Source organism: Nicotiana tomentosiformis, chromosome 1 (genome assembly GCF_000390325.3).
Source record: "Nicotiana tomentosiformis chromosome 1, ASM39032v3, whole genome shotgun sequence".
Classification (NCBI taxonomy): Eukaryota; Viridiplantae; Streptophyta; class Magnoliopsida; order Solanales; family Solanaceae; genus Nicotiana; species Nicotiana tomentosiformis.
In genome coordinates this window covers 7260914-7333002 of record NC_090812.1, presented here as the reverse complement: position 1 = coordinate 7333002, position 72089 = coordinate 7260914, and the positions used below count along the sequence as shown (strand labels likewise).

Genomic DNA, 72089 nt, shown 5'->3' with positions numbered 1-72089 from the left:
CTTTAACTAAAGATACTAACATTGAAAGAAAACAAAGAACAATAGAAGAACCTTAGCGAAGCTTTCAATATTTTTGAATAGAAATATCAGTAACTACGAGAGGAGTGAAAACCTTTCAGCATTCATTCATAATTAAGCTCAAATTGTAGGTTGAGAATAATACCTAAGTACAGTGCTTTAATGTCAGCAAAGCGAGCTCGACAAATTGCAGAAATGAAGCTCGGTTACAGCCTTTAAACAACAACAAAACTCAGAGTAGTCCCAGCAATTGAACTTAAAGTTTCTGGAAAACTTAAGTGCTAAGAAACCAGAAGAAAGCCAAGAAATATTTTTGTCACTTATCTGGCAAAAAAAAAGTTAATTTTTTTTTTTTTTGTGTGTGTGTAAAGATGTCCCAGAATCTGTAATAGAGTGTGTGTTCCTTGTTAGTGAGTAAGGATCTGTATTCTAAGTGTAAGAGAGTCCCCTTTATAGGAGAAAAGCAACCCTTTCAATAGGAAAATAAGTCAGATTTTTTTATAGATTTTGGTTCACCAAAAGTTTATCCAAAAGACTGACTTTGTGTGCTAAACACTGTTCAAAATCTGTCCAAACGGTGAAAGGACAGCCTGAAAATCCGCTATGTTAGAAGCAAGGAGAAAAAATATCATTTCAGCCATCTTACTAGTAAAAAGTAGGCTACTATTATCCTATTTTATGATAAAATAAATTAAACTTCAGATTTTAACCATCTACACCAAACTACTTGCTCAACACAAATCAAATTCAAACAACTATGGACTGACAAAGCATAAACGAGACTAAAAATATAATCGAACTAAGTATTCAAACCAACTTGATTGGAATGAATTCGTTTTGTGCAAACTAATTACTAAACAAATAACTAAATTTACAAACTAAATGCTCAAAACAGAACGAGCATCGTTAACAATCGGACAACGACTAACAACAACTAAATAATCGACTAACTAAGTGAACGATTTAACTAATACACTAAAGATCATGTTTAATCAATAATAATCTAACAAACAAAAATAGAGATAACTAATTAAATAAACCTAACTTGAAACTCTAATTAACAAGAAACAACCAAAACAGGAAAAAAAAAATCAAAAATCAGAAACTAAACTACTAATATAAAAATTAGAAATTAATTAAAGAGATGACGATTATACCTAACGAGCGTGCTTGAAGTTGTTCGAGCCACGTGAAGACGCCGGAGATGCCAAGAGGTGACTGTCCGGCCCCGAAACACAAGTTCCCTTTTAGCAAACGCCCAAAAATAAGTAAGTTCTAGCATCATACTAGAAGGGAACATGAGTCTTTGGGTTGAGTGGGCTAAAGAAAAATGAGGCAGTGGTGACCTTGGGGTGGTCGCGGCAGCGAGGGGTGACTGACCGGCGGTGGTGCGGTTTTTGGGGGTGAAATAGGTAGGAAAGGATAGGTCTCGCGGAGCTCTATTCATTCATGTATGTGTTGTAGGGTGGTAGTGGATGGAGTTTCTTTGATTTTGGGAAAATAGGCGGCGGATGGGGTTTCCTAGATCTAAAAATCGTGGAATTTGAGCTGGTTTTGAGGGATTTAGGTTAGAGATTTGGATAGAGGGGGTTGAGGTGATTGTATGGTGCGATTTTAGGGTGGATTGGAAGCGGGTCGCCGTCGGTGGGCAATTTTTGACGGCGGAGCAGAATGGCGGCGCAGAGAGAGGGTGAGAGAGAGTGAAGAGAGAAAGAGGAGAGAAGAAGGTAAGGCGAAAATGGGGGGCCAAAAATCTGAAATTTTAGGTCTTAAATATTAGAAGAGAGATTGAATGGTGGTCATTGGATCAAGAGGGTCATAGATGGATAAGATTGGATTTTTGATTCATTAAACAAAAAAGGCGTAGTTTTATTATGAAACTACATCGTTTTGATCCGGGTTTTGGCAAGCCAACAATTGGACTGGATCGGCCGAATTGGGCTAAAACAAATTGGGCTTGATTTGTGCATAACTCAACTGAAAATGGCATTAATCCAAATCTTTAAACCCCTTAATAAGTTAATTAATAATCTAATGCTAAATTCTATAAACACACAAAATAAACCTAAAAATAATGTAATTTAGGAGAAATGAAAAGAGCAAAAATTAGATATTTAAGCTGCCCTCTTTGCTCGAGAATACAAAGAGTTTTCGTGCAAAGAAAGTGAATGCCATAGCTAATTTTGCTCGTGTATCACTCCAATGAAAGCATTTTTGAAAAACATGACCGAACCTTGCTTCCGAGGTTGCCTACATATCCCTGGCTATAAAGGAATCAGGTCAGTGTAGTTTTAGAAAAATTTGGTAGCTGGGACTACCGGACACTGGACTTAAGACTGTTGTTGCTGTTACTGTTACTTGTTGCTTACATCAAAAGGAAAAGAGAAGAGAACTACACATGTCTACAAACTAAGAGTTACAAAATTCTTATCTATGTGTCTTGTGGAGTCAAATCTTGATTCTTAACCTGATCACTTGTGTTGACCTTAGATTGGATCTTGATACTCTTTGAAGAAAATATTATGGCTCATTCTCGATTGATTGCTTTCCTGATCCGAATTTGAGAGGATGGATCTTGAGGCCTCGAGTTGCTGACACATTATCAAAGCTGACTCCAACTATCTTGCGATCGAAAGACTTCTTTCTTATGATGGGAATTGGAATCACAAGCTTTAATTCATCGCAATCTATGCTCTACAGCTGAGGCCTGTAAAGCTATCAAAGACGAACAAAACGAACAAAATTTTTCTGCCCTAGTTTGGCACTAGGAAAACTTTGTGAGTTATTAGAGAAAGCTATAAACTATCTAATTTGTTGAAATGAAGATAAAGACAGTAGTATAAACTAGCTATGTGAGGATAGGCAACCACGGGGGGTAGTAATTTCTATTGCCCAAAGGGAATGTAATTAAAGAATAGTATCCTATATTACTGACAGGAAACGTAACCAGGGTTTGGCACCATGTATTATCGAGAAGGAATGTACCCAGGGGTTGGTACCATGTATTACTGAAAGAAAATATAACCAGGGTTTGGCACCCTATAATACTGGGAAAGAATGTAACCAGAGGTTAGTACCCTGTATTATCGAAAGGAATGTAACCAAGGGTTCATACCATGTATTACCGAAAGGAGTGTAACCAGGGGTTGGTATCCTGTATTACCGAAAGGAATGTAACCAGGGGTTGGTACCCTGTATTACAGAAGGGAGTGTAACTAGGGATTGGCACCATGTATTACTGAAAGGAGTGTAACCAAGGGTTGGTACCTTGTATTACTGAAAGGAGTGTAACCAGGGGTTGGTACCCTGTATTACTGAAAGGAGTGTAACCAGGGGTTGGTACCTTGTATTACTGAAAGGAATGTAACCAGGGGTTGGCACCGTGTATTACTAAAGAGGAATATAACCAGGGGTTGGTACCCTATATTACCAAAAAGAGTGTAACCAGGGGTTGGTACCCTGTATTACTGAAGAGGAATGTAACGAGGGGTTGGTACCCTGTATTACCGAAAGGAGTGTAACCAGGGGTTGGTGCCCTGTATTACCGAAAGGAATGTAACCAGGGGTTGGTACCCTGTATTATAGAAAGGAGTGTAATCAGGGATTGGCACCCTGTATTACTGAAAGGAGTGTAACTAGGGGTTGGTACCCTCTATTACTGAAAGGAGTATAACCAGGGGTTGGTACCCTGTATTACTGAAAGGAATGTAACCAGGGGTTGGCACCCTGTATTACTAAAGAGGAATGTAACCAGGGGCTGGTACCCTGTATTACCGAAATGAGTGTAACCATGGGTTTGTATCATGTATTACTGAAGGAGTGTAACCAGGGGTTGGTACCCTGTATTACTAAAGGAGTGTAAATGTAACCAGGGGTTGGTACCCTGTATTACCTAAAGGAGTGTAACCAGGGGTTGGCACCATGTATTACTAAGAAGGAATGTAACCAGGGGTTGGTACCCTGTATTACGAATAAAGTGCCCAATCCCTCTAGGCAAAAGGGTTCTACCTGAGTTAAGCTAACATAAAACAAGCCTGAGCAAAAAGTACTTCTACCCGAAAACATGAGCTGGAACCCCCAAGGCGAAAAGTTTCTACCTGAGTTAAGTTACATAAAATATCCTGAGCGAAGAGTACTTCTACCCGGAACTATGAGTTGGATCCCCCTAGGCGAAAAGGTTCTACCTTGGTTAAGCTACAAAAATGGGAGGTATGAACAGTAGTGATGCCTGCTGCAAATAAAAAGAAAAATGCAGATTTTAAGGAGCTTACGTTTGGTGACATTCGTCCTTTGAGAATCGCCATTCTGTATTGCTTTGATCCTGCTTCAAACAAAGAAAGATTTGTGAGTTATTAAAGTGGTGGTCGGTTTGTGGCCTTGATGCCCTGAGTAGTTTGAATTCACGACCACTCCGTTATCGAAGAACTGATTTTGTTAGCATGGTACCGAGGTGCTCAGATACTCTGTATCGCTTTCTAGAGACATTGTCTTTCTGACGTTGCCCTTGGCTGTTTCATACCCAGATATCCATGGTACCGCTAATCCTTCTCCCTAAGGCAAGGCAATTTTCCTTTAAAATCAAACTTAGTTGTCTTGCACCCAGAACCAATTTGTGTTTGTAGTGCTTATCAACTTTTCCCATGAAGCAAGTCTTGCTTAGGTTACCTTTTCAGTTTCTTTGAGACACTTTGTCTGCCTTATCAAAAGAAATCACAGATGGATTCCTGCCTTCGTCAATACCGTATATGCTCCAAATTGTGCTCGGTATTACGGGGAAACTATAGCCAGTTTTGCAGCCATTTCTTTGCTTTGCTTTTGATGCAAGATTAGACCGAAAAGGAATCAAAGAAATATTATGGGAAAAATAGAAGAGCAATTGAAAGTAAAAAAAAAGGAATTGTGTCTAAACAAAAGGTGTCCCTTTTGGGGAAAGGAATATGGAGACTTATCTGGAGGCATGTGCCGACTTCAATAAATCATGACATGCATTTTGGACTGGACGCCTGATCCGTATGAGCTGTCTAATTCTCAAAATTTGTCTCAAATGTTCATCTTGAAACTGTCTTGGTTGTGCTCATGCCGGAACATCAAAGACCCTCATTCGGCTAGTAGTGCCCTTTGCGGGTTTTCGCTAACTAACCTCTCTCATTTCTCTACTCATCATCGCCTTATGGTGCCCATCTGGGTTTTCACCAATAAGACTCTCTTATTTCTCTTCTCACCGTCGCCTTATAGTGCCTATACGGGCTTTCACCGATAAGACTCTCTCATTTTTTTTTTCTTTTCTTTTTTCTTTTTTTGACTAAGATACTGCATACGGAAGATTGCCCAATGCTCTTGGCATGGGGACTTCAAACATTCTCAAAGATCGATCAGCAGTTCCTAATAGGGAAAAGGCAAAAAGAACCTTGAACTGAATTACAACTTTTGTAGACGTTTTTATAGGAAAAATCGTAAAATAAAACAATTTTCTGCCCCAGTTTTGGAGTATTGGGAATATGGATTTTCGTTTTGATGGGACGGAACCCAGGGTAAGGCTGCCTACACATCCTTTCGGAATCAGGTCGAACGTAGTTCAATGAACTCAGAAGGTTTGTTGTATATTTTTTTTCCTTTTACAAGTACACGAGTTCCAAAAGAGGGAAAACGAAGAAGACAAATATGGCTCAAAAGGGTTAACAAAAGGGTGACACCTATTTGGGATAGAGACCAATAATAGCCTTCGTCATCTCGATTTGAGAAAATAATGTGTGAAAGTTCTGCAGTGGGTATATATCAAACATAATATATTTTGACTGCATCTGCGTTAATCGTCATGTCTGGTACCCGTCCTTCTTCATCTATCAAGTGCAAGGCCCCTTTTGGTAACACTTTCTTGATGATGTAAGGTCCTTGCCAGTTCGGGGCAAACTTTCCTTTAGCTTCTACTTGGTGTGGAAGAATGCGTTTCAAAACGAGTTGGCCTACCTCAAAGTGCCGTGGACGCACTTTCTTATTGTAAGCGCGTGACATTCTTTGCTGGTATAATTGGCCGAAACATACTGCTACTAGTCGTTTTTCATCAATCAGCATCAGTTGTTCCAAACGGGTCTTTACCTATTATGTATCTTTAATCTCTGATTCCATAATGATCCGAAGAGAGGGAATTTCGACTTCGACCAGTATTACAGCTTCTGTTCCGTATACTAGCAGATAAGGAGTTGCACCAACAGATGTGCGAGTAGTCGTACGGTATTCCAAAAGAGCAAAAGGCAACTTTTCATGCCATTGTCTGGAACCTTGAATCATCTTTCTAAGAATCTTCTTGATGTTCTTATTTGCCGATTCAACAATTTTAAATTGCTCGCATACCTCCTTCATTAAATGACTATTTAAATTGACTGCATTGTCAGTGATAATGGTCTTTGGAATACCAAAGCGACAGATGATGTTGGAATGAACAAAGTTTACCACTGCTTTCTTGGTGACTGCTTTGAAAGTGACGGCCTCCACCCACTTGGTGAAGTAATCAATTGCAACCAAAATGAATCAATGCCCATTTAAAGCCTTTGGATCGATTGGCCAAATAACATCCATTCCCCAAGCAACGAAAGGCCAATGAGAGGACATGGGATGCAACTCTGAAGGAGGCGAGTGAATCAGGTCACCATGAATCTGGCATTGGTGACACTTGCAAACAAAACTGAAGCAATCTCGCTCCATTGTAAGCCAATAATACCCTGCCCGCAGAATCTTCATATCTATTCATATGAGGTCCGCATACCCCTGAATGCACTTCACTCATGGTCCGCTCAACTTCTGTGGTATCTACGCATCTCAACAAGTTCAAATATGGGGCCCTTTTGTACAAAATTTCCCCATTCAGGAAGAAACCACTGGTGAGCCGCCTTATAGTTCTTTTTTTATCTCCCTTGGCATGCTTTGGGTATTCTCTTGTTTTCAGGAATCGTTTTATGTCATGATACCATGGTTCACCATCTGGTTCTGTTTCAATTGTATTGCAGTAACCGTGTTGATTCCGAACTTGGATTTCTAGTGGATCGATATGAGTGTTGCCTGGATAAGGGAGCATCGAGGCTAAAGTAGCCAAAGCATCGGCTAGCTCGTTGTGAAACCTGGGAATGTACCTGAACTCAATGGATTTGAATCTTTTTCTCAAGTCTTGCACACATTATCTGTATGGAATAAGCTTGATGTCTCGAGTCTCCCATTCGCCTTGGGCTTGCCGGATAAGCAAGTCAGAATCTCCCATAACTAATAGTTTATGCACATCCAGACCGAGGGCCATTTTAAGACCCATGATACAAGCTTCGTATTCTGCCAAATTATTGGTATAGAAGAATCGAAGTTGGGCCGTTGTAGGGTAATATTGTCTAATAGGTGAGATGAGGATTGCCCCGATCCCAACTCCTTTGATATTTACAGCTCCATCAAAATACATTTTCCATACAGGGTTGTCGTCTGGAACTACTTCCTCTATTGAGTTGACCTCTTCGTCTGGGAAGTATGTGGTAAGTGGCATATACTCATCATCAACTGGATTCTCTGCCAAATGATCGGCCAAAGCCTGTGCTTTCATCGCGGTGCGAGTGACATAGACGATGTCGAACTCTGTGAGCAAGATTTGCCATTTTGCGAGCCTGCCAGTGGGCATTGGCTTTTGGAAGATGTACTTCAAAGGATCCATTCTGGATATGAGGTAAGAAGTGTAGGCCAAAAGATAATGTCTCAACTTCTGAGCGACTCAAGTCAAGGCACAACATGTCCTTTCTAAAAGGGTGTACTTAACCTCATAATTGGTGAACTTCTTGCTCAAATAATAGGTTGCATGTTCCTTTTTGCCTATTGCATCATGTTGCCCTAAAACGCATCCAAGGGAATTATCCATCACCAATAGATATAAAAACAAAGGCCTACCAGGTTCAGGTGGGACCAGTACAAGGGATTTTGACAGATAATATTTGATCATGTCAAAAGCATTTTCGCAATCGTCCGTCCACTTGATAGCAACATCCTTTTTCAGCAACTTAAAGATGGGCTCGCACGTGGTTGTGAGTTGAGAAATGAACCTACTGATGTAGTTCAACCTACCAAGCAAACTCATGACTTCCTTTTTGTTCTTCGGGGGTGGCAGATCTCGAATGGACTTTATCTTAGATAGATCTAATTCGATACCTCTCCGGCTGACTATAAAACCGAGGAGTTTCCCAGATGGAACCCCAAATGCACACTTGGCTGGATTAAGCTTAAGATCATACCTTCAAAGCCGTTCAAAGAACTTTTTCAAATCGCGCACGTGATCAGCCTATGTCTTTGATTTTATGATGACATCATCGACATATACTTCAATCTCTTTGTGCATCATGTCGTGGAAAATGGCAGTCATGGTCCTCATGTAAGTTGCCCCTTCATTCTTCAAACCGAACGACATGACCCTGTAGCAATAAGTACCCCATGGAGTGGTGAAAGCGGTCTTTTCTGCGTCATCCTCATCCATTAGAATCTGGTGGTACCCAGCATAGCAATCCATGAACGACTGTATCTCATGCTTTGCGCAATTATCTACAAGAATGTGGATGTTTGGCAAAGGATAATTATCCTTCGGACTTGCTTTGTTCAGGTCTCTGTAGTCAACACAGACTCTAGTTTTTCCATTCTTCTTTGGCACAAGCACAACATTTGCCACCCAGGTGGTGTATCGGACAGCTCTGACCACATTGGCTCTTAGTTGCTTCATTATTTCCTCTTTGATTTTGTCACTCATGTCCGTTTTAAATTTTTGTTGTTTTTGTTGGACTGGTGGAAAATCAGGATACGTGGGAAGCTTATGAACCACTAGATCAGCACTTAAACCTGGCATATCATCATAAGACCAAGCAAACACATCTCTATATTCAAATAAAAGTTGAATCAATGCATCTCTGATTTTTTGTTCAGCGTGAATGCTTATCTTTGTTTCTCTAACTTCTTCCTGACTTCCGATATTAATTGGCTCAGTTTTATTGAGGTTGGGCTTAGGCTTGTTTTCAAATTGTTCCAACTCTCTTTTTATTTCCTCAATAGCCTCATCTTCATCATACTCAACCTCTTGATGCATTATTTAGAAATTAGACATCTTTTTAAGATCTGGGCATGAATTCCGCATGCATGTCATGTTATTAAAGCCGACATTAACAAAACTGAAATGGAAACAAAATTACAAGAATTAAGTAAAGGAAACGATATAAAACTTAATACGAAACTAAACTGCATTTCATTGAATTTGAAAGGATAGAAGGGTTAACAATAAAACAATCATACTGAGATGTTTAGATTACAACCCTGAAAGTAATCCAAAGTACAAAAAAGAAGCTGCAAAAGCAAACTACCAAGACTCTTTCCTTGTGGGGAGAGGAGTTGCTTCCCAATTGTTGAGCGTGGTGTCTGGGCCAATTAGTTGCATATCGGCACAACTAGTGCCTTCACCAGCCTGGATCATATTCACTTCAGAAAATATCTGGCTGAGGCTATGGCAAATTTCATCAATGTTTGCCTGCTCCGAGAAATTTTGACCCTCTTGGAGTCGTGGCTTGACAAAAGTGTAGAAAATGTGAGGGATAGGTTGTTGCAAGACCCATCCATACTTTTTGCGGTGTTTGGCTTTGTCTTCGTTTGCTTGTGTTGGCCTGAAGCCTAAACCAAAAGTACCCTGGTTACTGAACGGAGAAATAGGCTCCGAAATTCCTTGTAATGATGTCCTCAAGCCTTTTCCTGGCTCATAACCTTGTCTCAGCATCCGATGCAAGGTCGATGGCACAGCTCGAGCCATATGGATCCATGGCCTTCCAAGAAGAAAGTTATCAGAAGTTTCCATGTCCACTACTTGGAAGACAATTTCAAAATCAACAGGCCCAACCGTCATGGTGAGGTTGATCTCCCCAATGGTATCTCTCGCTGAGCCATCAAAAGCCCGGATACGAACATTGCTGGGTCGGATTCTGTCTGTATTGATCTTCATGCTTTGCAAGGTAGAGAGAGGGCATACATCTACGCTCGAGCCTCCATCAACCATGACTCACTTTATATAATGCCCCTCACATTTGACAATAAGGTGCAAAGCCCTATTGTGCCCGGCTCCCTCCTCGGGAAGTTCATCGTCAGTAAAGGAGATTTTGTTCACCTCAAAAAATCTGTTGGCCATCTTCTCTAACTGATTCACGGTGGTCTTCTCTAAGACATGTGCCTCGTTCAAGATTTTGATTAGTACACGGGCATGCTCTTCTGAGTGTATGAGCAGGGATTAGGGGTGTTCAAAATCGAACTGAAACCGAAATCGAAAATCGAATCGAAATCGAAGCTTAATGGCTTATTGGTATCGGGTTAACGGTTTAATGGAAGGGGAACAAATTGAAATTTTTTTATTAACGACTTATCGGTTTGGGGCGGATTATTCAATTTTCTTAACGGATAATTCATTAACCCGTTAAGAAAATTGTATATATATATATATATATATATATAAAATTTATTTTTATCCATATAACTTCTCTGGACAATTGTACGAAGTGCAAAGTGAATTGTATTGATTTATTTTTATCCATAACTATGAATTGATATTCTTGGATGTTGTTTCTTCTAAGTAGTGGGTTAATTAGTTATCTAGGCAGAGGTGTTGTCCAAACAAGTTTTTAATTATTACTCCAAACTTGTATATATGGCACTTTTAACTTTGACCCAATAAGCTTGTTCACTGGATGACTCGAACGAGTTTCATATATTGAAGAAAGGTCTCAAATGTGTTGGCAGTGTTGCTGGTGCTGGAACTCGTGCAGATATGAAATATTATCTTTCCGTGTATTATATTTTTACTTCGGTTTATTACACGATTTACTAATTTAAAAAGTACAATATAAACTGATAGCCGCCCGATAATAGCTAAACCCATACCAATTTTGATATCTTATCGGGTGGCTAGCAGATTAATACATTTATAAGCCGATAACCGATAAGCCGAACCGTTAAGAGTAAATAACCGTTCGATACGCCCGATAAGCAGCCCTAGCAGAGATAACAAAGAGATTTGGGCAGGAGTCTTTCTCAGCAGGTCAATGATTGAATAATCCTGAACTTTCATCTTTTTCAAAAATTCTTCCGCCTCTTCTTCAGTGACTGGTTTCTTTATTGGCAATTGGCCTTCTCTGATTTTCTTGGCCTTCCTCAACTCTTCTGGAGAGTAACACCTCCCCGATCGAGTCAGACCTCCAGTTTCCCCAATTCTTCTATGATTTCCTTGCCCTTGAAGGTTACTACAGTTTTGTTGTAGTTCTAAGGAATGGTTTTCGTGTTTGTCACGAGGGGTTGTATGGCATGCTTGATTATGATCGGCTCTGTTATACCCTCGTACCACCCTGATTCTGCCTTCTGATGGGGTGACCTTCAAGGACATATAACTTTGGGTTTGGAACATAGGAGTGAATTTCCAACCTCGAGAGTTTTGGAAAACATAAAGTTGCCTTCCCTGAGCTTTGGGCGCCTTTCATAATCAATGGCACATCTCGGCTTGGACTTACTTCCAGTTTTGTTCCTTCTTGAATCGTTCCCAATGTAATTTCTTCTCGGCCAACCGGCTTGTATTCTTGATCTCGGCCAATCATTCCCACAAAATGAACATCATTGTGTGTTGGCAGCGGGTTATTTGTAACATTAGGAGGGTCTTCTCCATTTGTTACCATAAATAACTTTTCCGCGATGAGTCTTTTTATGGCTCTTTTCAGAGTCCAACAAGTCATCAGTGTTATGCCCTAGGGCACCTGAATGATATTCATATCTAGCATTTGCTTGAAATATATGTGAATCGGGATGCATATGGTGGGGAGCAATGGGTCCAATCACGCCCATCTACTTTAGCTTCTGGAATAGACTAGAGTACGATTCAGCTAATGGAGTGAATTTTTCAACCGGCCTCTCGACCATAATCTTGCCTGGGACGAGCATTGTAGGGTGCCTAAAAATTTTGCTGATGAGGTCGGGAGATCCTTGGAGTTGGTGCCCGTACCTGTTGATTGGGAGGCCAGGCATAGGATTGAGCATTAAACACTGTATACTGTGGTGGCCCCACAGAGTATTGAGTAATTGACGGGGGATAATAATGTTGATGGTAGCTGGACTGCCCTTGCTGAACTTGCGCATAAGGGTGTGATGCCCTTCTTTGAACTTCCCTGGATCCCGAAGTCATCATGGACCCTTCATCTCTCTTCTTTCCATTTGCCAAACTTCCCGAACCATTTTGGATAGCTTGGGTGGTGGCTTTGAGAGCATCTTGACTTACAATTCTGCCAGTCTTGAGGCCATTTTCGACCATCTCTCCTATTTTGATCGCTTCCGCAAAAGGTCTACCCATCGCAGACATCATGTTCTAAAAGTAATCAGGCTCTTGAGCCTCCAGAAAAATAGTGATCAACTCGTGGTTATCCATGTATGACTTAACTCTAGCCGTTTGCTCCCTCCACTTGATTGCATACTCCATAAAGCTTTCAGTCAGTTTTTTCTTCATATTGGACAGGGAATTACGATCCGGCGCAATATTAATGTTGTATTGAAATTTTTTGATGAAGGTCTAGACCATGTCGTCCCAGACATGCCAGTAAGAGATATCTTGGTCAATGAACCATTTGGAGGCTACCCCCACAAGACTTTCCCCAAAATAAACCATCAGGAATTCTTCTTTTCCCCTGCACCCCTCAGCTGGTTGCAGTACTTTTTCAAGTGGGCGATAGGGTCGTCGTGTCCATCATACTTCTCAAATTTTGGGGTCTTGAATCCTGGTGGCAAATGGATATGAGGGAACATGCATAAATCACTGAACGAAACACTTTTGTGACCACCTAGTCCCTGTATGCTCTTTATTTTCTGTTCAAGACTTTTCATTTTCCTGGCCATCTCATCCGGCTCAACCGTCTTGGCAAGCTTTTCATTTTCCACTGGTGACTCGTATTGAGGAGTCTGATTGTATGGAGCCGAGACCCCAAAAGCCATATTTGGAGGTTAGTATTGGCCATCATAATCATGAGATGGTGGCTCATTGATTGGCCTCGTCACAGGAGGTGGTGGCGGGATTGTGTATACCGGTGCGCCAGACACGACTTGAGGAGTGTTCCTGACCGGTTCGTTTGGAGGTCGCACATTAGAGGTACCAGGAGCAGCATGGAGGCTGTAGTTTGGCACATACCCTAGTGGTAGAATATGGACGCTCATTGCATGGAGCGGTGGTTGAGTAGCCAGGGGTACGGTGGAAGTTCCCTCTGAGGGACACCGGGGTGGAGGCTGACCAGACACCCAAGCTTGATACATATCGGACAATTGTTGTCTCAATTTTTTTATTTCCTCTGACTATTGTTCAACTGACTGACCCTGGGGGTCGTCACTGACCAGCTCGATCTCATCATCGTTAGCCATTACTACTGTTCCCTTAGATCTGGTGAAGTAATGGTGTATTTCCAGTTTCACCACAAACCAACCACCTTAAGCTTACTATATAAGAGACAGCAAACGTGTTAGGGTTAAGCATTTTATAGATATGAATCACACGTAATATGCCATGCTTCTATCATTTGTCGCTATTTCTAACATGCTTTTGGAGGCTTCATGTTTGATTCTGGCTTATTAGGTTGCTTCTTATTGGCGCTCTTATCTTTTTCTTTCCTTTTTTCTTTTCAGTCACGCCTCATTTTGATCCCTCATCTTAGAATAATTGAAAAATATTTTGATCGAACTTTTTGTGGGTTGCCTACGTATCATGTCACCGCACGAATCAGATCATTACGTAGTTCAGGGATGTAAGAAATAAAATAGATAAACTAACTCCTTTTTTTTCATATACAATTAATCCGACAAAATCTCCTAGCAACGAAAATATTTTCAATTTGTTTTGGGAATTGGTGAAAGAAAAACTTCTAAAGAAAGAAAATATTTTTGGATTTTGATTTTTTTTTTTTAAAGTAAGAAAATATTTTTGGATTTGACGTCTCAAAGAAAAACTTCTAAAGAAGAAATTAAAGAAAAATATCTTTTTGGATTTTTTGAAAATTGGGAGTCGGAACCAATGAGGTTTGCCTACATATCTCACATCCGGTGAGAATCGGACCCGCATAGTTCGGTTAAAACTGACTATGTTTTTTGTTTTGATTTTCATGAAAATTAATCTTTAAGAACCATATGTACTAGACCACAACATGTTTTCTCTGTTCGTTCAACTGATTTATGCTAAAGTCGGTCCACATGCAAGCCTCACAAATAATGTAACAAGTAGCACATAACATGACATAATGGTCTCAACAAGGTACATGTTCTAAAATAGAACTCGGCCCCTGTGTCGAGCGCTACTAAGTCAAATACACATGATGCAAATAAAGCGTAGCCTACTAGGGATATTCATTGATTGTGGCTTGTTCTTCTAAGTTTCCAAATCCTAAAGGAGATGGTATCTAGACCTGGCTTATCCGAGCGGACAACCCGAGCCGAGGAGCGTCAAGCGTCACCAGTAGTAGAATAGCACTGGCTAGCTAACGACTCTCCCGCCTAAGCATGTGTGGCTAAATCCTTCACCAAAAGCTGGTAGGCTAACTGGCTTTATCTCAAGACGGAAATTTTGTGATGCTGGTAGGCAAACACAACATAACTAACTATAAGAAGACTCAGAGGGGTGCGAGAGAGGATACAATTTATATGTACAGTTCAACAATATCAAAACGGTAAAAAGTGGACAACTAACACATTAAGCCCAAATAAATCACAATATATACAAAAATTATTAAAGCCAAATAAAGTCAATGTACAAGCTCGAATTCTTGAGTGTTCCCCAGCAGAGTCGCCAGAGCTGTCACACCCCCTTTCTACCCGCAAAATAATATTATGTGGATTAAAGGGTTTTTTCAATTAAAGTGACAAAATTGAGTAGGGATTATTTTATTTACAGAGTCGTCACTTTCAATTGATTTTGTTGGTGTTCCGAGTCAGATTTTATTTGAATCCCTAGTCAAAGGAAGATTTGACTCTATTATTATTGGTCTGCGAAAACAAAGTTCGGGTAAGGAATTTTGTTGACCGGGGAGAAGGTGTAAGGCATTCCCCGAGTCCCGTGGTTCTAGCACGGTCGCTTTTATTGACTAAAAATTGGCTTGAATTATTTTTGGATAAAGTGTGTATTATTTACCTTAAATTACTATTGTCTAGTACCGCTTAATAATTAATAATTTTGGCCTAGGAGCGTGCAAGCACACAAGGTCCTTATTTGATTATATGTACTAAAACAAGGAACATGTCGGTACATATGGTTTAAATACAATTAATATTGAAGAGTCAAGGAGCGGGAATGCACACATGACTACTTTATTAAAAAAAATATCGACCAAGGATCGTGTATGAATACATGGTCTACATTTCGAACATGTCTAAAATTGCCTATCGCTTAAATTAATTAAGAGTGATTATATTATCGAATTATTTTAATTTATAGAAGGAAAACTATTTTTATTCGAAATTAATTATGTGGATAGCCATGATATAAATTTTGGGCCATCCAATATCAATTTAAAGAATGGGATGCCTTATTATTATTAATAAAAATGGGCCAACTTATTGACTTGATACATTGGGCTTTGGGAAAAACTGATTCATTAGCCCAAACATTTGAAGATCCTTATGTTGAACTACTGATTAATTAAATAAAGCAAATGCTTTGAGCCTAACTTCAAACACTATTATTTAATATGAAAAAAGAAGAAGATTACATTAGTTTAACGCCAAAATACGACAAAGAAGAATACTTGAAAATAAATAAATAAAGGTAATCAAAAGCTAAGAAAGAAAATCAAGGGCATTAACGTTCAAAACATGTAATTTTAACTATTTAACCAAACCTCATTAATTCATTCTTTCTTAACAAATTAACTCATTTACTGCTCCCATGGTCAATAGCCTGAATTTATGGATTCACAAGGAGAAACTTATTTTTTTAACCATGATTTCAACTAAGCAAATATTTCATAATGAGCTTTAAAATGTCGTCTAGCTTAAAACAACAATCAAAATAGAATATTTGAACTATCTTTGACGCTTACCCAGTGTGACTCAGATTCAGCGGAGTAGCGAAAACTAATCAAACATTTTTACTCTATCCAGAACAAGAACAAAAGATTAAAACCAGCAAACAAATTAGAGCCACTAAGAACATGTTAGACAGACTCATTTTTGTCAAACTTAGATATCAAGAATGTTATTCTAACATTCGTATTTCACTAATACATGAGTATATTTGTTTAAGGAGCTTTTATGAGACTTGCGAGAACTCAAAACAGGCACTCCGTATTAACTAAAAAAAAAGAAAAAAAAGAAGGAAAATGGCATTCTGTTTACTTTAAACTATTATATGCCACAATGTTTTCAAGTCCTTTTACATGGCTTTCTCAACCTTTAGCTAAAGATACTAATATTGAAAGAAAATAAAGAACAATAGAAGAACCTTAGCGAAGCTTTCAATATTTTAAAATAAAAATATCAGTAACTACGAGAGGAGTGAAAACCTTTCAGCATTCATTCATATTAATTAAGCTCAAATTGTAGGTTGAGAATAATACCTAAGTACAGTGCTTTAATGTCAGCAAAGCGAGCTCGACAAATTGTAGAAATGAAGCTCAGTTACAGCCTTTAAATAGTAGCAAAACTCAGAGTAGTCCGAGTAATTGAACTTAAAGTTCCCAAAAAACTTAAGTGCTAAGAAACCAGAAGAAAGCCAAGAAATATCTTTGTCACTTTTCTGGAAAAAAAAAGTTAATGTTTTTTTTTGTGTGTAAAGATGTCCCCAGAATCTGTAATAGAGTGTGTGTTCCTTTTCAGTGAGTAAGGATATGTATTCTAAGTATAAGAGAGTCTCTTTTATAGGAGAAAAATAGCCCTTTCTGTTGAGATGGTTAGGGTGGCAGCTGGTGACAATTGCACAAATGAAAGCTTAGAAGGTGACAAAGTTAGTTAGGTGACAGTTGTGTATAGTAGCAGAATTAGTTGATTAGTTAGTGGTTAGGAATTAATTATATATTTCCACGTGTACAGTGTGTTGGCTGATAATCCATTGTACTCCTTTCTCATTTTTTGTAATTGAAGTTTGGATTTTATCCAGAACCTTCTTCTTCTTCTTCCTTCGATTCAATCTTAGCTTCAATTCTCCACTCTTTAATGGTAGATTTTATCATGGTATCAGAGCTACAGTGAATCAATCGAGGACAGAGTAATTTCATTTTTAGTTTTTTGTGAAGACGATAATGTTAGGTCGTCGAATATTTCTTTAAAGTTGATCTGAAGCTCAACAATGGCGAATTTAGACATCGACAACCCTAGACATCCATTATGCCTGCAACAGTCGGATAATCCTAGCAATGTGATTATCTCAATTCAGCTAAAAGGAACGGAAAACTATCCCGTCTGGAGCAAAGCTATGGTGATTGCATTGCGAGCGAAGAGGAAATTAGGGTTTATTGATGGAAGTTGCACAAAATCTCAATTCACTGAAGATTTGGGCGAGGACTGGGAGCGAGTCAATGCAACAGTGTTGACATGGATCATGAACATTGTATCTTCAGATTTGATAAATGGTATCGTGTATGGTGAGAATGCTCATGAGGTTTGGTTGGACCTTGAAGATCGATTCAACAAGGTAAATAGTTCTAGAGTCTACAATCTCCAGCGAGAAGTAGCTACAATCTCTCAAGGTACCTCTATAATCTCTGTTTATCACTCTAGGTTGAAGTCACTATGGGATGAATATGGTTCTCTTATACCCTCACTCCCAGTTACTGCTGGAACAGGAGATTTTATTGAACATTTAGAGCAACAAAAGCCTTTTCAATTCTTAATGGGATTAAATGAATCATATGGAGCAATTAGAAGTGAATTTATGTTGCAATATCCATCACCTTCGGTCAGTCGTGCCTTTGTAATTCTAATAAATGAAGAGAATCAAAGGAAAGTTTGTGTGTCTAATTCTCAGATTAGTTTAGCAAACAAAATGAATGAATCCACAGTATTCATGAGTACAAGGGGGCATCAGTCGAAGTTTAAAAGGTTAAATGACTTGTACTGTGAGTATTGCCACTTCAAAGGTCACTCAAAGGATACTTGTTACAAGTTACATGGGTATCCACATGGATACAAAGGAAAAAGACAGCAACAATATAAGTAAACAAATACAGCTACGAATAACAGCAGTCATGGTTAAGAGAATGTTATGAACAAAGGAAAAGCTGAAATGCCTCAAGGAATGTCAAACTTCTTCACTGAGGAGAAATATGGACAGATAATGAGGTTGCTAAACAAATAAAAGGCAGAGTAGCACACAGCTAATATGCCAGGTAATGATGCGTCAGATCTGTTGAAAGATTGTAGGGATCCTTGGATTATAGATACTGGAGCAACAGATCATATGGCTTCAGATCATAATATATTGGATGATGTAGTAAAGTTACCTGATCATAGGAGAGGTAATATTAGCCTGCCAAATGGTAAGTCTGTTCCTGTTACTTATCAAGGCAGTTATAATCTTACAGGAGATGATACCATACATGATGTGTTGTGTGTGCCTGAATTTAGATATAACTTACTGTCAGTCTCTAAACTGACAAGAGAGTTACAATGTTCAATGAACTTTTTCCCAACATTTGTGTCTTCCAGGATCTGTACACTGGGAGAGTGAAGGGGATTGGTAAGGAGAAAAGTGGCTTATATCTCCTAATCCCAAGAAAGACAGACAAATACAAGGAAACACAAAGGATTAGAGGTTGTCTTGCAACATGAGTGAAGATTGATGTTGGAACCTTGCATAGAAGGCTTAGACATATTCCAGTAGCAGTCATGAAGAAGCTGGATTTTATAAAGAATAAAGACTTTTTGGGTTGTAGTCTCAATAATTGTACTGTATGCCCTTTGGCTAGACAGACTCGAAGACCTTTTCCTCTTAGCAGTAGTAAAGCAAGTGATGTTTTTCAATTAGTTCATGTAGACATTTGGGGTCCATATAGAGTTCCAACATACAATAGTAATAGATACTTCTTAACACTTGTAGATGATCATTCCAAGATGATTTGGGTATTTCTAATGAAATTGAAAAGTGACACCATTGTTTTGTTGAATTCATTCTTTAAACTGGTTAATATGCAGTTTGGAAAGGCCATTAAAATGTTGAGGACTGATAATGGTGCATAATTCTTTAGTAAAGAATGTAAGGATTTCTTATCAAGTTCTGGAGTCCTTCATCAAAGCAGTTGTCCACACACTCCACAACAAAATAGAGTGGTGGAAAAGAGACATAGGCACATCCTGGAGGTGGCAAGGGTATTGAGATTTCAAGGCAGCATTCCATTACATTTCTGGGGTGACTGTGTGTTAACAACTGTCTATCTTATAAATAGAATACCATCCTCAATTTTGGGGGGCATGTCTCCTTCTAAGGTATTTCACAAATCCAAGCCAAGTCTATTGCATTTAAGGGTTATGGGCTGTCTATGCTATGTCACGGTTACAGAGAAAATTGACAAATAATTACCTAGAGCTATAGCAACAGTTCACATGGGGTACTCAATTTCTCAGAAGGGCTATAGGTTGTATGATCTTAAGGCCAAGAGATTTTTTGTGAGTAGAGATGTGACATTCCAGGAGAACATCTTTCCTTTCCAAACAATGAAGAAAGGTGTAGACTTGCCATTGTTTCTAGAGATTAATGATGCTCAGACAATTACCTCAAGGGCACCTGCACAAGTAGTAGCTCAGGGTACAAATAGAGATGATGCAGGACAGGATGCGACCACCATAACTGAGCCTTCACTTGATGAACCAGCTTATGACACTCAGTTAGCAGCAGTTAATGAACATACCTCTGATGAAAAACTTCAGCATGATGCATTGCCTATCATTGATCTTACTGTCCCATCAGTTCAACTGAGGAGATCTTTAAGAGATCCAAAACCACCAACATGGCTGAAAGATTATATTTGTCCAGGGAAAGCAAGCTCATCCTCCAATTGCATCTATCCTATGTCCAACTACTTGGACTATTCTTCTCTCTCACCACAATATCAATCATTTCTAGCTGCCACATCTGAGATAGAGCTTGTATATTATGTTGAAGCAATAAAGGAACCTAGATGGTTTGAAGCTATGAAAATAGAAATTGATGCTCTTGTCTTAAACAACACATGAGAGGTAGTTGATGTACCCAAAGGCAAGGTTCCCATTGGATGTAGATGGATGTACAAGATCAAGTATAAATCCAATGGGGAAATTGAGAGGTTCAAGGCCAGGTTAGTGGCAAAGGGTTATAGTCAGCAAGAGAAACTGGACTATCAGGGGACATTCTCTCCAGTAGTTAAAATGGTCACAGTAAGGGTGGTTATTGCTCTTGCAAACATGAACTAGTGGAATCTCTATTAGATGGATGTCTACAATGCTTTCCTTCAAGGTGATCTTGAAGAGGAAGTTTACATACATGTCCCACTAGGTTTTGGTAGTCAAGGGGGGAACAAGGCATGCAGACTACACAAATCCTTGTATGAGATCAAACAAGCGTCAAGACAGTGGAACTTGAAACTCACTGAGGCACTGATAAACGCAGACTTTGTACAGAGCAAGCATGATCATTCTTTGTTCACTCTGAGGAAGAATGCTAAACTTGTCATCATCCTTGTTTATGTTGATGACCTCCTTATTACAGGAAATGATGCTAATATGAGTCAAGAAGACAAGACCATACTTCATAAGGCATTCAGAATTAAGGACTTGGGCCTTTTGAAAGACTTCTTGGGGATTGAAGTTAGCAGATCCCAGAAAGGCATATTGTTATGTCAAAGGAAATATACAGTGGAACTAATAGCATAATTGGGACTAGCAGGGTCTAAACCTGCAATTACCCCAATGGAGCAAAATAGGAAGTTAACAACAGTGGAGTATGATGCGCATTGTAACTTGAAGGATGATCCAGCACTCACAGATGTCAAAGGATATCAAAAGCTCATAAGGAAGCTTCTGTACTTAACATTAACTAGGCATGATATTGGCTATACAGTACAGACTTTAAGCCAATTCATGCAAACTCCTAAGAAGTCGCACTTGGAGGAAGCACACAGATTGGTGAGATACTTTAAGAATGAACCAGGATTAGGCATTTTCATGAGTGCAAATGGTGACATGACTCTAAGAGCATACTGTGATGCAGACTGGACAAGCTGTCCAAATTCAAAAAAGTCAGTAACATGTTACTTGGTAAAGTTTGGAAAGTCCCTAATCTCATGGAAGTCAAAGAAGCAAAGCACAGTAGAAAGGAGTTCAGCAGAATCAGAATAGAGGAGCATGGCACTAACAGTTTCTGAGTTGATCTGGATGCTAGGAGTTTTCAAAGAATTGGGAGTTGAATTGCCTATTCCAATTCAGTTGTTCACTTACAGTAAAGCAGCAATGCAGATAGCAAGCAATCCAGTATTTCATGAACGAACCAAACATATAGAGATCGATTGTCACTTTATAAGAGAAAAGGTGCAAGAAGAACTGATTCAACCTATGTATGTTCCAACAGAAGAATAGACAACAGACTTGTTGACTAAAGGACTTAAAAGTGTTCAACATCACCATCTGATGTGCAAGCTAGGTGTTTTGAATATCTTCATAGAACCTAGCTTGAGGGGGGGGGGGGGTTGAGATGGTTAGGGTGACAGCTGGTGACAGTTGCACAAATAAAAGCTTAGAAGGTGACAAAGTTAGTTAGGTGACAGATGTGTATAGTAGCAGAGTTAGTTGATTAGTTAGTGATTAGGAATTAATTATATATTCTCACGTGTACAGTGTGTTGGATGATAAGCCATTGTACTCCTTTCTCATTTTCTGTAATTGAAGTTTGGATTTTATCCAGAACCTTCTTCTTCTTCTCCTTCCTTCGATTCAATCTTAGCTTCAATTATCCACTCTCTAATGGTGGATTTTATCACTTTCAATGGGCAAATAAAGTCAGATTTTTTGACAGATTTTGGTTCACCAAAAGTCTGTCCAAAAGACTGACTTTGTGTGCTAAACATTATTCAAAATCTGTCCAAAAGGTGAAAGGACAGCCTGAAAATCTGCTATGTCAGAAGCAAGGAGAAAAAATATCATTTCAGCCACCCTACAGGTAAAAAGTAGATTACAATTAAACTATTTTGTGATAAAATAACTTAAACTTTAGATTTTAACCATCAACACCAAACTACTTGCTCAACACAAATCAAATTTAAACAACTATGGACTGACAAAGCATAAACGAGACTAAAAATATAATCGAACTAAGTATTCAAACCAACTTGATTGGAATGAATTCGTTTTGTGCAAACTAATTACTAAACAAACAACTAAATGCTCAAAACAGAACGAGTATCGTTAACAATCGGACAACGACTAACAACAACTAAATAATCGACTAACTAAGTGAACGATTTAACTAAGTGAACGATTTAACTAATACACTAAAGATCATGTTTAATCAATAACAATCTAACAAATAAAAATAGAGATAACTAATTAAATAAACCTAACTTGAAACTCTAATTAACAAGAAACAACCAAAATAAAAAGAAAAAAAATTCAAAAATCAGAAACTAAACTACTAATATAAAAATCAGAAATTAATTAAAGAGACGACGATTATACCTAACGAGCGTGCTTGAAGTTGTTCGAGCCACGAGAAGACGTCGGAGATGCCAAGAGGCGACTCTCCGGCCCCGAAACACAAGTTCCCTTTTAGCAAACGCCCCAAAACAAGTAAGTTTTGGCATCATACTAGAAGGGAACGTGAGTCTTTGGGTCGAGTGGGCTAAAGAAAAATGAGGCAGTGGTGATCTTGGGGTGGTCGCGGCAGCGGGGGGTGACTGGCCGGCGGTGGTGCATTTTTTAGGGGTGAAATGGGTAAGAAAGGATAAGTCTCGCGGAGCTCTATTCATTCATGTATGTGTTGTAGGGTGGTAGTGGCCGGATTTTCTTTGATTTTGGGAAAATAGGCGGCAAATGGGGTTTCCTAGATCTAAAAATCGTGGAATTTGAGCGGGTTTTGAGGCATTTGGGTTGGAGATTTGGAAATAGGGGGTTGAGGTGATTGTATGGTGCTATTTTGGGGCGGATTGGAGGCGGGCCGCTGCCGGTGGGCGATTTCCGGCGGCAGAGCAGGGTGGCGGCGCAGAGAGAGAGTGAGAGAGAGTGAAGAGAGAAAGAGGAGAGAAGAAGGTAAGGCAAAAAAAGGGGCCAAAAATCTAAAAAATTGGGTTTTAAATATTAGAAGAGAGATTGAATGGTGGTCATTGGAGCAAGAGGGTCATGGATAGATGAGATTGGATCTTTGATTCATTAAACAAAATGATGTATTTTTATTATGAAACTACGTCGTTTTGATTCGGGTCTTGGGAAGCCAACAATTGGACTAGATCGGCCGAATTGGCCAAAAATAAATTGGGCCTGATTTGTGCATAAAACTGAAAATGGCATTAATCCAAACATTTAAACCCCTTAATAAATTAATTAATAATCTAATACTAAATTCTATAAACACACACAATAAACCTAAAAATAATGTAATGTAGGAGAAATAAAAAGTGCAAAAATTAAATATTTACAGCTACCCATCTTTGCTCGAAAACACGAAGAGTTTTCGTGCAAAGAAAGTGAATGACATAGCTAATTTTGCTCGTGTATCACTCCAATGAAACCATTTTTGAAAAACATGACCGAACCTTGCTTCCGAAGTTGCCTACATATCCCTGGCTATAAAGGAATCAGGTCAGTGTAGTTTTAGAAATATTTGGTAGCTGGGACTACCGGACACTAGACTTAAGACTGTTGTTGCTGTTATTGTTACTTGTTGCTTACATCAAAAGGAAAAGAGAAGAGAACTACATATGTCTATAAACTAAGAGTTACAAAATTCTTATCTATGTGTCTTGTGGAGTCAAATCTTGATTCTTGACCTGCTCGCATGTGTTGACCTTAGATTGGATCTTGATGCTCTTTGAAGAAAATATTATGGCTCATTCTCGATTGCTTGCTTTCCTGATCCGAATTTGAGAGGATGTATTTTGAGGCGCCTAGTTGTTGACACATTATCAAAGCTGACTCCAACTATCTTGCGATCGAAAGACTTCTTTCTTATGATGGGAATTGGAACCACAAGCTTTAATTCATCGCAATCTATGCTCTACGACTAAGGCCTGTAAAGCCATCAAAGGCGAAGCTTTAACTAAAGATACTAACATTGAATGAAAACAAAGAACAATAGAAGAACCTTAGCGAAGCTTTCAATATTTTTAAATAGAAATATCAGTAACTACCAGAGGAGTGAAAACTTTTCAGCATTCATTCATATTAATTAAGCTCAAATTGTAGGTTGAGAATAATACCTAAGTACAATGCTTTAATGTCAGCAAAGCGAGCTCGACAAATTGCAGAAATGAAGCTCGGTTACAGCCTTTAAACAGCAGCAAAACTCAGAGTAGTCCCAACAATTGAACTTAAAGTTCCCGGAAAACTTAAGTGCTAAGAAATCAGAAGAAAGCCAAGAAATATTTTTGTCACTTTTCTCGAAAAAAAAGTTAATGTTTTTTCTTTGTGTATGTGTAAAGATGTCCCCAGAATCTGTAATAGAGTGTGTGTTCCTTTTCAGTGAGTAAGGATCTGTATTCTAAGTGTAAGAGAGTCTCCTTTATAGGAGAGAAGTAGCCCTTTCAATAGGCAAATAAAGTCAGATTTTTTGACAGCTTTTGGTTCACCAAAAGTCTATCAAAAAGACTGACTTTGTGTGCTAAACACTGTTCAAAATCTGTCCAAAAGATGAAAAGACAGCCTGGAAATCTGTTATATCAGAAGCAAGGAGAAAAAAATATCATTTCAGCCACCCTACTAGTAAAAAGTAGGCAACTATTATCCTATTTTGTGATAAAATAACTTAAACTTCAGATTTTAACCATCAACACCGAACTACTTGCTCAACACAAATCAAACTTAAACAACTATGGACTGACAAAGCATAAACGAGACTAAAAATATAATCGAACTAAGTATTCAAACCAACTTGATTGGAATGAATTCGTTTTGTGCAAACTAATTACTAAACAAACAACTAAATGCTCAAAACATAACGAGTATCGTTAACAATCGGACAATGACTAACAACAACTAAATAATCGACTAACTAAGTGAACGATTTAACTAATACACTAAAGATCATGTTTAATCAATAATAACCTAACAAATAAAAATAGAGATAACTAATTAAATAAACCTAACTTGAAACTCTAATTAACAAGAAACAACCAAAACAGAAAGAAAAAAAATTCAAAAATCAGGAACTAAACTACTAATATAAAAATCAGAAATTAATTAAAGAGATGACGATTATACCTAACGAGTGTGCTTGAAGTTGTTCGAGCCACGAGAAGACGCCGGAGATGCCAAGAGGCGATTGTCCGACCCCGAAACATAAGTTCCCTTTTAGCAAACGCCCCAAAACAAGTAAGTTTTGGCATCATACTAGAAGGGAACGTGAGTCTATGGGTCGAGTGGGCTAAAGAAAAATAAGGCAGTGGTGACCTTGGGGTGGTCGCGGCAGCGGGGGGTGACTGGCCGGCGGTGGTGCATTTTTTGGGGGTGAAATGGGTAGGAAATGATAGGTCTCGCGGAGCTCTATTTATTCATGTATGTGTTGTAGGGTGGTAGTGGCCGGAGTTTCTTTGATTTGGGGAAAATAGGCGGCAAATGAAATTTTCTAGATCTAAAAATCGTGGAATTTGAGCGGGTTTTGAAGGATTTGGGTTCGAGATTTGGAAAGAGGGGGTTGAGGTGATTGTATGGTGCTATTTTGGGGCGGATTGGAGGCGGGCCGCTGCCGGTGGGCTATTTCCGGCGGCGGAGAAGGGTGGCGGCGTAGAGAGAGGGTGAGAGAGAGTGAAGAGAGAAAGAGGAGAGAAGAATGTAAGGCAAAAATAGGGGCCAAAAATCTAAAAAATTGGGTTTTAAATATTAGAAAAGAGATTGAATGGTGGTCATTGGATCAAGAGGGTCATGGATGGATGAGATTGGATCTTTGATTCATTAAACAAAATGGCGTATTTTTATTATGAAACTACGTCGTTTTGATCCGGGTCTTGGGAAGCCAACAATTGGACTGGATCGGCCGAATTGGGCTAAAAACAATTGGGCCTGATTCGTGCATAACTCAACTGAAAATAACATTAATCCAAACCATTAAACCCCTTAATAAATTAATTAATAATCTAATACTAAATTCTATAAACACACAATAAACCTAAAAATAATGTAATGTAGGAGAAATGAAAAGAGCAAAAATTATATATTTACAGTGAGAATGAGTAATCTTTCTGTTAGTTTCAAAGAAAATTTTGTTGTAGTAGTTTTACTAGTGTGTGGATAAAATCTTGTTGCTAGTTTCAAAGAAAGTGGAGTTCTTTTTCGTCAGCGGTGGTGATCATCAATAATTCAATATAATTTCAGTAACTTTAGTTTTCTCTAATTTCTCTTTGTAATTCTCACATAAACAGAAAAAATGCCATCCATTTTATATATCTCGTAGTAGACAAATATCATCTGTATCACATTCATGTTGTTGAATTCATTTACTTGTATAATAATATTTGTAAGTACACGACTATGTGTTATCTAGCACGTAGATATAGAGTTGAAAAGTAATTAGTATGTGGTTGAAATAAAGCGGACTTGATAAAGTTGGGAGTTAATATTGGGCTACTTAAAGTAAAAAGTTCTGTTGAGATACATTACTTCTTTTTTTTCTGTTTCAATTCAGACAAGCTAGACTCGAGTTAAACTTTTTTTATCTGGTATTATGTGTGCGGTTGGGGGGGAGAGGTAGGTGCGGGATCAAAAAGGATATTTGCTTCTACAGAAGAAACTGTTGAATGACTAGTCATTTGTAATGGAAAAATCTAGCAAGTTTCTTCTCATTGTCACAGTTGATAACATTGTAAATATTTGGGTCAAGTTGGGCGGGTTGGGTTATAAACCATTGCTTAGCCCATCTCGACCTAAGTAAACTTTGGGTTGGAATAAGCATTGACCCATCTATTAGTGCAGTCCATCTCGACCAACCCAAACTAGCTCAAACAACCCATTTGCCACCTTTATTTATGATACTCTAGATCTATTTTTACTGGGTTCATGTTTCATCCTTGTTTTATTATGTTTAAATGTTACTTAGGGTTTCATCAATCATAATTTGCAGATCTACAAATTCGCATTTGTATTTTCTAAAATATCTATTAAGAAGAAAAAGTAGAAGGTAATGTCACGGAAATAGAAAGTCTATTTTTCCTTTGGGATTTTTTCCTTCCTATACAATATTTGAAACTTATTTACTAAAATTGTCCATATTTTGTAAATTACCCGTCCTAAACAAGTTTTTCTTACCATTTATATACAATCTATTACTAGTGCCTTAAATTAGGGGATTTAGTTACATCATTTTCCGTTTTTTCTCTCCTCCCCTCAATTTTCCTATCCTCTGTTGCCTATCTCCACCAAAAATTCCCGTAATTGAGAGCCAAAAATCGTGAGCAGTGAAGCCACGCTTCATATGAAGTTAATTCCGAACAGATTTGTGTTATCCTCCATGTCCCTTTTTCAAAGCTAGAAAATGTACATTTTCCAAACAAAAATTCCTTAAAGAAGAAGGGGGGAAAATAATCACGGTCCAACCATGGCCAGTTTACTGGTTCGATGAAACACGGTAATTTGTGATCGAATTCAACATGTCTGTAGGAAAAAACAATATAGATCATAGTTAGATATATATTTCAAAACTCATTATCTCAACTTAATTAAAGTTCACCCCAATTAAATTTTGAATCAATGAGGGATGGGAGAGAGAGCCATCGCCTAAGCTAATAATCTTCATGATTAATTCTAGTATATTAGCGATGTGTTATCTTTGGAATTCATGATTTATAATTCATTTTATACTTTTCTTTTCTTAATAAATCAACTGAGAAAAGAACAATATATGGTACATCATCATACAAATTAAAAATAAATTTCGTACAAATTTAATACAAATTTGAATATCTACAACAACATGCATAGTAAAAATAAATTTCATACAACTAATTATATATTATACAATTTATTTATAACTTATCTACAACTTTCATACATTATTTTTACCCAGTTAAATATAACTACAATATCATACCACTTAAATATAAATTTTATAGAATATGTCTTTTGTATATTTTGTATCTGATTTATACATAGTAAAAATAAATTTCATACAACTATTATATAACTTATCTACAACTTTCATACATTATTTCTACCCAGTTAAATACAACTACAATATCATACAACTTAAATATAATTTTTATACAAATTTTATACAATATGTCTTTTGTATATTTTGTATCTGACTTGTATATATTTTGTATGTGGTGTGTGCTTCTTCCTTTCTAAAATTCCAATCAAAACTTACTCTCTTAATATAATTTTGATACATATCAACAAATTTATGTAAAAAGATAGTAAAGATAACTTAAATATAAATTTTATACAACGATTCATACATTATACAACTATTTTTTAACTTTCATACAACATTCAAATAAAAAAATATATATAACTACAACAGAATATAATTTACATATAATTATAATACAACTTTACTACAATTTCGTAAGTATATTGTATGTCATGTGTTCTTCTTCTTCTTCTTCTTCTTCTTCTTCTTCTTCTTCTTCTTCTTCTTCTTCTTCGAGTTTCAATCTGAAATTCAACCAAAATCAAGTATAATCTTCACCAAAATACCCTCAAAATTGAGATATAAACTCCAAACAATATTCTCAATTGTTTGCAACAACACCCCATCTAAACAAATAATAATTTTTAAAAATCCAAATTCGATTTCAAAGCTTCAAAGCTTTTTAATGGTTGTCACTGATGGAGAGTCAAATACCTTCAAAATTTATTGATTGACAATTTTAATTTGAACACCAAATTGTGCAACATGAAAGAAAATTGTTATGTTAAAACGATTGAAATCCATTGATGAATTCCATTAAAACTCTATACAATAAAAAAGCATAAAAAATAGAAAACATCAAATAAAAAAATTGGAGAAAAAACAGAGAAGGAGAGTAGAGAGACAAAGAGAGAGAGAGAGAGAGAGAGAGAGAGAGAGAGAGAGAGAGAGAGAGAGACGGAGAAAATATAAAGGGATAAGAAAATAACTGATATTCCTTATTCATTTCCTAATATAAAGGGATAATCATTTAAAACTTATTTGTATATAATTGGTAAATTGCATATGACCATGTAATTAAATTGAAACTTGATTAGGGATCGTAATAAAGTTTCAAATAGTGTATAGGAAGGTAAAAATTCATTTTCCTTTTGATTCAAAAATAAACTCACTAGCCCTTTTAATTCGATTTTGCGTCATAAAAAGCCCACTATTTATTTTGGGTTTTGGGGTGAGGGGGGATGGAAGCTTTGTGCTTTTACAAAAAAGGACTTCATGTGAATTAACCTATAACATTCCACCATCCCTTTCATAATATGAAAAGAGAAAGTTATAGCGACTACTTAGAAATAAGAACAAAGTGAACTTAATTATAGGTAACATAGATGAAAAGGAGGAAAGTTATTGGCGTAAATTACCTTAAATAGCTATCCATCCCATCGTTAAAACCAAACCCGTGAATGTATAATATATATATAATTTATATATAATATGCATATAAGTGTACAATTTTTAATAACGGCTATGAAAAGTAAAGTAGTAAATCCAAGTAACCATTCATGTAAAGATCCCTTCTAGTTTGGCTAAGAATCTTGTTGGAAAAATGACATTGTATAGCCGCTGTAAAAATAATAGCTGAAAAAATATATAAAATTTATATATATATACACACACATTCTATATCTTATATATAAAAATTATATAAATTTTATATACTTTTTCGACTACCAAATATAAATAGTTTTTTGCGCGGGCTAAAAGTGATAATACCACATCTTGTTGGGGTACCAGAATACTTAGCCTCCGGCCCAAAGGAGATGTGCTGTTAAAAACTAGCTGAGTCTGCTGGGCCTATAAGCACTCATTATCCGAAATAGATAAGTCAAAATTAGAATAACTCAAAATTAGACTTTTGTAGCATGATAATTCAAAATTTCGTGCTTGTTTGTCATAACTCATAAGTGAGCTATTCGCCAGGTAAATGACATTTTCTTATCCAAACATCAACGGCGTCAAGAGATAGTCTCATTTTTGCATGTAGATTTAAAGTTAAAGTTATACGTGCACAGTTTTAAAAAAAAATGGACTTAGACGCTATAACTTTAGAAAATTAAGCATTTAAAAGTTTAATTTTCCTTTAAAATTGTGCTGATGGTAAGAGAGTCGAGGAAAATAAGCAAGATTTGGGTTTTGTGCATGTGTGGAATGGTAGATAGCTTTTCAACCACTGTATTTCAAATGTGTTGAGAACTACGTACCATGACATTTTAGGTTTCGTTTGGTTCGGAAATAAGTTATCACATGATTAATTATTTCGAGATTGTTATCCCACACTCCCATAGTGATAAAGTACAATTCTGGGATAACTAATCTTATGATTAATTATACAACCAAACGTGGGATAAACTCGTCTCAAATTTAATTTCGAAATTAATTTCCCTTATCCCCTTACCAAATGAGCCCTTAGGTAATTAATTGTTCTGAATTATGCACGCATCTTAATGTAGATAAGCTTATTGAGTTGGACTGTGGGATAAACTTAGTACTTTCTGTTATCAACTAGCTAATGGGTGCTTCGCTGTAAATGGTTTTTATTGCCGAGTAAACAAATCAGCATGCAATCATGGCGGTCCGACCAAATTTGTCGTCTAAAGCCAAACTTTACAAAAAGTCTTAATTTTTTTATTAATAAAAAATATTTTATTTTTATTTGAAATTTATTTCTCTAATTTTTTTTAGATGCAAAGTTATTATTAATTTTATATAATTAATTTCTCCTAATAAGTCTTTCTTAATTGACAATATAGCTAATTCATTTAATATCTTTGAGAAATTGTTGATCTTGGGTAATGTTTTATCAATTTTAATTTTGAAACACTTTTTTCCGCTGAAGCAACGGTAATGAGAGTTATTAACACTATTATATAAGTAATATAGGCATTTGAAAATAATCAAACATTTTTATTTGATTGAGTATATCAATTAAATTGTTATCTTCTAATTATACTATTTTTCTTGATATTTTTCATTCAGAAAATAAATCTAAACTATCAATATCTGGTTGATTATTATGATTTAAGGAGCTTTCAAGATGAAGGCAATATTTTTTTAAATTTCCATCAACTAGTGATCTCAGTTTTTACCGCTAAACAGAAAATCAAAAATATTTTCATATGCCTCTAATTGTTCAAATCTATTTTAAAGTAAAAAAATAACCTTGTCTATTACTCTCTCTGATCCATAATAAGTGATTTTTTTTTGCTTCTATTTTGGTCCAAAATAAATGTCTTTTTATATAATCGAGAAAGAATTAACTTTATTTTTCCAAAATTTGCCCTTTTTTACATATCTCAATGTGTCAAGTTAACAACATATAAATTTTAATTTAGGATAATTCAGTCAAAATATATTTTTGTTCTAGGAGTCAGTATTTTCTTAAGGGGCACAACAAAGGTTAAAAAGTCATTTATTATGGACTAGAGGGAGTATGTATGAAAAGTAATCAACTCTAAAGGACTCTTCGATAGATTTTGAGATTTCACTATTAACATTCTCCTCAAATTGTTTCTTCTTATATATTACATATTTCTTATGAAATTCGGGTGCGATATTAATTTCAAATGCAATTTTCTTGGCAGAAATCAAAACAGTTGCAAATCTTTCATCTCTTTATTTGTTAAATAAAGAAATCAAAAATTTTCACTTCACATAACTTTTTTAAAAATTTATATATAGCCTATTAGGTGTAAAAATAAATGGGGCATCCACAAATGTGGGGCCTAAAACAGTTGTTTTACTTGCTTTATGGACGGGTCACCCTTGCAATCACTATTTCTCTTTGATTGCGTGATTTTCTTTTTGTTCAGTCTATACTTATACAGTTATACTGTTATACATACCATACTCGTGATCTGATCTTTTATTTGAATTTGTTTTTAACGCGCATTTGGGGCAGTGGCAAGGATTTCCAGAATTGGCCACTTAGTGGTGGTCCTCTACTATCATGAAATCAGCACTACTTTTACTTTGGAAGAAATAGGTAGGATATGGTGAAATTGTTAGAAAATAATCAGAAAATTGAAAACTAGATTGAGATGGCTTGAGGCACGAGAACGATTTTCCTTAAAGAAGTTATTGCCCGTAGATTTAGAAAAAAATAAAGATAATCTTCTTTGGGATACAACAATTCATTATTTGACACTTGCAGATTTTTCTGAATTATACTTTGTAGAGCAAATGTCATACCTTTTTCAAAAGTCACTTTATTTCATCAAAAGATGTGTATGTTTATTCGAATTTTTTAAATTCACAGAAAAATGACTTTCTTTTATAGAAATAAAAAAAATACTAATTTTAAATTCAAATAAAACTAATTTTCTGTTATAGAAATAAAAAAAATACTAATTTAACATCCGACCCAAGTATTTAATAATAATATATATATTTATACCAGTATTTGCATACACACTTAATAGTGCTCAATATTTTCATTGGCTTATTACCACATCACCGAGAGTGAGCTACACACATCTAGTTTTCCCGATTGTGTCAGCTTGTCGTGTCTAATTGGCACAATCTAAATAGAGATTGAGTGCTCAATAGGTCATTGAGTTAGTTTAAGTGTTTAGATGGAAAAAAAGGACACATTTAGGGATTGTCTATGTATTCAACCTATTTCAAAGGAGTATTATCACTTTTAGCCCGCAATATAAACTATTTACATATGGTAGCCGAAAAAATATATAAAATTTGTATAATTTATTTATATATATATATAAAATATACAAGTTTTATATATTTTTTCGACTATTATTTTTACAGCGGCTATACAATGTCATTTTTTCTATTTACAATGGACAAAAAATTAAATGGCCCATAAGATTGCTTTAGGCCCATAAAACTAATTCTTACAGAAATCACTGTGGTGCAACTTTAGTTGTGAATTTAGCGATGATGTAATCTCCAAATGTTATTTCAAATAATCTCGACTTCCATATATGCTCTCGAGAGATCATAGCAAGGGACTTTAGGCTCAAAGTCGTCGACCTATTATTACATTTGAATCCTCGTTTATTTCTCAAATGCTTTCTATTTCTGCATTACATTGGGTTAATAATATGGACCTGTAGCCCATATACCACCACTAGAAATACAGTCATGAAAATTATAGATTTATCTGTTGGAATCATATCATTTTAAAAAAAACACTCAACATTTTTATGTGCCCTTTCTCCAAACAGGAAGTTAGAAAAGCTAAAACCCTAGTAGCTGGTGCGACAACTTAGTATTTCACTGCTGATTTTCCTGTACAGTGTTGAACTATTGATCACAACAAGTACTTATTGAAGTTGAAATCACTCTGTTATTGTATTAGTATTAGTTGTCATGAGTGTTTTGAAGGAATCGCTTTGATCACACCAAGGTATAGTGGAATGGCTAAAATCCATTCACCATCAACAAGATGTCTCGCGTTCGATTAATGAGAATTGAGAACTTCTTAATAAGAAATGTTTTACCCCTTAATAGGCCTACCTAATGCGAATTTATATTATTTGGGGCTATAAATTTCGAATACCATGATCAGATGGTTAAAAAAAAAAATACTTTTAAGGAATCTTCGTTTTGCTTTTGGTCATTCCCCCTCTATTCCTTCCCAAGTTGCAAAATTATTCATTCTTTGCTCTTCCGAAAAGAATTTGATTCACAAGTTTCAGGTATAAACAAAAATACTACTATAAGATATGGAATAGTGACCGTCCACATTCTGCACCACAAAATACCCCATCACATCCTTACAATACTTTTTAATCAATACTTGAGAGTCTTTTATCCTATACAGTCTAGCTAACACAGCAAAGAGATACAATACATTGGATTTTGGGTTTTAATATTATTGGAGTTAAAGATGTTACTCTAATTGAGTGTTAATTGGATCGGCGCAAAAATTATTCTAAAACTTGTTCCTAGTGGTTCATCAAAGCCGATCTTGATACGACGGAATAACTAATCATATATTTTTTTTTTTTTACCTAACCGTGTTAATTATGCTCCTAGTGAAGTTTTGTAACGTACTATTAATATTCTATATCTAATCAATGAAATGAAGTATCTAAAGTCGATTAATTTATATATGTAACGAATAAAATGAACCATCTACTCTTTCTCATTATACGTTTGAAGTGTCAAAACGAAAAAAGGACTCAAATGATATGTCTTTTTTATCGTTGAGAACAATGTAAATGAGCCATTTATGTATTTCGCCAAATATTTTCAATTCGCTCACATTTTTCAGGCATGAGGCATTATGTAAAAACATCAACACGGGACAAAATAAAAAACCATTTAACCAAAACCAATTGTCATTTACTTGTAAAGGATCCTTTTTTGGTACCACTTTCAGCAAGCTGACCCACAAACAGGTCCAATATTGCAACACCAAGCTAATTTCAAAATTCAAAATTTCCAAGACGTTAGAACAAAAAATATTTAAAAAGTAAAAAAAAGGAAAGGTACAACTCCTATTACATTAGATCAAAGGGACAACTTCCGTAATATAATTATAACCTCAGCCCCAATATTTCGTTGAAATAAAATTGAAAACAAAGTCCAATTTCAAAGACCCTTTCTCTCTCCTTTCCCCTTTCCACAAAGTTTCACCTTCAGCTTCAAGTCCAAATCTTGGTTCCTTAATTATAGATCTGAGGTTTAGGATTTTTCTTTAGTTGAAAGAAACAAAAGGAAAGGGAGGATTTTTTTAAGTATGGAGAGTTTAATTGGATTGGTGAATCGGATTCAGAGAGCATGTACAGCTCTAGGTGACTATGGTGGTGGAGATAATGCATTTTCTTCTCTATGGGATGCTCTTCCTTCAGTTGCTGTTGTTGGTGGTCAGGTAGGTCCCACTTACCTTATTCGGTTTCTTCATTTTTCCCAGATGAGGTTAAACTGGAACTTGGATTTAACTTAGGGAGATTGATAATTAGTAGATCCATGCCGGTTAAGGTGGAAGTGAAACTCTTGTATATGGGTTTAGGTTAGATTTTGATTTTAGGTTGGTAAAAGGAGGAATCTTGATTTATTTTTCACCTCTGCTGTTGATTGTTCTTAAAGTAATGGTTTTTGTGTGCTATTTTTTGAGGCAATGAGATTGTTGAATATGGGTTTGTGCTTATTTAGATTTTGCAAGTACTGTGAAGGTGGGATTTTTGTTATTTTTACCTCTGCTATTGATTGTTCTTAAGGTAATCTTTTAAGCTAATTTCTTTGTGAATTCAGAGGAAATGAGACTCTAGAATATGGATTTTTGCTGATTTGACTTCAAGCTGTGAAACGTGGATTTTTGAATTTTTATTCATGGTTATAGGCTAATTAATACTGCTTTTGCTGCTTGCTTGCATTATATTTCAGAGTTCTGGAAAGTCATCTGTGTTGGAAAGCATAGTAGGCCGAGATTTTCTTCCTCGTGGATCAGGTGAGTTCCTTTGAACTTTTATCTTTATCATAGTTTTCTTTATAAGATACTTTTATGAGTTTATCTCTGCCATTCATCATTTCATTCTGACCTAAAACACTTCTACTACCACATTTTACATAATTATGTGGCATACATTCGGGCTATGAGTGAAATCGTATGTGGTATCTATTCAGGGATTGTTACAAGGAGACCATTGGTGCTGCAGCTTCATAAGACTGATGACGGACAGCAGGAATATGCAGAGTTTGGTCATCTGCCGAGAAGACGGTTTACAGATTTCGGTATATCGAATAACCTCCATTGTTTCTTCTTCTTTTGGGGCATTAGTTTAGCCCCCCCACCCCCACCCCCACCCACCCACACCCAAAAAAAAAACCATTTCTGAATTATCTTAACTCTTTACCATTTCATGACAACTAATGATGTCGAAGTAACTAAGAGACATTTTTGCTTACAAGTGAAGTAAATGAAAGACATGATTACTTGTACGTAGAACATTAAATGTTGTTATATTAGTTCGTTCTTTCGCTCTTCTTTCTCTTTCTCTTAATGTGTGTGCATGTGAAGTGACATGTATGTGTGCCCTCAAGCACGTGTATCAGCAGTTTATCTATTAGTATTAGATTCTGATTCGACAAGATGTGTGTGTTCAATATGACTTTTTTAACAGCCGTTGTTCGCAAGGAGATTTCGGATGAAACTGATCGAATCACTGGGAAAACTAAGCAGATTTCTCCTGTTCCTATCCACCTGAGCATATACTCTCCAAATGGTATGCTGTCCATCATTTCTTTACATGTGCTTAATGATTCATTTATGGTCCCAAAAAGTAATCTTTCTACATTGCAGCAGTATGTTTTCTAATAGTTTCTGACGACAGTTGTCAAAAAAATATGTTTCTGAAGTTGGTTATTTCGCATACATGTCTGCTTTTCTAAATTTAAATCAAAGATGGACTTGATTTTTAGTATTTCGTCTTAACGTTCTCATTTAATACCAAGAATGAGTGGTCTTCTCTTGTTCCTTTTGGTGGGTGACTGCTGTAAAGAGCATAGAATTCTCTCTCTATCGTGCTAACTCCATATTATGTGTTTTGTCTTGGCAGTGGTCAACTTAACTCTGATTGATTTACCTGGTTTAACAAAAGTGGCTATTGGTATGTTCCATACTTACTTTCGTTATTTGCATTCTTTTTAAGTCTATCAAAGCTGTCTCCAATGCAACAATACTCATTACTGCAGACGGGCAGTCTGAGACTATAGTTGAAGACATTGAAAACATGGTTCGAACGTATGTTGAGAAGGTAACCCGAGAAACTAATTTACTTTCTTATTCTGCTGACATGTGCTCGGTTTGTATCTGTCTCTTCATCTTAACTCTTTCCTCTTATGTAGCCCAACTGCATTATTCTAGCAGTTTCTCCTGCCAATCAGGATATTGCCACCTCCGACGCAATAAAACTTGCAAGAGAAGTGGACCCCACAGGTATAATCTTTTGATATTAACATTTTGGGGACTCTGAGTCCAGTAGTTTGAGTACTTGTCAAAGAGTACCCATATTTTGGGGAAATGTGCAATGCTAGACTTTGTCATTATCATTTATGGAAGATTCACATTGCAACCCATGCAGGTGAAAGGACATTCGGAGTGTTGACCAAGTTAGATTTGATGGACAAAGGCACTAATGCTCTAGATGTGAGTTTTATTTATTTATCTATTATATTACCTGGGAACTTCTTACTTTCACTTTGTATATCCAAATCCCACTCTCCGAGTCTTTGTTTCACTTTATATATTATAATTTGGTAGCACTACGAGTAGTTGATTCTTTTTCCTCGAATTTAAGGTTCTTGAAGGAAGAGCTTATCGTTTGCAACATCCCTGGGTTGGTATTGTGAATCGTTCACAAGCGGATATAAACAAAAATGTAGACATGATCTATGCAAGAAGAAAGGAGCGTGAATATTTTGCTACCAGTTCGGATTATGGGCATCTGGCTAGTAAAATGGGTTCAGAGTACCTAGCAAAACTACTGTCAAAGGTATACATTTAGTTATTTTCGTGTAAGGAGGAGTTCCTAGATAAGTTAAGCAGAGTTCATATTCAGATTGTTTCCATTTCAGCACTTGGAACAATTTATTAAGGCAAGAATACCAAATATCACCTCACTTATCAATAAAAGCATAGATGAGCTTGAATCGGAAATGGACCACCTTGGAAGGCCTATTGCTGTTGATTCTGGCGTAAGCTCTGACTTCTATATCTCTCGTTGCTACTGTTGATTAAGAGATTTTGCTGATCTCAGTAACTGAACTGGTCTATTTCAGGCTCAACTGTATACCATTTTGGAACTTTGCCGTGCCTTTGATAAGATATTTAAGGAGCATCTAGATGGAGGGTAAGTGGATTATATTTTTGTTTTCCTTAAATTTTCAAATGTTACGGAAATTAGGCCCAAGACTGTGCTAGTCCCATATTGTTTTCAGCTTAATTCGTGTCATCTATGACGAGACGTTTTTGAATTTTTAGGGGTGGGGGATGGGTAGAGTGGAAAGAGGACTTTTGGATAAGAGTTAACTGAGACCACCAAATGTAACACGTAATCTAACTTTCATTATTATAAGTACTTAATAAAATCAAAAGGAACATAGTATAGTACCCATAAAACACAAGGAATTTAAATAAATTCCACTCATCAGAACTTGAAAAATCAAAATGATCTGTAGTATAGTACCCATAAAACACAAGGAACTTAAATAAATTGGCAACACATCCCAGTAGACACGTCACACTCGTCTATCTTTTCTGTAAGGGATAAACTTGCTTGTACTGATTCAAGATAAACATCCAGTTTATTGCTTGGTTTTCACATATATAACATGTATTAATCTCTTTTTGTCAATCAGTCGACCTGGTGGTGATCGAATTTATGGAGTTTTTGACAACCAACTACCTGCTGCTTTGAGAAAACTCCCGTTTGACCGATATCTTTCTGTGCAAAATGTGAGGAAAGTTGTTTCAGAGGCAGATGGTTACCAGCCTCACTTGATAGCACCTGAGCAAGGTTATAGACGGCTAATTGAAGGGGCCTTAAATTATTTTAGAGGCCCAGCTGAAGCCTCTGTTGATGCTGTAAGTAATTGTTCAAAATTTATCAAGGTCAAGTAGTTAGTGCTTCTCATTGACGCTAAGTTTATATGCAACTAACCCTCGAAACTATATATCAGGTTCACTTTGTGTTGAAGGAACTAGTGAGGAAATCTATTGGGGAATGTCAGGTAATGGTGACTGCGGCAGCTGGGTTGAATTCTACTTCCCTACCTCCCCTCCCACAACCCCTTCTCCTTTAACTATTATTTCTAAATGTATTGTTGGAGCCAGGAGTTGAAGCGGTTTCCCAGTTTGCAATCTACAATAGCTGCAGCTTCTAATGAAGCCTTAGAAAAATTTCGGGATGAAGGTAGAAAGACGGTAGTAAGATTAGTGGACATGGAATCATCTTACTTGACAGTGGATTTCTTCAGAAAACTACCTCAGGAGATGGAAAACCAGAAAGGAGGAAAGCCAGAAGCTACTGCTGCCGTAGACCGATATGGAGAATATCACTTTCGGCGGATAGGTTCAAATGTATCATCTTATGTGAATATGGTGTCGGATACATTGAGGAACACCATCCCCAAAGCAGTTGTTTATTGTCAAGTTAAGGAGGCCAAACAATCTTTGTTAAATTACTTCTACACCCAGATTGGGAAGAAAGAGGTACTTGCTCAGTGTCCCTCTTGTATTCATGTTTATTTAATTTTAAGACAATCTTTTGTTCATTGCAAGATCAAGCACTCATAAATCTGATTCAAGCTCCCCCCCCCCCCCCCCCCCCCACACACAAAAAAAAAAAAAAAAAATGAAACTACTGTTATTTTGATTAGACATATAATCTACCACATATGACTGAGTTTTAAGGAGTTGTTGAATATTATAGCTTAGAGTGCAAGTCTCTGCTAAGGGTTTGAGCTTTACATCGGTTAAGTTGTGGAAATATTGGTTACTCTTCAAAGAAATATTGCATCATCGAAATCTTGTCATTTCTTGTTAGTGTACTAAGAAGTGAGCAAATTGATAATAGGAGGAACATTTTCCTTAACCAAAATTCTATGAGCATCTGCAATAGATAGAATTAGTGTATCTCATACAAGTGCTGATAGTTCTGCGAAAATTTATCTCAGGGCAAGGCACTTGCAGAATTGCTAGATGAAGACCCTGCACTGATGGAGAGAAGAATGCAGTGTGCTAAGAGGCTCGAACTGTACAAGAAAGCAAGAGATGAGATTGATTCTGTAGCATGGGTACGATGAGATAATTGTGCGAGACCTTCTAATGATACCACAAATTCACCACTTGGGTGAATCGATGTTGCTGCTTGATCAGCCTAAAATTCTTTAATTGTTGTAGAATTTTCACATTATTTGGCTTGGATTGTTGCTTTATTGTTACTATATATTTGTAATACGACATATTCATTTGCCATTCTGCTCAAGCTGCTCCTTCATTTTTGTACTTGAATTTATACATATGGGCTTTGAGTAATGTTATAACTATCAGGGAATTTCAACAGATTAAAAATTATTTCCTAAATGATGTAAGAGTAACTGACTCTAGACTTGATTTTTACACTGAAAGCATCTTTCTAAAACGAACAAGAAAAGAAACATAGGCATAAAACAATCATAGGAGAATTGATCTCCACTGACAGTTTGGTCCCTTTAAAGAGTTACACGGTTTAACATACTGAGACAATAAGAATGGGATAAAATGAAGAACAGATGTGTGTACTAATTGTAAGATATATGTAGAGAGAGATCACTTTAGGAGGGGGAAAAACGAAAATTTAGCTGGTGCTTTTCTGTCACTGGTTGGCTCAATCACTTGAAGCATTCTTTTTCAGATTCAAGTATCCTTTATTTAGTTTTCTTCAAGTTGCAAGATCCTCAGCTCTTCCATTATATAATAAGGGACTCTTACGAAACTCGGCAAAAGCTTGTGCTAATACATTACATTCCAAAAGGTTTTGACAATGGATGTTTTTAGTGTGTTTATACTTCCTGCTTGTCAGCATTGGCTAACAACAATCCGTCTTTAAAGTTAATGTAACATGCATTGCCGTGGCTGCGTCCTGTTTCAGAATTTGGCTTTCGGCAAAGCAATCCGCAAATGATAGTGAAGTTATACAAATGCTATGAATGACCCAGTATCGGATACGGGCAATAATATCAGCAAAAAATCATTCTCCGAACAAGAATTCTATTCTTCGAGCAAGAGAACTCAAGTCATTTGACCTCTGTGCCAGTCTCACAGGAATTTGAGATCTTAAACCGTCAAGTGTCCAGGAACTTACAAATGAGATGAGCAAACATAAAAAAGAATCAAAATGAACACGCAACAGCATACAAATTAAAGACTATTTTCCATCTTTTGACTGAACTCATGCCGCTAATGACAATAGGCACATGAAACTAACTCGCAGCACATTTTGTCCAAAAGATGCAGGGGGTTAGGAGGGGGCTAGTCAATTGATCTATTAGTAGTATCTACTCTTGCTGTCCACCTTATCAAGAGAGAAAGAAGTATCTAAATATCTATTTTCACGAATTATCTGGAGGAAAGCAAATGAGTACCTCTAAGTCTCAATACATGGATGTCAGAAAGGCTTACAATCAGAGTGCCATGACAGGAGCCACTATGAGTATCCTCTTCAACTTCCTACATAACAAGGAAACCATGTTTAACTTCAAACCTCCAATTTTCACCCAAACAATCACATAGTTACTACCCTGTGAGTATCAATGCCATGGGCTGAAGCTAAGAAAAAAATCCCTGAACGAGCAGGTTGTCACTGAAGAGGTGTCGTTGATGCATTCTGTAACAGCTTCACCAGAATCAAACTCATATCTGCTAGTGACATGCCACATCCAAATTACATTTAATATCTAAGTACCTGAATTGGGTGGATTCAAAGATACATGACGGAAATGAAACTAATATAATCTACCCAAGGAAAATAACAGCACAGGAGAATCTTTTGTCATTTTGGATTGAACATGAGGTTATTAATTTGATCAATCCGAATATCAGATATAGGCTCTATAGGTTGCTCATGGTCGTCTAATGAAGGGTCATTGCTCAATGGTTCTCTCGTGAATTCATCTGTAGAATAGACCAAATACAAACATTAATAGCTAGATCCCATCATTGCGTAAAACAACTATACATCACATGTCCTCAACAGACAATGCTAAAATTATATTAAAGCATGTGCAAGACAGAAACTCAAAGAAGATCCTTTCCACTGCCATAACGAGAAAGTCAGGTGCAATTACCATATATCATGCTGAAAGAAGTTGGAGGAGGGGAAGACAAGAAGTTGAGACCAATGTAAAATCCTACAGCTAGTACTATAGTCATCATCGCATAAGCTGGCACAGCTAATGCCCAGTACCTGAAAAACGAAAATCAATTTAACAGGAAGCCGCATATATCTTGTGACAATTAGTAAGTAACCAGCTAAGCTCTTAAGTCTTAACCAAGCAAATTATTTTCCTCTCAAGCACTCTGCAAATGCTTTATGTCCCTTTCATGCAGTTGTACACTTCTAAAATGTGGGAGCAGTATATCTCAATATCTGAAATGCATGCAGGTAAGGAGTTTATATATCAAAAATTTCATGCATTTCTTTTGCATTTGTTTAAAAAATAGGTGAATTTTTTTTTCAGATTCTTTTTAAACCGAACGCCATTAAAGATTATAGGCGTTTTTTCTTTTCTTTTTTTTTTGCAAAAACCGAGAAACTTTTCTCTAATGAAGCTAAGCACAACCTAGTTAATTGGAATAAAACTAGCCCGGCTTCTGGCTCAGGAGTCAAGCAGACCAAAGAAGCTAAGCTCAACCTAGTTAAATGCAACTACATTTTGTTTACCTGCTCGGATAGTAAACAATACCCAAAGAATGCAACCAATTTTCTGGAAGATATGCCCACACCAGGAAAAGAACTGTCCACAAAAATAATAGAGACAGATCAGACTTCCCTATGCGTGAAATCAAATTATTGTTGCAACCACTGGAATATAAGTGAAATTAGGTTAAAGCAAAGCAGACATACATACAAAAGACGAGACCTCAATGCTTTACGACAGACAACAGATTGTAGAAATATCAACTGTTTTCAGCGTTTGAAGAGTAATATATCCAGAAAGTTCAATAGAAAGTAATATAGATTCCCAAGAAAAATGAGTTTGCATATTCGGCCCTTTATCAAGATAATGGTGGTGCTGCACAAGCAGTTGCCACGAAGGCAAAGCAGTGGAACCAAAAGGGAAGGCTCACAAGTAACTTTCATAGCATGAAGAAGATTTCGAAAGAGAGATGAATGCATAACATTACACCACTAAAGATTCAACTGTACTGCCAGACCATGAAATCAAAGGCAAAAGCAAATATTCAAAAAAATGGATATATTCCACGTAACAAACTAAGCTTCTTAAAAAGGAGGAAGAATAGACCTGTAGCAACAACAGTAGTAATGGAGCCAACGAATCCATAAACTTCAGAAGTCTTGGGTCCTTGATCTCCAGAAACACCAAATCCTGAACCTCTGTCATCTGAATCTGGAAAGAATACAGTGGTCGTCCTATTTTTGGAGAAACTCAAGATCCTCCTAGGGCTATTAACGGAACGAGGATCTTCCCAACCTTTATCTTCCAGCATCCCAAGATCACAGAAGGGCCAAAGCGTCACTGTGAATAAGAATTAAACCTGCCCCAAAGATTCCCAAAACACCCAAAGCATAGATATTAGTACCAAAAAACCTGCAAGTACCATTAACAATTTCCACAAAACACTCAGCAAGCAAAAGCGTAATAACTATGAGGATCATTAGTTGCTTAGAAATTATGGGACGAAAGGAGCTTGCTAGCAGGTATTCGTCCTTATAATTCAGATCAGTCTGAAAGTGGAAGAAAAGATGTCCCAAACAGGGCTGACATGAATTTCACTCAGAAAAAAGAGTTGAAGTATCGTGGGTGAAACCATTGTTTCACTTGAAATACTCCTCAAACAAGTTTTTTCAACTTCACAACTTCTTATTTCAAGTTGATTCGAAATCAATGGCCACACGAATCATTTCATGATTGAGTAACTAAAAGAGCAGATTTGTTGTCAGTTATTAGTATTCATTGTCAAAGTATAAAAGAAAAATAGAAACACAGGGTCCGAGATATCGTGGCTAACTCCGGGAAAATTTTAGCCTGTTCTAACCTCCAATCAATCAGATGCTTGTGCTCGTATTACAGAATGCTAAAATGCGGTGAAAAGACAACTAAATCAACAACGTCACTATCCCAAAACTAGCTTTGCTCAGCTATTATGAATGTTCTAGCATATACTCAAAAGAAAATGAAACAAAATCAGCAATTTGAGAATGCAGAAAATCAAACACCTGAGAAAGTCCTTTCTCAGTTGCGAGCAAATTGAAGGCTGTTTCGAGCATGCAATTAGGGATTTCAAGTCCTAATTCCAAATTCATAAGGACCCCAATTCTTTTTTACTATATATTTCAGCTTGGTCTCAGGTGTAAATAAATCTCAGATATAAAATGGGACTCACAAGGAGAACGTAACAGATACAACAATATAATATTTGAGTTTCATTTCAGATTCGATAAACGCAATTCAAAAAATTATAATAACACCCAAAAATGCAATTAAATAGACATAGGTAAGAATTAAATCCAAAAGAGATATCTCTTTACCGAGTTTCTTCAGCTGCTACCCAATTTGAAGACATCTCAGCTCTGCAATTGAAAAGGATAAAAGAAGGTGTGAGTTGTGACTTCTCCGGCATGTAAATCTCTGTTTTATCTTCATTCATTCGTGTAAAAACAATTGGAACCCAAAATTTATCATTTTTGTTTCTTTTTCCAATTAATATCTCAACACAATAAAGTGGGATATTAGGATGTAAATATCAGAGTGGATAATTTTTTCCATGAAACGCTACTTAAAACAGATAATGGCAATTGAGCTTGTATTAGAAGGGATAAATTTTTTATAATTCCAAAAATAATAAATTTATAAGAAAACGTACATAGGCAATTCTTTTGAAGTCAAATGTATAAGGAAAAATACTGCAAAAAAAAAAAAAAAACGCAAAAACAATCTAATCTTTTCATAATCTATCATAGTATTATTGTATTGTAATGTATCATCTTGATTTATACAATATTTGGATATATTGTATTATTTTTCATCGTTTCATAATGTTACGAAGAATAAACTTGTAATATTATGAAGAAAAAGTAAGGTAAGAGGTAATATTATTATATATAAAAAGGTAGGATAAATGATAAAATATGATATAAGGTAAGAGGTAATAATATTATATATAAAAAGGTAGGGTAAATGATAAAATATGATTTTCTTAAATAATAAAAAAGGGCAAGATGAGAGGAAAAAAATAAGAAAATGACGCGACCAAACCAAATCGGTCGTTCCATAAAGTGACACTTTTCGCCGTTACATAATGACGAATTAATTGTTGAGATTTTAAGCTTGTGTAGCTCAAAGAGGGTGAATGAGAAATGGAGCGAAATGAAATATTTGACTTTCCCTCATTGGCAAAGGGGCATTGTCTCATATTGGAGGAAGAAAAGATTTTTTATGGGTATATATATAATTGCTCTTCTTCTAGCTCTTAAAGAGTTAAGAAGAAGGCAAGCCTCGCGCCGTTGTCGTCGTCACTCTCTCGGCTTCGGCTTTGGTCAAAGATTGATTGATTAATCTTTTTGGACAAAATTTCTTTCAATTATTTAATTAATTAATTAAATAATTAACAAAAAATTCAATCCGGAATAACCCATGACCCGCGACCCGGTCCGGTCAGGCCCGTTTTCTTTCCCGGATTATTTTAAATTTGTTTTCCCGCAATATTTCAAACAACCTGTTCCAACAGCCATGGTTGTTTCTAAAAGGTTGCAAACCTTTTCAGAAACAATGCCAGCAACTCTATAAATATACTTTGAATCCCAGAATCTTTCCTTACGAAATTTTCTGATCTTCTTCTTCTTCTGCACAAAAATTCCAGTGTGTTTTACAGCCTTCGAGTGGCTCGCTGTTCATCAGCGTTTTTGGTACCAACATTCAAGTGAGTTAAATCGTTCTATCCTGGGAGGATATATTCCAGCACCTCGGGTACTTGAGGGGAATAATTTTTTTAAGGACACACTATGTATTCAGTGGGCTCGATTTATTCCTATACTATTTTTCCAGAATTTATTTCGTTAAACAAGTATTACTAACTTTCTGTTTTGTTTATATATTTCAGAAAGTTTAATGGTTTAATTATTTATTACAACAATCCAGATTTATAACAATCTTAAGGAAATTATTTTATTATATTCTGTATTTTATTTGTGGAGATTAGTACATCGGTGGTTTTCTACTCCTTTTGAATTTTACTATTCTGATTTGAAGATATAAAAACTTCATCAGAGTATTGAAATTCAGAAAACGATTTGAAGAACATAAAAACTTCATCGTTTTTTGTGAAACGGTATATAAAAACTTCGGTTTTATTTATTATACATACTGTTTGTTATTAATAACAGTATTGTTTACTATTCTAGTTTTGCCATTAATTGAACTCTTCTGTTATTTACAGTGAGAAATGGCAATTGACAACGAAAATTCTTCCGCGACTGTTGCGGCAACGACGATAGCCTCGTCAAGCCGGACTGCTGTTCCACCGGCAGAGAAATCGGGGAAATTTTCCGGAGCCAACTTCAAAGAATGGCAGCAAAGGGTGTTCTTCTGGCTTACCACACTTGGTATGCAGAAATTCACTAGTGAAGAACCTCCAGTGCCTACTGCGGACATGTTGGACAACGAGAAATTCATGATTGTTGAGGCGTGGAAGCAGGCAGATTTTCTTTGCAAAGGCGATATCTTAAGCGCTTTAGAGGATGACTTGTACAATGTCTACAGTGCGATGAATACTTCGAAAGAATTATGGGACGCACTTGAGAAGAAGTACAAGACTGAAGATGCATGCTTGAAGAAGTTCGTGGTTGCCAAGTTTCTAGACTATAAAATGATAGACAACAAAACTGTTGGAACCCAAGTTCAGGAATTTCAATTTATTTTTCATGACCTTATTGCTGAAGGTATGGTCGTGAATGAAGCATTTCAAGTGGCTGCAATGATTGAAAAATTGCCTCCTTCGTGGAGAGATTTCAAGAACTATCTTAAGCACAAGCGCAAAGAAATGAAGTTGGAAGATCTTGTGATTCTTCTCAAGATTGAGGAAGACAACAAAACAGCCGAGAAGAAGTCTCGTGGAAATTCAACGATCATGGGAGCTAATATCGTTGAGGAGACTGCTCCAAAAAGTAAGAAGAGAAAGAGGTCTTCCGGACAGACTAAGGAGCAGAAAAAAAATAAATTCAATGGCAACTGCTACAATTGTGAAAAAATCGGTCACAAAGTCCGTGATTGTCATCTCCCGAAAAAGTATAAGAAGAAGGGAGAGGCCAACATAGTGGAGAAAAATGATGACATTGATGATCTGTGTGCAATGCTTTCGGAATACAACCTAGTTGGAAATCCGAAGAAGTGGTGGATTGACTCTGGAGCCACTTGACATGTTTGTGATATCAAGGAAGCATTTGCGACTTACTCTACTGCTAGTCCCGAAGAAGAGCTTTTCATGGGAAATACTGCAACAACCAAGATTGAAGGTTATGGGAAGATATTCCTGAAGATGACTTCCGGCAAGGTGTTAACGCTCAACAACGTTCTTCATGTTCCTACTATTAGGAAGAATTTAGTTTCTACTTCTTTACTTGTTAAGAATGAATTCAAATGTGTATTTGTTTCTGATAAAGTTGTTGTGAGTAAGAATGAAATGTATGTTGGAAAGGGCTATCTCACATAGGGTCTCTTCAAACTAAATGTAATGGTTGTTGACAGTATGAATAAAATTTCAGCTTCTTCTTATTTATTGGAGTCAAATGATTTATGGCATATTCGTTTAGGACATGTCAATTACAAAAACCTTGCGGAAGTTAAATAATTTAGAAGTATTGCCTAAATTCGAGTGTAATAAATCAAAATGTCAAATATGTGTTGAGTCTAAGTTTGTAAAATATCCTTATAAGTCTATTGAAAGGAATTCAAATCCTTTAGACTTAATTCATACTGACATTTGTGATATGAAGTCGACACCATCTCGAGGTGGAAAAAAGTATTTTATTACTTTTATTGACGATTGCACTCGATATTGTTATGCTTATTTGCTTAATAGTAATGATGAAGCAATTGAAGCATTTAAGCAATACAAAAATGAAGTGGAGAATCAATTGAATAAAAAGATCAAAATGATTAGAAGTGATAGGGGTGGAGAATATGAATCTCTGTTTGCAGAAATATATTCGAAAAATGGAATTATCCATCAAACTACTGCACCTTACACACCTTAATCCAATGGAATTGCGAAAAGGAAAAATCGGACATTAAAGGAAATGATGAATTCTGTATTAATAAGTTCCGGATTACCGCAGAGTTTGTGGGGCGAAGCTATCATTACAGCTAACCGAATACTCAACAGAGTACCCCACAGCAAAATACAATCTATTCCATATGAAAAATGGAAAGGAAGAAAATCCAACTTGAAATATTTCAAAGTGTGGGCGTGTCTAGCAAAGGTACAAGTTCCTTTACCTAAAAGGGTTAAAATCGAACCAAAAACTGTTGATTGCGTTTTCATTGGATATGCTACAAACAGTAAAGTATGTCGATTTTTGGTTCATAAATCCGATAATCCCGAAATTCAAGTTAATACGGTAATGGAATCAGATAAAAAAGAATTCTTTGAAAGTATCTATCCGTATAAAACTGAATGTGAGTCGTTAAGTGAAAGACCTAAACGACCTCGGGAAGAACCAAAGGAAAAATACTCCAAGTATAGAAGATCCAAGGCGTATCAAACGTCAAAGAACATCTACTTCCTTTAGACCAGATTTTGTGACATTCTTGCTTGAAAATGAGCCTCAAACTTTTAAAGCAGCTATGTCATCTTCTGATTCAGCGTTTTGGAAAGAGACAGTCAATAGTGAGATTCAATCAATTTTGGATAACCATACATGGGAATTGGTAGATCTTCCTCCGGTAAATAAGCCTTTAGGTTAGAAATGGATCTTTAAACGTAAAGTGAAAGTTGATGGCATTATTGACAAATATAAGGCAAGACTTATTGTCAAAGATTATAGACAAAAGGAAGGCCTTGATTACTTTGACACTTACTCGCCAGTAACGAGGATAACATCTATTAGGGTGTTAGTGGCACTAGCGGCCGTGTATGGTCTTGAAATCCATCTAATGGATGTTAAAACAACTTTCTTAAATAGAAAATTAGAGGAAGAGATTTACATGGAATAACCTGAGGGTTTTGTGGTTCCTGGTAAAGAAAAGAAAGTGTGCAAACTTGTTAAGTCGCTTTATGGACTTAAACAAACACCCAAATAATGGCATGCCAAATTTGACCAAACAATGTTGGCAAGTGGGTTTAAAATCAACGAGTGCGACAAATGTGTTTACATTAAAAATACTCTAGGTCATGAAGTCATTGTTTGTTTATATGTTGATGACATGTTGATAAAGAGCAAAAACATGGCAGATATAAATGCTACTAAGCGCATGTTGGCTAGCAAATTTGATATGAAATATTTAGGAGTTGCTGATGTGATCTTAGGAATTAGAATTCACAAGACTCCACACGGTCTAGCATTATCACAGTCTCACTACATTGAAAAGGTACTTGACAAGTTCAAGTATTTGGATTTCAAAATTGCCAAGACTCTAATTGACGTGAGTTATGCACTTCAAAAGAATGGAGATGAAAGTGACTCACAACTGGATTATGCAAGAGTATTGGGAAGTTGATATATATCATGAATTGTACGCGACCAGATATAGCATGTGCTATTAGTAAACTGAGTCGGTTTACAAGTAATCCCAATCACATACATTGGATGGCAATGAAACGAGTTTTTGGGTATCTCAAACATACCCAAAATTACGCTTTGCATTATAACAAATATCCCTCCGTGATCGAGGGATATAGTGATGCAAATTGGATCACTGGATCATCTGAAGTTAAATCCACAAGTGGATATGTTTTTACAAATGGGGGTAGAGCAGTGTCGTGGAAATCATCCAAACAAACATGCATCGCCCGTTCTACAATGGAATCTGAATTCATAACTTTAGATAAGGCCGGTGAAGAAGCTGAATGGCTCCGAAATTTCTTGGAAGATATTCTATTTTGGCACAAACCTTTGGCACCTATTTGTATACATTGTGATAGTCAAGCGGTAATAGACAGGGCAAGGAACGTTATATATAACGAAAAATCTCGTCATATACGACGGAGACACAATACCGTTAGACAACTACTCTCTAGTGGTGTTATCACATTTGACTACGTAAAGTCAAGAGATAACGTGTCGGATCCACTTACAAAAGGCCTATCTAGAGAGACAGTTGAAAGATCATCAAATGGAATGGGGTTAAGGTCTAGGACAAGTCATCATGGTGGTAACTCTACCTAGCAGACTGGAGATCCCACGAGCTAGGTTCAAAGAGATCAAACAAAGTTATGAATGACGGTTCAACATTGTCAAATAACTCAACCCATTCTCGTGATGAAGACAATGTTCAGAAATCGAGGTACAACATTAAGGCTTTTTGATGAGTCAACAAAGCTTAAAGATTTTTTAATGATTTGCTAAGTCTGGCAGGATATGCCCAGATAATGTGCCTATAGGATTACACGTTTAGAAATCACCTATGTGAGTGTGAAGTGTAAGCCGCTTCAAGGGGAATGAAAGTAAATGCCCATTCTCTAACTACTCATGAAACCAGGCGGTCTTCATGGCTGAAACGAACACAATCGTGAGAACCATAGATGGTTAAGGATTGATTGTGTGACTTATGTTGTCTAGGTATATAACAAAACTCGACGGTTCAAAGATATCAAATCTACCGATTGACCGAGTATATCCGATATAAGTTCACTACGAAAAGTTCAAAGGGAAACAGACTTATCCAGATGCAATTAATTCTTGCATGTAAAACACACACGCGTCCGTGCATTCCTTTGTTTTATAGCCATTCTCCATTCATGTGGGGGATTGTTGGGATTTTAAGCTTGTGTAGCTTAAAGAGGGTGAATGAGAAATAAAGGGAAAATGAAATATTTGAGTTTTCCTCCTTGGCAAAGGGACATTGTCCCATATTGGAGGAAGAAAAGGCTTTTGATGGGTATATATATATAATTGCTCTTCTTCTAGCTCTTAAAGAGTTAAGAAGAAGGCAAGCCTCGCGCCGTCGTCGTCGTCGCTCGGCTTCGGCTTTGGTCAAAGATTGATTGATTAATCTTTTTGGATTTATAATTGTTTATTACATCAATCCAGATTTATAACATTAATAATGAAAACAAATATTATATTTAAAGTAACAATATATTATAATACAACACGTAACAATCATCCAAGCAAGCTGTAAAAGCATCATATACCTTCTTGTAGTTTTATAATGACAAAGTTCTCAAGTAATATTCTTTTAACAGGAGCATATATGTTAAATTCCTCTTCCATTCCCCTTCTTAATTATTTATATGAATTATGATGTTCATAAATAATTTTAATTATAAAAATAATACTAATATTTATAAATGATTGTATTCAGAGGCGGAGCCAGGATTTTAAGCTTATGGGTTCGAGATTCTAGTTTTTTTAAGTTACTGGGTTCTATAATAATAATTTATACATATTTCATGAATTTTTCAAGACAAATACAGAGTCTGCACAAAAGCTACTGGGTTCGGCCGAACCCGTAAGTAGAAGGCTAGCTCCGCCCCTGATTGTATTTAGAGGCAAAACGTTATTTATTATTAGAGACGTGGGTATTATATACGTCATTTCACCCTCATTCCTATTTAATTGTTGCTCAAATCGTATTAAGATTCTGGTTCTCGTGGTATTTAATGAAGTATATTATATCGGCAATTAGCTGAATATGCAAGCTTTTGGGACATTCACTGACCAATCAAATGGTGAAAGCGTCAAACCAGAGACTATACAAATTCAATGATTTAAGCAGTGAGATTTTGAAATTAAATTTGTACGCTTGTATCCAGCAAGTCAAATATTTTCTTGCATAGGGATACAACTTACATACAAGACTACTGATATTGTCACAAAACCAATTGACCCGGATTTTATTATCAACTTTTTAAATTAAAATAGTTAGGTAAGCTAAGAGTACTAATGTGGTTGAAGAAAGGTCCAATATGGCCCCTTATTTTTTAAGATAGACTTAAAATGATCCCTTATATATTACTAATATAGAGTACTAATAATATACTATAAGAGACATTAGCTCGAACATCCTTGGAAACATTAGATTCATGTAAAGTAAGCAAAGCTGGAAAAGAGTTGACATACGAAGGTGGTGAAGCCGAAAATCTCCACAAGAGGATTCGAAAAAATGCACGAATGTCGCACCTAGGATTCAACATCGTGATCTAAGATAATTTGTGTACCCTCTTATTACTAACTTTAAAATTTTCTTAATTAATTCAAAAAACTATATGTATAAAAAGTTATTTTTATCCTATTTACACATTAAATATTTTTGCGAAGACAGATACAATTGAACCTCCTTGGCTGAACTTAAGGTCCGCCACTGCATATGAATCAAGCTTCATGCGGTGCTATATTTCGGTCACTTTACCCTAATTGTAGTGCTTGTTTTCTGCCTAACACAACTCCACTTAGAACGGAAAAGTTAGACGTGAGTAGCTATGAGCTATGTTCAAACTTCAATATATTCATGCATGTTCCAATTTACCTGAGCATAAAATTACATCCACTTCAAATTCATTTTTTTCAATTAAAGCTTGCGGTTAGAACAGCTGCACAGGTACTCCACTTAGGGTTCGATTGGTAGGTGGGATAAGAGATAATAATTCCGGAATTAGATAGACGATTATTTTATTTCGTGTTTGGTCGAAGTTTTGAATTCGGAATCAATAATCTCAGGATTAATTTATACCATATTATGGTATTATTTTATCCCACGTTGAGGGTGAAATAATAATCTCGAGATTATTTAGTCCCAAGATAAAATACTACAATGACAAAAGATCTCCTTTTTCAAGGCTCTTCCCCCAAAGTTTTTACAAAAGTCAAGGTTAAAATTATAAATAAAAGTTTAGCCTAGCATATCTAGTATACACCAAATACATATTTTATATTATATCTCTTATATCTTATTTTTGGTCATATGCACCAAACGTCCCATAATAAAAATATATTTACTAAATAATCCCACTAGTATTTAATCTCCGTATTATAATTTCGGAATAATTTTTTCCCTAACATAAGAGGATGACCAGCTGTTAAGATATCAGGGTTTCCGCATGGAGGTACTCTAGTATGCCAAACTTAACGGACTATTAATGCTCCATTGAAAATATATGCGATCATTTTAGGTCTACCCTCAAAGATAAGGGGGTCATATTTGCCCTCAATGCAGTTCAATCCGTTTCCTCAAATCAAAGTGGTGACGCCAATATAAATAATGGTATCTGTAAATGTAAGTAGGTTTGTGTATTATTTGACTCCTTCTTTGACTTTGAGCTCCTGTATGATGTTTCTTTATGAGACATATTCATAAAATACTGCTTCTTTTGATTGCTCCATTCTTTCTCGATCCCTGCATCTAATTGCTTGGGCCCTTTTGCTACCTTTTCATATGCATTACCTTTAAAAAAATTACAGTATATATTTACCTTCATGCTCAATGCTTGAAAATTTTCCATTTAGTTCCCCTCTCCCCCCCCCCCCCCCCCCAAAAAAAACCGATAGAAAAACTCCCAAGTATAATCTAAGTATATAGATCGAACCTATAAGTTATGTAGCTTAAGAAAAAGATTTACATAATGAGCATAGGCCAAAAAATCTTATTGTGGACGGAAAGGTAAGAGGAGAAAAGAAATGAAGAATTAATCCAAATAGTCGCTTTCTAATCTCTTATACTAAAAATAGTCATATGTACAATCAATATACAATGACAAAAAAAAAAAAAGGTAAACATTGAATTTGACTATAACGTTTAAAGCGGTAATCCTTTATTCCTTCCCTTAAAGGAGAAAATAGAATTCTTCATTCCTTGATCATCGAATACTTGATTTTTCCAGTGTGGAGCCCATAAAAAGCCAGTGAAACGGCGCGCCAACGGTCAAAAAAGCAACTGTTAATAATAGAGAAAATTGCGGACAGCTGCTTACCATTTGCTTTCAGCAAATCTTCGTAATCTGCGTGTGAAAAAGTTACTCTTGTAGGACATCAATTCTTTTACATCTAAAACCTTCTTTCAAAGTAAAATCCTTAGCAATGGCTAACCAATTAAGATTACCTTTTCTCAGCTTCAACCATCTTACAATATACCTCATTTTGCTACTATCACAATCCCAGCAAATTTTCTCAACATGTCGCAATTTCTGTAACAACATTCCTATAAATTACCCATTTAGCATAGACGATGGTTGTGGCGCGCCACAATATCGCCACATGCTAAATTGCTCAGCCACTGATTTATTCTTCCTAACACCATCAGGAAATTACAAAGTCCAATCCATAGATTATGACAAAAAAACTATGACCATTTTCGATCCGTCGATGTCCACTTGTTCTATCTTACAACCTCACCATGACTTCAAAATGTCAGAAATTCAATCAGCTATAATCCCACCTTCACCTGATACAATTTTCATTCTCATGAATTGCTCTATTGATTCACCAGTTCTTAACCATTACAAGTCAGTCTGTTTTAATTTCTCTGGTCATTCTTGTGACGAACTTTACGGATCGTGCACTTCGTTTAAGTTGTTTCATTTGCTGTCGAATAGTACACCGGCTTGTTGTTTTACGAGTTATGAGACGGTGAAATATATGAGTATGGATATATTGGATTGTACACATTATACGAGTGTGTATAATTCGGATAAATTGGAGGGAGTTGGACCTTTGGATTGGCTTTATGGGATGAAGTTGTCATTTAGTGTTCCGGATACAGGATGTGAACGTTGTGATAAATCTGGTGGAACTTGTGGATTTGATGTGGAGACTGAGATGGCACAATGTATTTGCTCAAGCACTAGTAACTCGACAAGAGATTGTGGTAAGTGAGACATAATTAATCCTTTCTTCTGGTTTTGTCAAATTTAATCACTTTACAATTTAACTAATGTACACACAGTGGGGATCCAAAATTTTTATTTGGGGGTCAAAATATAAATAATTAGATACATCGAAAAGTCAAGTGGAGTCATAGTAAATATACATAAAATAAAAAGAATTATCTAGCAAAATAGTGGAATTTTCAGGCGAGCTCCACCATTGAATGTACACTAACAAGGTAATTTGTTTATTTGCTACGTACATTTTTAAGTAATGAAATTAGAATTACTATATAATTAAAGTTAAATGTAATTGTAGATTATTTTAATTTGATATACACAGAAGTTAAACTCTTTACACTATGACTACTGGTATGAAACTAATTAGGTTACCTTTTTTTTTCTTCTTAATATCCAAACCGTATTTAATTTTATGATAAAGTATTTTTATACGTACTACATTTTGTACTCACTGGGATAGCAGGGGAGATATTTCGGATGATTATTCTCACTAGCTACACTTTAATATGATCTAAAAATGGACTCTCTTCACTTTACTATATTCGGTCAACGTCCTTTTTACATAACACTCTCGGCCGCCCAAGAGGACTGGCTATCTTTCTCTTTATACGCAATATCTTGAAAGGCAAAGAAAAACATCTACCTTGGCAACGTCATTGACTGATAGTTTATCTTCCGAACCGGTTAAATACCTATAACAAAAAAAGGCCAAAGCCCGCTGAAGCACTGGAAAAATGTTGACCACGATTTCTAACGCTTTTCAAAAACCATTTGCTTGCAACGCCTTGAGTGGACAGATAATTACGGCCACTAGATCCTTCATACTCTTACTAAAGTACACTTAAGACTCAACCAATCTTGAAAGTTCCGTGGACAACTGGCATACCTTGAATCTAGCCTGCAATCCTTTCGCACTTCTCTTATCAAATTTCTAGTTAGAGAGAGAGCTAACCGCTGCCAAAATGCAGCAGTTTTTCTTATATACGATAGCACCCCCTGCCCTCCTTGTTCAAGTAGTTCAAGAGTGAAAGGGCGTAGTGAAAGAAGGGAAAGATATCTTTCAAAGATATTCTACCCATAAAGGCAGTTCTCTTATATGGCAATACTAGATTGGCGAGACAAGAGAGAAAGCTTAGAAAGTAGTAAGGTGTCTATGGGGCTTGCCTTACAGGTAGTGACTATACCACTTACATATCGAACAGATCTTACTCTCAATGGAGTCATTTCGATATGACCTAGGAACTTACAGAATACCGAACTTGGATAATCGGTAGAAGAATGATTGGCTAGATCATTTGCTTCACTGCGGAAGAACCCCTTTCTACGCTACGTTCCCAATAAAAAGCCGTCATCCTTCTGTCGCCTGTTAGCCACACCAGACCAAGAAAAGGCAAACTAATCAACCAAGACTCAGTCACGACCTTTGTAACCTCACGGCCACTTTCTTTCCTAGAGCTTGCAGCCATTATCTTCGCTTTTCAGATATGGTGACATTACTTGTATGGGTAACCATCATTTAGAATTCTTCCTCTAGACATTAATAATATGTTTATCTTTCTCTTTTTTTTTTTTGCAGCTGGGGGCAGAGAATCAAACTTTGCCGAGAGTTACAGAGCATCCTCATTTCCACAACTACAACTACTGTACATCTTGGCTCTTGGGGCCATTTCTTACCCTATCGTATTGAGAGGATGAGTTTTTTCTATAAGTTGATCTGTTGATTTTTTTCTTCTTCTCTTTCTGTATTTTATCTTTCTAAACTAGTTGTAGACATTTAAATTTTATTGGATTTAAATCCATAAAATTATTTGGACTGTACTTTAAATTCAAGGTATATTAGTCCAAATAAATATTACGGGCTAATATAGTTAGATTAATTATATTAGTCAAACACATATGTGTTAAATAAATGGGTCCAAATCTACTGGGCTAGCCCATTTGATTGGGCTACAAATGATGAACCCTTTTCATTAGGCCCAATATGTCATCTTCCTAGAAGCCCAGTTTTAGTGCCACGTGTCAAATGACGTGGCACGCCAAGTCAAACGGAAGAGCCAATAGGATCATGCCACGTCTCAAAATGACAAGGCATGCGAAGTCATATTAAAATGCCAATAAAATTGTGCCACGTGTGCAAGTGACATGTTCTGGCCAATCAAATGTGGTCTTGTCACACTTCAATTTGATTGGTCGGAAAGAGTTTGTTTTTATCATAACTCTTCCCTCCCACATCTATAAATAAGGGTTTTTATAATCCAGAAAAGACACCAGAAGTTATAATAAGAAGTAAGAAAGAGCTTGTGGATCAAACGCTGCAAATTCCGTCACAAGTTTAAGTTCAAGTAATCAAGCTCAAAAACTAAGAACAAATCAAGTTCAAGCTCAAGAACGAAGAATAAATCAAGTTCAAACTCAAGAACGAATAACAAATCAAGTTCAAGCTCAAGAACGAATAACAAATCAAGTTCAAGCTCAAGAACGAAGAACAAATCAAGATTCAAGGAGTACGAGTTCAAATCAAAGTTCGTGCTAATTGAATTCAAGATCATCGTTCGTGGCAACAACTACATATTCAAGATCAAGCTCAAAGGCCCTTGGATTTATTTACTATTAGAAAGAAGAATCAGAGGATTCATAGAGATTGTACACTCAAATTATTTGAAATCAAATACTACGATTGTTACAATATTTTCGGTCTTGATTTTATTTTCTCGACAGAATTTATTGTCTACAAGTTTTGGCACGCCCAATGGGACGATATCTACCTCTCATCTCATCTTTTCAATCACCAAAGTTCAAGAACATCGAAATCGCTTTACAGAAAATTAACTCCAAATCAACTTCCAGTGAGGCTGCTAATTCCAAGTTCTATGCTGATGTGAAAAGCATCCTCGATGTTATCTTTGGAAGTTTTGGACCAGTTACAAGGAGCAAAGCAAGCTCTTTAGGACAACAAGCACTCCAAGTGTCGTCCACGTCAACCCCTATTTTCGGATCTTCATCTTCAAAAGGAGCAAGATCCTCTACAAGCACGACCCAAAAAGGGAACGATGTCACCAAAAGGATTGAAAAGGTTCTTGCCCAACTTAGTTTATCGAAGTCTGAGAAACCTTTCATGCATGTTTATGATGATAACTTGAGTGCTGGATCTACTTTAGTCTCCATTAATGCGACCTCCAAGCTTTATCCCAATAATAATTTATTTTATTCTTCATCCTCTAAGGACATGATGCAAGCAATGGTTATTGAAGTTTCTACCGTAGAAGAACAACTCGCAAATTTGACAAAAGCAGTTGAAGGCTTGTCAAAGCGCGTGCAAGATCAAGATACTAAACTTTCCAAGTTAACAAATAAGTTGGATAACATAGTAGAAGGAGAATCCATACAAACACCTTTAAATCTTCAAAAGGTTACAAGAGAAATCAGACTCCTCTGAAAAGCAAGCAACGACAACCAAGGAGATCCAAGTCTCCGCTGAAGATCTAATTCCCGTTGAGAAATTGAAGGACTTCATCATGAAGGCTATCAAAGATAAACCTGAGTCGTCGTCCAAATTATCTCTCACATATGTAAAGCAGTATACGCAAAGAATTGATAACTTGAAGATGCATGCTGGTTATCAACCTCCTAAGTTGCAACAATTTGACAGCAAGGGAAATTCGAAACAATATGTAGTGCACTTTGTTGAAACTTGCAACAATGTTAGAACGTACGGTGATTATCTTGTCAAACAATTTGTTAGATCTCTCAAAGGTAATGCATTCGATTGATATACAGATTTCGAACCTGGATCCATCGATAGTTGGGAGCAGTTAAAGCAGGAGTTTCTTAATCGTTTCTATAGCACAAGACGCATCGTAAGCATGATCAAACTTACAAACGCTCATCAATGAAAGGATGAGCTAGTTATTGACTTCATCAACCGCTGGAAGAGCTTAAGCCTCAACTGCAAAGATCGTCTTAGTGAAACTTCTGGCATCGAAATGCATATTCAAGGCATGCATTGGGGTCCTTGCTATATCTTACAAGGCATAAAGCCCAAAACATTTGAAGAACTAGGGACTCGTGCTCATGATATGGAACTAAATATGGCCATAAGTACCGACTAAGGGCTACCTGTCTTTGAGCCTTACGACGAAGATGAAGAACAAGAAGGCGAGGATGGGGGCAAGTTTTCATTCGAAAATGAAATCGAAGATTCTATGCTTGTCACTATGCTCCTTAACGCATGAGCCTAAACTGCAAGTTATAATGCTCTTCAACGCACGAGCTTAAACTGCAAGTTATAATGCTCCTTAACACATGAGCCTAGACTGCAAGCTATAATGTTCCTCAACGCACGAGCCTAAATCGCACGTTATAATGTTCCTTAACGTATGAGCTTAAACTGCAAGTTATAATGCTCTTTAATGCACGAGCCTAAACTGTATGTTGCAATGCTCCCCAACGCACGAGCCTAAACTACAAGTTATAATGCTCCTCAACGCATGAGTCTAAACTACAAGTTATAATACTTCTTGGCACATGAGCATATATTGTATGTCACGAAGCTCCTTAATTTTGAACTAAATCTTTAAGCCGCAAAGCACTTCAAATTCTAGCAAAGTTTTCAAGTTATAAATCTCTCCAAATTCGAGCAAGTGTTCAAGTAGCAAAGCTCCTCAAATATGAGCAAAGACTCAAGTCAAAAGCTCTTCAAAGTTGAGCAAGGACTTCAAATCACAAAGTTTTTCAAATTCGAGCCAAACTTCAAGACGTAAAGCTCTTCAAATTCGAGCAAAATCTTCAAGTCGTAAAGCTCTTTAAATTAGAGCAAAGTGTTCAAGTTGCAAAACTCTTCAACTTTGAGCTAAATCTTCAAGTCACGAAGCTCTTTAAATTCGAGCAGAACTTCAAGTTGCGAAGCTCTTCAAAATTGAGTTTCAAAAATTGAGCAAGTCTTTAAGTTGCGAAGCATTTCAAATTGTAAGCTAACTCTTCAAATTACAACGCTCCTAGATGCACGAGTCTAAACTGCATGTCATGAAGCTCTTCAAAATTTGAGTAAAGTATTCAAGTTGCAAAGCTCATCAAAATAGGGGATAAACTGCAAGTCACTACATTCCTTAACGCAAGAGCATAAACTGAATGTTACTCCTGGCCCGCAAGAGTATAAACTATGTACGGCCCAACAACAAAAAAATAGGTTGCCTCTTTCGACGACCTATAAAAAAAACTCACCCATTCTGAACTACGGTATGACTTGATCCTCCTCACCGAGGTGCGTAGGCATCTGAGAGTTTCATTCTAAGTTCAGTCGCATGAGTTTAAAAGATATATATTGCCTCAATCATTGTTCGAATGAAGCATGATGGAATATAATCAGCTTGATTGGGACTAAAAACAATCGGGCTTACATGTATTCTGTGAGACCCCAAGTGTTTCTCTCTTCTCTTACGTAATATACGTAACGTGGTGTAGTTATATTAGGTATATATGATTGGGTATAGCACATTGGGAGAATAAGACTGAAAATGTGTGGTAATATCAAGGAACTAAACTAAAGCTTTAAGTCAAAGGAATCCCTTAAACAAAGGTTCATGGTTAAAGAAATGGCTCGGGTAGCACCCCGCGCGTTCGGAAGGTTTAAGTTAACTTGCACCTATGGGATAAGACTAAGAGTGTATAATATGCGAAGAATAATGTGTTATGAGGTATTATACTATCACACTAGTCACATGTTAAGTTTTGGAGTCAAGCAAGTTGCAAAATAAAGGTCGGCAAAAGTTATCGTAAATTTCTCTAATAAATTTTCTAAACTTTGGGTCAAATGTATCAGATCATTTCTTCCAATATATAAAGAGTTATGGGACTCACAACCTACCAAATTGAAGGTCTATGAGTCTAGTTTGCAACCAAAGAAATCTCACATCAAACCGACATTGTAGTAAAAGGTTATGACTGTTTTACCGCGGACTATCCGGGTTCGAGTGCATTATATTTTCATTGTGGGCAGACAGGACATTATATTAGCCGGTGCCTGGGGTTAGGCAGAGGTACACCAGCTCAGCCTTCAGGATTCAAAGCAGCCTCTTTGCCCTCAGTCCGTGCTCCCCGACCAGGTCCACAGTCTACTCAGGCCCGTGGTAGGGGGAGAGGTGGAGGAGACACCTCAGGTTCTAGTGGTGGCCAGAACTGCTTTTATGCACTCACAGGCCGACAAGATTCAGAGGCAACCCCAGATGTTGTCACAGGTATATTGACAATACATTCTCATGCCATTTATGCATTGATGGATCCCGACTCTACATTTTCATATATTACTCCATTTATTGCTGGTAAGCTTGACATGAGATCTGAGTTGTTGCCACAGCCAGTTGAGGTGTCTACGCCAGTTGGCGACTCTATTGTAGCTAATCATGTCTATCGAGATTGTACAGTGTTAATTAATGACCGTCCAACCTCTATTGATTTAATTGAATTGGTTATGCTAGACTTCGATGTCATTATGGGTATGGATTAGTTGGCAGCTTGTTATGCTAATATTGATTGTCGTGCAAAGTTGGTCCGATTTCATTTTCCTGCCGAGCATGTCTTTGAATGGAAAGGTAATGCAGCCACGCCCAAGGGTAAGTTTATTTCATACCTTAGGGCTCGGAAGTTTATTGCTAAAGGTTGTATATACCATCTGGTTCATGTTAGGGATATAGATAAGGAGCCAGCGACTCTTCAGTCGGTTCCTATTGTGAATGAATTCCCGACGGTATTCCCTGACGAGCTTCCAGGAATTCCCCCGAAAGGGAAATCGATTTCGCTATAGATTTGCTTACTGATGCGCAGCCTATATCCATTTCTCCCTACAGAATGGCTCCTGCAGAGCTAAGGGAATTGAAGGAACAACTGAAGGACTTGCTTGATAAAGGCTTTATTAGGCCAAGTACATCCCCATGGGGTGCTCCGGTGCTCTTTGTTCGAAAGAAAGATGGGTCCTTGCGGATGTGCATTGACTACAGGCAACTAAATAAAGTCACTATCAAGAATAAGTATCCTCTTCCACGGATTGATGACTTGTTCGACCAGTTACAAGGTGCCAAATGCTTTTCGAAGATCGACTTGCGATCCGGTTATCATCAGCTACGAGTCAGGGATATTGATATCCCAAAAACAGCATTTAGGACGAGGTATGGCCATTTTGAATTCCTTGTCATGTCTTTCGGGTTTACAAATGCCCCAGCAGCCTTTATGGATCTTATGAACCAGGTATTCAAACCATTCTTGGATGAATTTGTGATTGTGTTTATTGACGACATCCTGATATATTCGCGATCGGAAGCCGAGCATGAGGACCACTTGCGAGCTGTATTGCAGACTCTCCAGGACTACAGGTTATATGCTAAATTCTCTAAATGTAAATTTTGGCTAACTTCTGTAGCTTTTATTGGTCATGTTATTACCGGCGATGGTATCAAGGTTGATGGCCAAAAGATTGAAGCTGTGATGACTTGGCCAAGGCCCTTGAATCCGACAGAGATTCGTAGCTTTTTAGGCTTGGCAGGGTATTACCGAAGGTTTGTGGAGGGATTTTCCCCTATCTCTGCACCATTGACGAAACTGACACATAAGGGAGCTAAGTTTCAGTGGACTGAGGCATGTGAACAAAGTTTTCAGGAACTAAAGAAAAGGCTTACTACGACACCTGTCTTGACTCTTCCGGATGGCACCAAGGGTTATGTTGTATATTGTGATGCCTCGAGAATTGGCCTAGGTTGTGTTCTTATGCAGCATGGTAAGGTTATCGCGTATGCCTCCAGACAGCTGCGAAGACATGAACAGAACTATCCTACGCACGATCTTGAGTTAGCCGCAGTTGTATTTGCCCTAAAGATTTGGCAGCATTATCTATATGGGGTTCATATTGATGTTTTCACCGACCACCAGAGCCTTCAGTATTTATTTAAACAGAGGGAGTTGAACCTACGACAAAGAAGATGGCTAGAATTACTAAAGGACTATGATGTTGATATTTTATATCATCCCGGCAAAGCTAATATTGTTGCTGATGCCCTTATCTATGCCAACTAGCTAGTTTGCAGGTGCGTTTGGTAGATGTAGAGGGTAGACGCATTCTCGTTCAGAATACGGCAAAATCTTCTTTTGTTACTGAAGTGAAAGAGCGACAACACGAGGATCCTGAGCTTATAAAACTGAGGGAAAGTATTCCACAGCAGCGACAACCTTTATTTGAGCTAACTGGAGATGGAGTCCTTAGATACCAGGGCCGCTTATGTGTACCGTCAGTAGGAGAGCTCCGTGCCAAGATTCTTTCGGAGGCCTATTATTCTAGATATGCAGTTCATCCCGGAGCGACAAAGATGTATCGGGACCTTTGACAGATCTATTGGTGGAATGGAATGAAAAAAGATATTGTGGAGATGGTAGCCCAATGTCCCAACTGCCAGCAAGTTAAAGCCGAACATCAGAGGCCTGGAGGCCTAACTCAGTGTATTGAGCTTCCATTATGGAAATGGGACATGATAAATATGGACTTCATCACTGGTTTGCCTCGCACTCCACGGAGGTATGATTCTATTTGGGTAATTATTGATAGGCTTACAAAATCTGCTCATTTCCTGCCAGTCAGGATGACATATTCAGCCGAGGATTATGCCAAGCTTTACATTCGAGAGATTGTTCGCCTTCACGGAGTGCCATTATCTAGTATCTCTGATCGAGGGGCTCAATTTACAGCATATTTTTGGAAATCTTTTCAGAATGGTCTAGGCACGCAGGTAAATCTTAGCACCGCTTTTCATCCGCAAACTGATGGACATGCAGAGCGTACTATTCAGACAGTTGAGGATATGTTACGTGCCTGCGTGCTAGATTTTAAAGGAAGTTGGGATGATCATCTACCTCTTATTGAGTTCGCTTATAATAACAGCTTCCAAGCTAGTATTCAGATGGCTCCTTACGAAGCACTATACGAGCGGAAGTGTAGGTCACCGATCGGTTGGTTCGAGGTCGGGGAAGCAGAGTTGCTAGGTCCTAACTTAGTCCAGCAAGCAATGGAAAAGGTAAAACTTATTAGAGACCGACTGCGTACAGCACAAAGTCAGCAAAAGTCTTATGCAGATGTTCGACGACGAGACTTAGAGTTTGATGTAGAAGATTGGGTTTTCCTGAAAGTATCGCCTATGAAGGGCGTCATGCGATTTGGAAAGAAGGGGAAGCTTAGCCCCAGGTATGTTGGACCGTATAAGATTATTCGGAGGATTGGTAGGGTGGCGTACGAGCTTGATTTGCCTTTAGAATTGGAAGTAGTCCATCCTGTGTTTCATGTATCTATGTTGCGAAAGTGCATTGGAGATCCTTCACGTATTACGCCCATTGAGGATATTCACATTGCTGAAGACTTATCTTATGCATAGGTACCAGCAGTTATTTTAGATCGGTAGGTAAGGAAGCCTCGAACTAAAGAAGTGGCTTCCGTGAAAGTGTTATGGCGAAATAACAACATCGAGGAAATGACCTGGGAAGCTGAGGAGGAAATGAGGAAGAAGTACCCCCACCTATTTACGACTTAAGGTGAGTCGCATTTAAATAATTGCCAATTATTTCTTTACAGCAACTTAATTGGATTTTAAATGACTTGAAAGTGCAATTTAAATTTTTTTATTGCGAGATAGCTATACGAAGCCTAGTAGTTGGAATCTTCAGAATTTGATTTATGCTTTGCAAATGTAACAAATATAGCCTCGCAAATAACGTATTAGCGGACAAGAAATGAAACCAAGGAATTGACTTGACCCATTCGCGGACGAATGTTCTTAAGAGGGGGAGACTGTGAGACCCCGGGTGTTTCTCTCTTCTCTTACGTAATATACGTAACGTGGCGCGGTTATATTAGGTATATATGATTGGGTATAGCACATTGGGAGAATAAGACTGAAAATGTGTGGTAATATCAAGGAACTAAACTAAAGCTTTAAGTCAAAGGAATCCCTTAAACAAAGGTTCATGGTTAAAGAAATGGCTCGGGTAGCACCCCGCGCGTTCGGAAGGTTTAAGTTAACTTGCACCTATGGGATAAGACTAAGAGTGTATAATATGCTAAGAATAATGTATTATGAGGTATTATAATATCACACTGGTCACATGTTAAGTTTTGGAGTCAAGCAAGTTGCGAAATAAAGGTCGGCAAAAGTTATCGTAAATTTCTCTAATATATTTTCTAAACTTTGGGTCAAATGTATCAGATCATTTCTTCCAATATATAAAGAGTTATGGGACTCACAACCTACAAAATTGAAGGTCTACGAGTCTAGTTTGCAACCAAAGAAATCTCACATCAAACCGACATTGGAGTAAAAGATTATGACTGTTTTACCGCGGACTGTCCGGGCTGAAATCGGGTCGCGAACCGGGTCGGGTCAAACAAGTGGTATAAGTCGGAAAATCTGACTTTTAAGACCCCAAAATATTTCATCTTCGTCCCAAAATAGTGAGAAAGCTTAAGAGAGGGTTTCATGGTGTTCTTGAGTGATTAAGGTGCGTTTTTAACGATTTCTATCGTTAAAGTTTGCCCCCGTGTCTAGAAGCGCAATCTCTACGCTTTGCAATCGTTTTCCCCTTCTATTAGTTGTGTTTGGAGCTATTTTTGGAAGATAGAAAATTGTTGTTCTTGCTGGTTCTTCAGGATTTATACTTGGTTTGCCAAGGTAATCATCTTGGGACTCTTTTATGATCGTTTTTATAAAGTTCTACGGGCGTTTCGTCAAATTAGGGTCATATGGCAAATCTGCCGATTTAAACTCATTTATGAACTATTTATAGGTGAGTATAAGCTGCATATATATAGTGGTTTCGAAGCTTAGGACGTAAGGAACAACTTTCGTGAAGGAACTACAGGCATTCAGATGTTCGTTGGAGAGGTATGTTAAGGCTAAGCTTCGTCCTTCCTTTTAGCACGAATTTTGAAAAATTCCTAAGACGCCAAATGTGATATTTTATTATTCTGTTGCTAGAAAGACCTTCTGTGAAAGGCATTGGTATCGTAGCTGAAGTATTTTCATGATGCTATTAGGTTAATATTCCACTCGTTCGGTTAAAAAGGGTATTCAACATCTATATATGCCATTTTGTCGGCTTTCTTAAATATATGTCCATATATATGAATTCTAATTCGTCTTTAGGCTGTGTGACTTAAAAATAAAGGCATTTAGTATTTGCGATCAGTCCTTCTTCCTTGTTAAAGTGTATTTTAAAATCTCTAAAGTGACACGTCGATTTCAAAATTCTCAAATATAATTTTTATGTTTAAACTACTAAAACATTTGATTTTTTTGAAATACTTTCTTTTACTAATTATCAAGAAATCAGGTATAAGGACTAAGTGAAGCACCTTAAGCTTTTTATGAACATATTCAGAGTTAAGTTATCTTTCTAAAAGTCGAGTTAAGTTTTCAAACTTATTAAAAAAGATATGAGATTCCACGAGACATTTGTATGCGATACGAAGGTGATTATGAAATTATGAGAATAAGAGTACCAATGAGCCAAGGTTAGCTAAGTTCTTGTTATGACCTATTATGTGCATTCAAAGTTCATATCATACATGACATATTATGCATGGACTTCGAGCTATAATCGGAAGTAAGGGGCCTATTTGCCCGAAAGACTATATATATTGTACAGATGGCCACAGGTTGGCAATATGATACCGGTTAGCTACCGGGAGAGACCGCCATTGCTAGCATTTGGTTGGGTATGTCATGCATTTACATCAATATATATATATGTATTCACGACATACGATTACACGAGCATACCATGCATATATTATTACTATGAGGTCGGATGTCGGCCATGGAGGCTATCAGAGTTTTAGTGCCAGGTGGTATCTTTATTACCTTTTTACATCAGCTATGTATGATTCTACTTTCTACCTTACATACCAGTACATTTTTATTCGTACTGATGTCCCGTTGCCTGGGGACACTGCATTTTGTTTCGTGCGTGCAGGTCCAGGTAGGGACTCTGATCTACCTCTCCGCTAGGATTTCGGGGTTCAGCTGTGAGTTAGTAAGCTCCACCTCTTCCTGGAGATTTCATAGGATGGTTACTTTTGTTGTACAGTTTGGGTATAGTTGGGGCCTTATCCCGACAGTGCTTATGACACTTTTAGAGGCTATTGTGGACACAATATTCTGGGTTTCTTTTTGCTGCTTTCAGTTTCCAGCCCATAGGCTTGGCATGTATATATAGGTGTATAGGCATGTATGTCTTCAGTCGCGGCCTCGTCAGTCAGCTAGTATTTTATTATTTTGGCTTGTCTACCTATATTTATATGACTTATTGTTATTCATGTCATAACCTTACGGTCCAGACTTAGTATTTCAGATGTTGTGCTGCCCGATCTGTTGGGCCCCCAGTCTAGTTAGCTAGTATGTTTAGTGGCTAACTCGATTGAATACAGTATCGAGTGCCAGTCGTGCCTCCCCTAGTTTGGGGCGTGACAAACTTGGTATCAGAGCATGTCGTATCCCAGGGAGTCCACAAGCCGTGTCTAGTAGAGTCTTGCTTATGGGTGTGTTGTGCGCCACAGTTATAATCAGGAAGCTATGAGGCATTTAGGAATGGTTACATTTCTTTCAATTAATAGATCGTGCTATAGAGCGAAGTTATAAGAACATATGAAATCTAAATCGTGCTTGGTGTTTCCTATCTAACAGGCTACCTACGCTCAGGAGATGGCACAGCGAGAGATAGGTATGGATCCGGGAGAAGGTACCAGTCGTTCCCCACCGGGTCAGAGGGATAGATTTCCCTTAGAGGCTCACAGTGAGTCTCCATTACCCCTACTTTCAGCTTCCCCAGCACTTGTTGGAGCCCAAGGAGATGCAGTACCCCCAGCCTCACCAGTTCCATTGGTACCTGAGGCAGCTAGAGACACAGGACCTCCAGCACCTATTGTTCCCCCATCAGAGACTGGGGAGCAAGGGATGAGGGAGGCTGTTCAGTTGCTGACTAGGATGGTTTCTATTCATGAGCGATAGCTAGAGTCAGGAGTAGATGCCCGGAGAGATCGGATAGGAAGCTCGACGGTACGAGAGTTTCTTCACTTGGCCCCTTCATTATTTACAGGATCCAGTTCCATTGAGGATCCCCAGGACTTTATAGACCATATGTATAGAGTATTGAGAGTGATGCATGCCTCCGTCGCCGAGGCTGTGGAGTTGGCTTCTTTTCGACTACGTGATGTAGCCGTCCTATGGCATGAGGCATGGGAGAGATCTAGAGGACCTGATGCTCCGCCAGCAGAGTGGGAGGACTTCTCTGAGGCTTTTTAGCCCATTATTTGCCACGGGAGGTTCGGGAGGCCCGTCTTGACCAGTTTCTTAGACTAAAGCAGGGGGATATGAGTATGAGGGATTATAGCCATAAGTTTAATTCTTTGGCAAGGTATGCACCGGATATAGTACGTACCATGAGGGTTAGAGTTCATCATTATGTGGATGGTTTGGGGGATCATCTGATTAGAGACTGTAGGGTTGCATCCCTATCGGATGATGTAGATATTTCCCGCATAAGGCTTTCGCTTAGACTACAGAGGACCTTTCCTGTCGGATTCGTGATACTCGCAAGGATAGGGAGCAGAGTAAGAGGGCTCGTACTATGGGGTCTTATAAGGAGCCACGAGTTGATTTTAGGCCCCCACTCCATCGATATCCACCTCGGTCAGCAGGTAGTTTCCCACCACAGATGCAGGGCCAGCGGTTTGATCATTATATTCAGTCAGGACCGGGGCAGAGCTCAGGTCAGTCTGAGGGCCGTCGACAGGAGCGTTCTGCACAGATGAGACAGCTTACTCCTCCATGTACTCAGTGCGGTAAGCTACACACCGGGCAATGTAGACAGGGTTCGAGTGCATGTTTTCATTGTGGGCAGACAGGACATTATATTAGCCGGTACCCGGGGTTAGGAAGAGGTACACCAGCTCAGCCTTCAGGATTCACAGCAGCCTCTTCGCCCTCAGTCCATGCTCCCCGACCAGGTCCACAGTCTACTCAGGCCCGTGGTAGGGGGAGAGGTGGAGGAGACACCTCAGGTTCTAGTGGTGGCCAGAACTGCTTTTATGCACTCACAGGCCGACAAGATTCAGAGGCAACCCCAGATGTTGTCACAGGTATATTGACAATACATTCTCATGCCATTTATGCATTGATGGATCCCGACTCTACATTTTCATATATTACTCCATTTATTGCTGGTAAGCTTGACATGAGATCTGAGTTGTTGCCATAGCCAGTTGAGGTGTCTACGCCAGTTGGCGACTCTATTGTAGCTAATCATGTCTATCGAGATTGTACAGTGTTAATTAATGACCGTCCAACCTCTTTTGATTTAGTTGAATTGGTTTTGCTAGACTTCGATGTCATTATGGGTATGGATTGGTTGGCTGCTTGTTATGCTAATATTGATTGTCATGCAAAGTTGGTCCGATTTCATTTTCCTGGTGAGCCTGTCTTTGAATGGAAAGGTAATGCAGCCACGCCCAAGGGTAAGTTTATTTCATACCTTAGGGCTCGGAAGTTTATTGCTAAAGGTTGTATATACCATCTGGTTCATGTTAGGGATATAGATAAGGAGCCAGCGACTCTTCAGTCGGTTCCTATTGTGAATGAATTCCCGACGGTATTCCCTGACGAGCTTCCAGGAATTCCCCCGAAAGGGAAATCGATTTCGCTATAGATTTGCTTCCTGATGCGTAGCCTATATCCATTCCTCCCTACAAAATGGCTCCTGCAGAGATAAGGGAATTGAAGGAACAACTGAAGGACTTGCTCGATAAAGGCTTTATTAGGCCAAGTACATCCCCATGGGGTGCTCCGGTGCTCTTTGTTCGAAAGAAAGATGGGTCCTTGCGGATGTGCATTGACTACAGGCAACTAAATAAAGTCACTATCAAGAATAAGTATCCTCTTCCACGGATTGATGACTTGTTCGACTAGTTACAAGGTGCCAAATGCTTTTCGAAGATCGACTTGCGATCTGGTTATCATCAGCTACGAGTCAGGGATATTGATATCCAAAAAACAGCATTTAAGACGAGGTTTGGCCATTTTGAATTCCTTGTCATGTCTTTCGGGCTTACAAATGCCCCAGCAGCCTTTATGGATCTTATGAACCGGGTATTCAAACCAGTCTTGGATGAATTTGTGATTGTGTTTATTGATGACATCCTGATATATTCGCGATCGGAAGCCGAGCATGCGGACCACTTGCGAGCTGTATTGCAGACTCTCCAGGACTACAGGTTATATGCTAAATTCTCTAAATGTAAATTTTGGCTAACTTCTGTAGCATTTCTTGGTCATGTTATTACCGGCGATGGTATCAAGGTTGATGGCCAAAAGATTGAAGCTGTGATAACTTGGCCGAGGCCCTTGAATCCGACAGAGGTTCGTAGCTTTTTAGGCTTGGTAGGGTATTACCGAAGGTTTGTGGAGGGATTTTCCTCTATCACTGCACCATTGACGAAGCTGACACATAAGGGAGCTAAGTTTCAGTGGACTGAGGCATGTGAACAAAGTTTTCAGGAACTAAAGAAAAGTCTTACAACGACACCTGTCTTGACTCTTCCGGATGGCACCGAGGGTTATGTTGTATATTGTGATGCCTCGAGAATTGGCCTAGGTTGTGTTCTTATGCAGCATGGTAAGGTTATCGCGTACGCCTCCAGACAGTTGCGAAAACATGAACAGAACTATCCTACGCACGATCTTGAGTTAGCCGCAGTTGTATTTGCCCTAAAGATTTGGCGGCATTATCTATATGGGGTTCATATTGATGTTTTCACCGACCACCAGAGCCTTCAGTATTTATTTAAACAGAGGGAGTTGAACCTACGACAAAGAAGATGGCTAGAATTACTAAAGGACTATGATGTTGATATTTTATATCATCCCGGCAAAGCTAATATTGTTGCTGATGCCCTTAGCTGGAAGTCCATGTGCAGTCTAAGCCATGTTGAAGCTGATAAGGTCAAGATGACCAAATATCTATGCCAGCTAGCTAGTTTACAAGTGCGTTTGGTAGATGCAGAGGGTGGACGCATTCTCGTTCAGAATACGGCAAAATCTTCTTTTGTTACTGAAGTGAAAGAGCGACAACACGAGGATCCTGAGCTTATAAAACTGAGGGAAAGTATTCCACAGCAGCGACAAACTTTATTTGAGCTAACTGGAGATGGAGTCCTTAGATACCAGGGCCGCTTATGTGTACCGTCAGTAGGAGAGCTCCGTGCCAAGATTCTTTCGGAGGCCCATTATTCTAGATATGCAGTTCATCCCGGAGCAACAAAGATGTATCGGGACCTTCGACAGATCTATTGGTGGAATGGAATGAAAAAAGATATCGCGGAGATGGTAGCCCAATGTCCCAACTGCCAGCAAGTTAAAGCCGAACATCAGAGGCCTGGAGGCCTAACTCAGTGTATTGAGCTTCCATTATGGAAATGGGACATGATAAATATGGACTTCATCACTGGTTTGCCTCGCACTCCACGGAGGTATGATTCTATTTGGGTAATTATTGATAGGCTTACAAAATCTGCTCATTTTCTGCCAGTCAGGACGACATATTCAGCCGAGGATTATGCCAAGCTTTACATTCGAGAGATTGTTTGCCTTCACGGAGTGCCATTATCTATTATCTCTGATCGAGGGGCTCAATTTACAGCATATTTTTGGAAATCTTTTCAGAATGGTCTAGGCACGCAGGTAAATCTTAGCACCGCTTTTCATCCGCAAACTGATGGACAGGCAGAGCATACTATTCAGACAGTTGAGGATATGTTACGTGCCTGCGTGCTAGATTTTAAAGGAAGTTGGGATGATCATCTACCTCTTATTGAGTTCTCTTACAATAATAGCTTCCAAGCTAGTATTCAGATGGCTCCTTACGAAGCACTATACGAGCGGAAGTGTAGGTCGCCGATCGGTTGGTTCGAGGTCG

General features: G+C 37.5%; 7 protein-coding genes across 7 annotated transcripts; 6 read left to right on the top strand and 1 right to left on the bottom strand.

Moving 5' to 3' along the window:
• The first annotated feature begins 17359 nt into the window (after positions 1-17359).
• Positions 17360-18229, top strand: LOC138897872 (uncharacterized). Its single transcript, XM_070183911.1, has one exon. The coding sequence runs from the start codon at positions 17360-17362 to the stop codon at positions 18227-18229; it is 870 nt and encodes a 289-aa protein (XP_070040012.1).
• A 1382-nt stretch (positions 18230-19611) lies between these two features.
• On the top strand, positions 19612-20241 carry LOC138897826 (uncharacterized). The gene has a single exon (XM_070183861.1). It carries the CDS (start codon positions 19612-19614, stop codon positions 20239-20241), a length of 630 nt encoding a protein of 209 aa, XP_070039962.1.
• Positions 20242-20952: 711 nt separating this feature from the next.
• On the top strand, positions 20953-21381 carry LOC108948725 (uncharacterized mitochondrial protein AtMg00240-like). The gene has a single exon (XM_018778023.1). It carries the CDS (start codon positions 20953-20955, stop codon positions 21379-21381), a length of 429 nt encoding a protein of 142 aa, XP_018633539.1.
• Positions 21382-34784: 13403 nt separating this feature from the next.
• LOC104117430 (phragmoplastin DRP1E-like) lies at positions 34785-40320 on the top strand. Its single transcript, XM_009628484.4, has 15 exons — positions 34785-35204; positions 35720-35783; positions 35960-36067; positions 36457-36558; positions 36892-36942; positions 37028-37089; positions 37181-37271; positions 37417-37481; positions 37633-37827; positions 37910-38029; positions 38114-38184; positions 38693-38918; positions 39014-39064; positions 39168-39545; positions 40010-40320. Exons 1-15 carry the CDS (start codon positions 35073-35075, stop codon positions 40136-40138), a joined length of 1845 nt encoding a protein of 614 aa, XP_009626779.1. The 5' UTR covers positions 34785-35072; the 3' UTR covers positions 40139-40320.
• A 908-nt stretch (positions 40321-41228) lies between these two features.
• On the bottom strand, positions 41229-44768 carry LOC104117429 (phosphatidylinositol N-acetylglucosaminyltransferase subunit P). The gene is made up of 5 exons (XM_009628483.4): positions 44587-44768; positions 43340-43592; positions 42757-42829; positions 42161-42279; positions 41229-41987 (listed from the first exon to the last, which is right to left on the bottom strand). The coding sequence occupies exons 2-5, from the start codon at positions 43542-43544 to the stop codon at positions 41866-41868; spliced, it is 519 nt and encodes a 172-aa protein (XP_009626778.1). The 5' UTR covers positions 43545-43592; positions 44587-44768; the 3' UTR covers positions 41229-41865.
• A 9405-nt stretch (positions 44769-54173) lies between these two features.
• Positions 54174-56912, top strand: LOC104108126 (uncharacterized). The gene is made up of 2 exons (XM_009617112.4): positions 54174-55075; positions 56671-56912. Exons 1-2 carry the CDS (start codon positions 54289-54291, stop codon positions 56787-56789), a joined length of 906 nt encoding a protein of 301 aa, XP_009615407.1. The 5' UTR covers positions 54174-54288; the 3' UTR covers positions 56790-56912.
• An 11835-nt stretch (positions 56913-68747) lies between these two features.
• Positions 68748-69377, top strand: LOC138897690 (uncharacterized). The gene has a single exon (XM_070183710.1). The coding sequence runs from the start codon at positions 68748-68750 to the stop codon at positions 69375-69377; it is 630 nt and encodes a 209-aa protein (XP_070039811.1).
• Positions 69378-72089: the final 2712 nt, after the last annotated feature.

Bases quoted from the DNA above. Each gene is read 5' to 3' on its own strand.
- LOC138897826 (XM_070183861.1), top strand. From the start codon at position 19,612: ATGGGGTACTCAATTTCTCAGAAGGGCTATAGGTTGTATGATCTTAAG.
- LOC108948725 (XM_018778023.1), top strand. From the start codon at position 20,953: ATGGAGCAAAATAGGAAGTTAACAACAGTGGAGTATGATGCGCATTGT.
- LOC104108126 (XM_009617112.4), top strand. From the start codon at position 54,289: ATGGCTAACCAATTAAGATTACCTTTTCTCAGCTTCAACCATCTTACA. The intron at 55,076-56,670 runs GTAAGTGAGACA...TTTTTTTTGCAG, and splicing joins TAACTCGACAAGAGATTGTG to CTGGGGGCAGAGAATCAAAC.
- LOC138897690 (XM_070183710.1), top strand. From the start codon at position 68,748: ATGGGGTCTTATAAGGAGCCACGAGTTGATTTTAGGCCCCCACTCCAT.
- LOC138897872 (XM_070183911.1), top strand. From the start codon at position 17,360: ATGGCGAATTTAGACATCGACAACCCTAGACATCCATTATGCCTGCAA.
- LOC104117429 (XM_009628483.4), bottom strand. From the start codon at position 43,544: ATGCTGGAAGATAAAGGTTGGGAAGATCCTCGTTCCGTTAATAGCCCT. The intron at 42,830-43,339 runs GTCTATTCTTCC...TTTTGTGGACAG, and splicing joins TACTACTGTTGTTGCTACAG to TTCTTTTCCTGGTGTGGGCA. The intron at 42,280-42,756 runs GTAAACAAAATG...TTCGTTTTTCAG, and splicing joins ATTGTTTACTATCCGAGCAG to GTACTGGGCATTAGCTGTGC.
- LOC104117430 (XM_009628484.4), top strand. From the start codon at position 35,073: ATGGAGAGTTTAATTGGATTGGTGAATCGGATTCAGAGAGCATGTACA. The intron at 37,482-37,632 runs GTGAGTTTTATT...CTCGAATTTAAG, and splicing joins AAGGCACTAATGCTCTAGAT to GTTCTTGAAGGAAGAGCTTA. The intron at 39,065-39,167 runs GTAATGGTGACT...TGTTGGAGCCAG, and splicing joins AATCTATTGGGGAATGTCAG to GAGTTGAAGCGGTTTCCCAG.